This window comes from Apium graveolens, chromosome 10 (assembly GCF_009905375.1).
Source record: "Apium graveolens cultivar Ventura chromosome 10, ASM990537v1, whole genome shotgun sequence".
Classification (NCBI taxonomy): Eukaryota; Viridiplantae; Streptophyta; class Magnoliopsida; order Apiales; family Apiaceae; genus Apium; species Apium graveolens.
In genome coordinates, this window is record NC_133656.1 from 205,484,796 (window position 1) to 205,545,743 (window position 60,948).

General features: G+C 35.2%; 4 protein-coding genes across 4 annotated transcripts; 2 read left to right on the forward strand and 2 right to left on the reverse strand.

Moving 5' to 3' along the window:
• Positions 1 to 40,971: 40,971 nt before the first annotated feature.
• On the reverse strand, positions 40,972 to 44,451 carry LOC141693184 (glutamate receptor 2.7-like). The gene is made up of 4 exons (XM_074498203.1): positions 44,179 to 44,451; positions 42,475 to 43,763; positions 42,031 to 42,349; positions 40,972 to 41,951 (listed from the first exon to the last, which is right to left on the reverse strand). Exons 1-4 carry the CDS (start codon positions 44,429 to 44,431, stop codon positions 41,083 to 41,085), a joined length of 2,730 nt encoding a protein of 909 aa, XP_074354304.1. The 5' UTR covers positions 44,432 to 44,451; the 3' UTR covers positions 40,972 to 41,082.
• A 765-nt stretch (positions 44,452 to 45,216) lies between these two features.
• LOC141688901 (protein DCL homolog, chloroplastic-like) lies at positions 45,217 to 50,407 on the forward strand. Its single transcript, XM_074493046.1, has 3 exons — positions 45,217 to 45,703; positions 47,541 to 47,655; positions 49,954 to 50,407. Exons 1-3 carry the CDS (start codon positions 45,378 to 45,380, stop codon positions 50,128 to 50,130), a joined length of 618 nt encoding a protein of 205 aa, XP_074349147.1. The 5' UTR covers positions 45,217 to 45,377; the 3' UTR covers positions 50,131 to 50,407.
• A 3,521-nt stretch (positions 50,408 to 53,928) lies between these two features.
• LOC141689371 (transcription factor bHLH87-like) lies at positions 53,929 to 55,671 on the reverse strand. Its single transcript, XM_074493646.1, has 2 exons — positions 55,127 to 55,671; positions 53,929 to 55,033 (listed from the first exon to the last, which is right to left on the reverse strand). The coding sequence occupies exons 1-2, from the start codon at positions 55,330 to 55,332 to the stop codon at positions 54,577 to 54,579; spliced, it is 663 nt and encodes a 220-aa protein (XP_074349747.1). The 5' UTR covers positions 55,333 to 55,671; the 3' UTR covers positions 53,929 to 54,576.
• A 4,051-nt stretch (positions 55,672 to 59,722) lies between these two features.
• On the forward strand, positions 59,723 to 60,328 carry LOC141691703 (protein FAR1-RELATED SEQUENCE 5-like). The gene has a single exon (XM_074496463.1). The coding sequence runs from the start codon at positions 59,723 to 59,725 to the stop codon at positions 60,326 to 60,328; it is 606 nt and encodes a 201-aa protein (XP_074352564.1).
• The last annotated feature ends 620 nt before the right edge of the window (positions 60,329 to 60,948 follow it).

Sequence of the window (60,948 nt, forward strand, 5' to 3'; positions counted from 1 at the left end):
TTGTTCAGCTGTGCGAGTCATGTTCAGTGAACTTATTCCATAATAAACACCTACATACTAGCTATAGTGTCACCACACAAATGTCTATGAGAACAGACATCCTTCATAATGAAGTAAGCATAGTATGTACCGATCTTTGCGGATTATTAATTACCAGTTAGTAATCCTATGACCAGGAACTATTTAAGTTTAGAGTTATCATCTTTTTAGGTCTCACTATTATGATCTCATCATAATCCATAAAAAGCTTTACTCTAAACTATGGTATATCTTATTTAAATACTTAAATAGATAAAGCCCGTAATAAAAACAAAACAAGTCTTTATTAATATCAATGAAATCAAAACAGATTACATAAAAGTTATTCCTAAATCTTAATACATGATTGGACTTAGGACATATTCCTTTCAATCTCCCACTTGTACTAAAGCCAATCACTCTGGTATCTAATACCCATCTTGTCTTTATGACGATCAAAGTGACTTTCATAAAGTAGCTTTGTGAGTGGGTCTGCTATGTTGTTATGTGTGTCAACTCTATTTCAATACAATACAAGAAATGTTACCGCGCTCCCACTATCCCTTTTGTAGACACATGGTTCATCTACGTTTTTGATAAAATCAAACTCTTTGATTGTCTCATCAAAACGAATGTTCCATCTTTCGAGAAGCTTGCTTTAAATCACATATGGTTCGCAGTAGCTTACACACTAGGCTTTCATTTCCCTTGAAAAGAAAACCATCTGGCTATATGTCAGATCTCATAGTCGTAGTAAGCAGCAATCGCAAGTAAAATCCGAACTGATTTTAACAGGGCTATAGGTAAAAAGTTTCATCAAAGTCAATCCATTGCCTTTGTTTGAATCCTTTTGACAAAAGCCTGGCCTTATAGGTCTCCACCTGGCCATCTGCTATAATCTATCTTTTGTATACCGTATACATAGATTCCATTCTGGATTTCATGGCACTATGCCATTTCTCTGAGTCAACACTACTCATAGCCTCATTATAGGTCACAGGGTCGTCATCATCAATGATCGACAACTCATTGTCATTCTCAATGACAAGGCCATAATACCTCTCAGGTTGGTGAGACACTCTCCCTGATCTATGAATGGGCTGTTCCACAAAAGGTTGTTCAGTCAGAACAGGTGTTTCCACTTGATCCGTAGTAGTTTGTGCTTCTTGAACTTCATCAAGTTCAATTTTGCTCCCACTGTTTCCTTCAAGGATAAACTCCTTTTCCAAGAAGGTAGCATGTCTGGAGACAAACACCCGATGATCGGTGTAAAAGTAATACCCTAAAGTCTCTTTAGGATATCCCACAAAACTACATTTTACGGATCGATATTCCAGCTTATCTGGGTCAACTTTCTTGACATAAGCTGGACATCCCCAAATCTTAACGTGTTTAAGACTCAGTTTCCTTTCTTTCCATATCTCATGCGGATTTTGAGGAACAGATTTGGAAGGCACCTTATTCAGTAAATATGCTGAGGTTTCCAATACATAACCCCATAGGAATACTGAAAGATTTGCATAGCTCATCATGGACCGAACTATGTCTAACAAAGTTCGATTTCTCCTTTCAGATACCAATCTGGAGGAGTCCACTGGGAGACTATACCATTTACTTTGAGATAATCTAGAAACTCTCCGTTCAAGTATTCACCACCTCGATCTAATCGAAGAGTTATAATACTATGTTTGGTTGTTTCTCCACTTCATACTTATATTCTTTGAACTTTTCAAAGGCCTCAGACTTGTGTTTCATCAAACACATATCCGAATCCAGATCTATCATCTATGAAAGTAATGAAGTATGAAAATCCACCCATGGCTTGCTTAGACATTGGTCCACATACATCTGTGTGTACCATTCCTAGCAAATTTGCAGCCCTCTCTCCATGTCTACTAAATGGAGACTGCAGTGCCACTATGAAGTGAGATTTTCATCATCCCTTTTCTTTTATTAGTTTGTTCAATCTGAAGTAAATTATGTCACATTTATACAGACCATTATTTAAAGTACCACGTCCATAAAGAATATTATCTCTAAGAATAGAACATTCATTATTCTCAATAATAAATGAAAATCCAGCCAAGTCTAACATGGGAATAATATTCCTCACAATCGAGGGAACAAAATAACAATTATTTCAAACAATAGTCTTGCCCGTAGGCATATGTAAATGAAATGATTCTACATCTTCAGCAGCAACTCTTGCTCCATTTCCATCAGTAGAATCACCTCCTCTTCCTCAAGAGTCCTACTTCTCCTTGGTCCCTGCAACAATTGCAGATATGAGAACCACAGGCGGTATCTAATACCCAAGTAGAAATTTGATGTAATGACATATTCACTTCTATCATGAACATACCTGAATCAGAAGCGGTAGTCTCACTACCCTTCTTCTTCTTCAATTCTGCAAGGTAAACCTTGCAGTTCCTCTTCCAGTGCCCCACCTTGTTACAGTGAAAGCAAACAACTTTGCTCTCGGGGTCTTCAGCTTTTGGTGGAACCGGCGTTTTCTCACCTACTTTCTTCTTCTTGGAAGGGTTCCTCTTCCTTTTCTTAGGATTGGAACCTTCACCAATTAGAAGAACAGAACTCTTCTTAGGGGGAAAATTCGATTCCGCAGTCTTCAACATGTTGTGGAGTTCAGGCAGGCTGACATCCAACTTATTCATGTGAAAGTTCACAACAAACTGCGAGAACGAACTCGGAAGCGATTGCAAGACCAGGTCTTGGCTCAGCTCCCCATCCATGGCAAAACCAGGTTGTCCAAGACGTTCAATCAAATTGATCATCTTAAGTACATGGTCATTCACAGATGATCCCTCAGACATCCTACAACCGAACAACTCCTTCGATATCTCATATCGAGCTGTCCTCCCTGCCACATCATACAACTCTTGTAGATGCATGAGGATAGTGTGAGCATCCATATGCTCATGTTGCTTCTGTAGCTCAATGTTCATGGAAGCTAGCATGATGCATTGAGCAACATTTGCATCATCTATCCACCTACGATACACAACATGTTCATCATTATGTTCATCACTAGCAGGTTCAGTAGGCTTAGGTGAGTCAATCATGTATTCCAGCTTCTCAATCCTGAGAACAATTCTCAAGTTTCGAAGCCAGTCAGCATAATTAGGACCAGTCAATTTGTGAGCATCTAGTATGCTCCTGAGTGATAGTGCAGAAGACATAACGTACAAAGTAAATCTGTAAATGATAAACACATAACAACACTTAGCAAATATTCGATTTCATTTCAAAACACTATATGAATCGGGTCTTTATTCATAAGTGGCTCCCACTAGTTTTCCTAATTTATTCAACCCCCTACATGAAAAATTAAGCATTCATAATGCTAGTGGGAATAGGGATCCTACATTCCATTACACAACCCCGGCTGTGGCACGAAACGCCATGTAATGTTCAATAGGCAGACAACTCTTGTCAATTACATCTAATGTTATTCCCTAATCAAACTTTAGCCTCTTGAATAATTGAGTCACGGCTGTGGCACGACAAACTCAATATTCTAAGTCAAGTCTAACCCAACATTCCGTACAATTGAATCAGTCCCCAAAAGCCCACGGCTGTGGCACGTAACGACCTTTAGATTCTTATTCAATGTACACATCTCTATGTAATAGACAAGTATTTCTTATTTCGAAATCAAAGCCCTCGGTTGTGGCACGAAACGACAATGATTCAAAAATAAGAACTACTTTCTACCATATTGGAAGGCTATGACCGACACAAGCCCGTTGTGTCATTGGCCAATTACTACTTGATATTATTTAATTTTAGAGGTATTATATTACGTTACAATCATAATCATATTATAAAGAGATTCTTCCTTTTAAATTAAATATTTCAAATCAATAATCAATAATCAGATGATTCCCAGATCGGGTGGAGCATTGTCAAGAGGCGTCACTTAATAACTCTTTCTTACAGATAGAAATCTGTTGTTGACAGAATCATCCTTTCTCTCATATCAAAAATTCATATTCAATTACGTGTTTCATAAACACAAGAATCTCATGATTGTATTCATAATATTATTATTAAGGTTATGAAACAATTTCACTATACTAGGTTGTCTAACAAACGCCTTATGTTTATTTAAGTTCACCTAAATCTATCATCGCATGATAAACTAAGCATATATCACATATATCAACAAGAATAAACATCAAGGTAGACATGTTATATCATCTAGCACATTATTCTAAGCATTATACATCTCTATGTATCACATGAAGCATTTAAAAGCAACTTAAACAATTAAAAATAGCTTTAAAACACTTCATGGAAATATAAAAGTTCAAAAATTTTATATAAACTAAAATTGATCACTCCATTAGATCCGTCTCGAAAAAAACGAATCCAACGGTATATTGCACGCCCAAAACGGAGTTACGAAACTCCCAGAAAATCAATTTTAATATCAACAGACGGGCTGTAACGCATTCCGGTGATGCGTTACACCCCTTTTAAGCCATTAAAGGGTGTAACGCATTTCGTGAATGCGCCAGAGGTGTGTCCGGAATGCGTTACACCCATTTTATTTTTTTTATTTTTCTGCAGCAGCCGTCACTTTCTCCTCGAAAAACGTGCATGTCAGACCTGACCTCCTTGCAGATAGCAGCCACACAACAGAGTTACAGTAGCAGAGCAGATAACTTACAGATGTACATATATATATACTTACAAATAATATATATATATGATTTATTTAATTACGAATTTAATTACAATAACTTCAAAAATTTATAATAAAAAATCTATACATCATAAAATTATGAAAAAAATACCCAAACGATCTACAATACTTGTTGAACCCAGATCAACATTCAAAATTATTATGAGAAACGATTTCTCATCAGACAAAATTAATCAATGATATAACTTGTAAAAATCATAATTAATTCATACAAGCACATAAAATTCTGAAATTTTTATCACAGATCTATATGCATACAACCTATGCTCTGATACCATTGTTGGATTTTTAATGTAGCGGGGTCATGGTAAAACACTTTTACACATACAAAATCCAAATAAAAGCATATAAATCATGAATAAAAATTCGAGGGATCGAATCTAACCTTTTAAAATAATTCAGAGACAACGATCAGAGATCCTTAGCAGTTGCTCCTCAAGTGTGAAGCACTCCACCGGTATCCACCAAGAAAACGATGTTAAGGAGGAGGAAGGAGGTGGAGAGAATTGGGTTTTCCAAACTTTTTGGGTTTTCGGGTTCGATGTGGGTCAGAATAAAATTAGGGTCTATAATAGTGTATTTATAGGCAAAATTTTCAGCTGAAATTTTCCCATAAATATTATTATTATTATCCTATTTATTATTCTCATTAATAATTAAAACACCTTTTAATTATTAATCCTTTTTCTAAATACTTTAGAAATAATTCTCTCTCTTGATTTAATTTCCAAAAATTAAATCCTTTAATTAATAATATTAAGAACTTTTCTTAATTAATTTATAATCAATTAAATCTCATTTAATCAATTATTAAATTTGCCAATTAATTATTTATTTCATAAATAAATAATTATTAGCCATTATTAATTAATTCCTCCACCATTAAATCATTCTCTTTTTATGGTGTGACCCTGTAGGTTCAATATTAAGCCGGTAGTAGAAATAAATAATAATAAAACTATTTTATCATTATTTATATAAATTCTCTAATTTATTAAATATGATTAATTAATTAATCACATTTATTCTACATCGTGAGGGATACTTCTCAGCATATCGCGACTATCCGGATAATATGAATTCACTGCTTAGAATACCAAGAACCTGTCAGTGAATAGTTACCGTACAATAAACTCCTTCTACCCTACAATGTCCCGATTAAATATAAGGCATGGATCTCGTGTCAAGCCTATCTAATTCAATCACTTTGCTTACCATTTACTATGCGTAGTTCTATGCAAATTAGAAACTCCTTTCTAATTTCATTTACTCTGGCCAGAGATTCCTGAACTAGCATAAGTGGATCAGCCTTGAACATTCGCTTCCTTCACTGGAAGGGGTAGATCCTTTATTGATCATACACTATCTTCGTGTACAAATTCATATACCCAGAAGAGCCCTAATAATTGTTCCTGGAGACTAAGAACTAAACCAAAGCATAGTTCAGTGTACACAAGATGACTATGATGACCTCAAGTCTAAGGATACTTGTACAACTATCACTATGTGAACAACTGCTGACACGTGAGTGAACTCCATCAGTTGTTCAGCTGTGCGAGTCATGTTCAGTGAACTTATTCCATAATAAGCACCTACATACTAGCTATAGTGTCACCACACAAATGTCTATGAGAACAGACATCCTTCATAATGAAGCAAGCATAGTATGTACCGATCTTTGCGGATTATTAATTACCAGTTAGTAATCCTCTGACCAGGAACTATTTAAGTTTAGAGTTATCATCTTTTTAGGTCTCACTATTATGATCTCATCATAATCCATAAAATGCTTTACTCTAAACTATGGTATATCTTATTTAAACACTTAAATAGATAAAGCCCGTAATAAAAATAAAACAAGTCTTTATTAATATCAATGAAATCAAAACAGATTACATAAAAGTTATTCCTAAATCCTAATACATGATTGGACTTAGGACATATTCCTTTCAGTAATAACTGTGTCATTAGCAGTGTCTTTGGCTTGAGCTGGAAGGGTTTCAATGATAATTGGTTCTTGTGAGATCAGAGATTCCTGATCCCCTTCCTCAGCTTCTTCAGTATCTTCTGATATAGCCTTATCCAAATTTCTCCTAGCCTTTATTTTCTTCAATCTCCTTGCCAATGAAGGAGTTGCTTCAGCAGCATCAGAATTTACAGATTTCCTTTTCAAAGTATCAGAACTTTGAGCTGCTTTATGTTTCTAAGAAGTAACATTCTCATCTTCAACTATTACAGGTTCAGATGCATGAACTCGTGCTTTAATTGTTTCCTCTTCACTCTCAGACTCATCCCTGAGAATCATCTTCCTTCTCTTTTATGAAGGTTGAGGAACAGACTTTGTCCTCTTAGAAGTTTTGGAAGATGAAGGTCTGGTTGGTTGTGCTGATGGTTGAGAAGTCTGAGGTATTTGTGTAGAGGTGGTAGGTGGTGATGGTTGAGGTTCTGATGGTTGGACATCAGGATATAGTGTAGTGTATTTAATTGGATCATAGATTATTAAGGCTTGTTTGATAGATAAAGGAACTCGGAGGGGTCTTAACACAGCCTTCTTATTATCAGTAGATAATAAGTCATTAAAAGCTCTTTTAGCTGGTCTGAATGATGGAATTAATTCACTAGCTGATTGGGGCTTATCATCACAACAAAAACTATAAATAAGCTGACAGAATCTAGCAAAATAAACAGTATTTCTGTCTTTTGTCATCTTATCCCCAATGAAATCTATGACAACACTTGCATAATCAAAATTAGTTTGATTAATGAGAGCATACCCGATTTGTTGACTGAATATTGGGATTGCATCGAAGTTAGAACATTTGTTTGCAAAAGTCTTGGTAATGCAGTCAAAGAAGAAACTACATTCCCTCCTTATGTAAGGTCTTTTCAATTGACCCAGCTTTGCCAATGTCTTTTCATACCCCATACTGGCCATTATATTTTGAAGAACTGGCTACTCAACAGTAGAGTAAACGCAGTTCTCAGGCAGCTGCAGTGCTTGTCGAACCGTGGCCAATGTCACGACATGCTCATCTTCCCCTGATGAAAAGATAATACTTGGGGACCCTTGAGCACCACCATCATCATATACTCCACTTCTCCATAACTCCAACACTTGAGTTCCAGAGACTGCATCAGGTTGGGTCAAAGCGTACCCAATATCAGAATTAGGGAGAAAATCCTGAATGAAGTGAAGTTCCGATGGAGCTTCAGCCTTACTAAGAATGGCGGAGTAGTTGTTAGGAATAAACTTAGCTCCATTGAAAATTACGTCTTTTGGTGCCATCTCTGCAAGAAATTAAGTGAGAAAGAGAGTGTTTGCAAAGTGTTTGTTAAAAGTCCTGAAAGAAAACGCTTCAGAGAATATTAGAGCGAGAGAGAAAGTAAAAGAGATTAAGAATAGAAAAGTAAGTAAAAGGTTAAAAAATCTTTTTAACTCCCATATATATACTTTCTCCACTCAACAGTTATATTTTTGAAACATGGGATACACTTTACACCTGGCACCGTGTGAACGGCCAATAAACGGTTAGAGCAGGAGTTAATGGGCACGTAAAATAAACAATAGTTACCGTGCACATGCAGTTTTTCAGGATATACACGTTAACCACTAACCCATAATGATTATGACTATTTTTATCTCACCCAAATTTATTCTGATTTAAATATGACTGTTTCAGATTTTACCACAAATAAGTCAAGTAAAGAAAAATGCCACGTAAGCATCAAGGACTCCATCAGGATTTAATATCAGAACTTAACTTATATCAGATTTTAACAGTCATCAGAACATGGCTTCTATACTCAAAAAGTGAATATCTTTTTCTGTGATTCTTCATGCAAATACTGACTTGGTTTCTTCAGAGTTTAATCATCAAAATTTCCATCAAAACTTGTCCTCAGAATTTATGCAAATGACACTTAACTGTTTGTCAAAAACAACGTAATCACCACAGTAATTTTCATCATTCATATGGAGTGAAAGTGTGTGCATTCAGCAAAATATCATATAAGATTAAAGTTTGATCAACTTCAGTACATCTTAGAAATAAGGCATAACTAAGAAAAATGCTTAAAATCTGTCATCAGTCATGATGTCTACTATAGAACAAATTTATGCATGAGTCCACCTCAACTGTTTGTGCTCATTTTATGCATCTTTTGAAATTCCTTTTTACAGTGGCTTCTCAGTGTAAGTGAGTCACGACTGCTTATCAGAATTTATGTTGTTATCAGAGTATTTCTCCAGTAATCATAGAGTGTGAAAAGTCACCAAGAATTTTTTTTTTTGCTTTTCTAATGCATATTACTTAATACCAGCAATGCACTTGGGTCTTCCCTACCACATTTTTACTCTAGATCTCAAAGGAGTACCTGACTTTTATTCTTTTCTTTTCTTTTCTTTTCTTTTGATAAGTGAGGCTTATCAACACTTAGTTCATTCTTAAGATTTACTGATATCAGAATTTGACAGATAAGAAACAAGAATCTAGTTTGTGACTTAGTAATAAGATATACAAAGTAAACTTGACTAAGCTCAATATCAGAATCTGCTTGTGTTAATGAGTTTCCACATAAACAACTAATTCAAACATTGGATTTCTAGTATGTTAAAGACTACTAGGTCAACATCTAGCACATTTATCCTCATTGGATTGAATAGCCACAGAACATTCAAAACACTTATCAGAGTATATAAATCCACATCAGATAACAATCAGCATTTAATGAATTTTCAAATTAAGCACATATTACATATAGATAATACAATCTGTAAACACTGATCATAAAGTCCGATGCATGAGAACAAAAACTAAGCAGATTTAGAGAAAGAACCTGAAACCATTCCAAGTTCATTTACCAATCTTATAAAAGTAGCTTCACATAGTGGTTTTGTAAAGATATCTGCTAGCTGTTGATCTGTTGGAACAAAATGCAATTCTACTGTACCTTTATCCACATGTTCCCTTATGAAATGGTACCTAATGCTGATGTACTTTGTCATTGAGTGTTGAACTGGATTACCTGTCATAGCAATTACACTTTGATTATCACAGTAAATAGGGATTTCAGAAAATTCTAACCCATAATCCAGTAACTGATTCTTCATCCAAAGAATCTGTGCACAACAGCTTCCTGCAGTAATATATTCTGCTTCTGCAGTTGATGTGGAAATTGACTTTTGTTTCTTGCTAAACCAAGAAACCAATCGGCCTCCAATAAATTGGCAGCTTCCACTAGTGCTTTTCCTGTCTATTTGCATTCTGTAAAATCTGCATCTGAGTAACCAATTAGCTTAAAATCTGATTCCCTAGGATACCACAATCCTAGATCAGCTGTACCCTTAAGGTACTTGAAAATTCTTTTCACAGCTAATAAGTGAGGTTCTCTTGGATTACCCTGAAATCTTGCACAAAGACAGGTAGTATACATGATATCAGGTCTACTTGCAGTTAGATAGAGTAAGGAGCCAATCATACCTTTGTAGTTAGTAATATCTAGTGATTTACCAGTATTCTTATCTAACTTGGTTGCAGTGGCCATGGGAGTGGATACAGTTGAACAATCTTGCATTTCAAATTTCTTCAGTAAATTTCTGGTATACTTGGATTGACAGATAAAAGTGCCTTCTTCAGTTTGCTTGACTTGAAGGCCCAGAAAATAGCTGAGTTCTCCCATCATACTCATTTGATATCTTGACTGTATTAGCTTTGCAAACTTCTCACACAGTTTGGAATTAGTAGAACCAAATATGATATCATTAACATATATCTGTACCAAAAGTAAGTCATTTCCATGGTTGAGGTAGAATAAAGTATTGTCAGTTGTGCCTCTGTGAAATCCACTTTCCAGAAGGAATTGAGCTAAAGTCTCATACCATGCTCTTGGAGCTTGCTGAAGGCCATAAAGTGCTTTGTCAAGCCTGTAGACATGATTGGGAAATTTAGGATCTACAAAGCCTGGAGGTTGTTCAACATATACCTCTTCTTCCAATTCTCCATTGAGAAAAGCACTTTTCACATCCATTTGAAAGACTTTAAACTTCTTGTGAGCAACATAAGCCAAAAAGATCCTTATGGCTTCTAATCTAGCAACTGGTGCAAATGTTTCATCATAATCAATACCCTCCTGTTGAGAGTAGCCTTTAGCAACCAGTCTTGCTTTATTCCTTGTAATTATTCCATCACTGTCAGTTTTGTTTCTGAACACCCATTTTGTACCAACAACTGATCTGTTCTTTGGTCTTGGCACTAGGGTCCAGACTTTATTTCTTTCAAATTTATTTAACTCTTCCTGCATTGCTTGCACCCAATCAGCATCTTAAAGAGCTTTTTCACTTTCTTTGGTTCAGTCTGAGATAGAAAGGAATGATAGAGACATTCATTTGAAGTTGTAGTTCTAGTTCTGACACCTGCTTCAGGATCTCCAATGATTAAATCAGGTGTATGTGCTTTAGTCCACTTCCTTGCAGATGGAAGTTGATCTCTAGAATTGGATCCTCCCACATGATCCATATTATCTCCATCATCATTTTCTGATGCTCCCCCTATAGTTATGCTCTCTGAGACTTTATAATTTGAATTTGATTTTTCAGGAGTTGAAGAACCAGAGCTTCCAAAATTATCAGAATTTGGCTCATCAGAACTAGATGAATCAGAACTTGAAGAGCCAGTGACAGGTTCTGATGCTTCTCGAGAGTCTTGAGATGTGCTAGGTTCTTCAGCTTGCTCCCCCTGGACAGGTGCATTTTCCTTTGGAGTTGTTACCACAGTTTCAACGATATCAGAACTTAATCCATCAGAACTTACATGATCAGGATTTAAGTCATCAGAATTTTCAGAATCAAAATTTAAATCTTCATTCTCAAATCTCAGCTGATCATGATCATCGAAATCTTCAAGTCCTGTAATCTTCTTATCATCAAAAGAGACATTGATACATTCCATGACAACTCTTGTTCTTAAATTGTAGACTCTGAAGGCTTTTGTGGAAAGTGAATATCCAACAAAAATTCCTTCATCAACTTTTAGATCAAATTTTGACAGCTGTTCAGGATGAGTCTTATGAACAAAACACTTGCAACCAAATACATGAAATTATTTCAGATTTGGCTTCTTTTTCTTCACCATCTCATATGGTTTTTTCCATACTTGTTTATAAGTGTAGCATTTTGTGTAAAATAAGCAGTCTGCACAGCTTCAGCCCAAAATAGGTTGGTAGCTTTGCTTCATCAAGCATTGTTCGTGCAACTTCAATGAGAGTCCTGTTCTTTCTTTCTACAACTCCATTTTGCTCTGGAGTTCCAGGTGCAGAAAATTCCTGTTTGATTCCATGATCTTTACAGAACTCTTCAATGATTGAATTCTTGAACTCAGTGCCATTATCACTCCTTATTATTTTAACAGAATCTTTGATCAATTTATCCAGCTGTTTGACATGATCAGTTAGAGTAGATGTTGTTTCAGTCTTCTTGTGCAAGAAATACACCCAAGTGTATCTTGTGAACTCATCCACTATAACCATAACATATTTCTTCTTTGCAATAGACATGATATTGACTGGACCAAATAGATCAACATGCAGTAGGTGATAAGGCTCAAGAATTGATAACTCAGTTTTGCTCTTGAAAGAAGATTTTCTTTGTTTTACCTTCTGACATGAATCACAAAGGCCATCAGGAGCAAATACTATTTTTGGCAGTCCTCTCACAAGATCTTTCTTTACAAGCTCATTTATATTGTTGAAATTTAAATGAGAGAGTTTCTTGTGCCAATTCCAGCTTTCTTCAATTGATGCTTTACTCAACAGATAGATTGCAGAACCATCAGTACTTGTTGAAAGTCTGGCTTCATAAATATTACCATGCCTGTATCCTTTCAGAACCACTTTGCCTGTAGAATTACTTATAACTTTACAGCGTTCTTCAAAGAAATCCACATGATAACCTCTGTCACAGATTTGACTTATACTCAACAGATTGTGTTTAAGTCCTGAGACAAGAGCTACTGTTTTAATGATGACATTCCTAAGATTGATTTTGCCATATCCCAGAGTTCTTCCAATGTTGCCATCTCCATAAAAAACTTCTGGACCAGCTTTCTCCACAGAATCTGATAGCAGGGCTTTATTTCCAGTCATATATCCTGAACATCCACTGTCCATAACTAGGATGTTCTTCCTGTTATCCTGCAATCACAAAGACCACTAATGGTTAGTTTTAAGGACCCATACTTGCTTGGATCCTTAGGCCTTTTTAAGTTTGTTAACATTTACAGCGGATTTAACATCAGAGTTTATGCTAATATTTTTCTTATTAGTATTAACAGTATCAGACTTTGCATCATACTTTACACTAGAAGGAATTAAAGCAACTTTCTTCAAAGAAGATTTTATCTGATAATAATCATAGTTAAAACTATGATATTCCTTACAAGTATAAATGGAATGCCATAAACTACCACAATGAAAATAAGGATTTTGTGGCTTAAACCTAACAGACTGACTCTTAACTACTGACTTAGAAGGTAAGGAGTTTATATTCTTATTCTTCCTGCAAAAAGAAGCTAGATGGTTAGAGTTTCCATAATTATAGCATTTGTTTCTAGGATCATTAGGAACAGGCATATAATTGTTGCTTTTATTTACACCTTCCTTTCCATTCCTATTTTTTCTAGCCACCTTTACCTTGTTTACACTGGTAATCTCTTTCAGCTTATGTTTAAGCTGCTTCTTTGTCATTAAGCCTATGTTAACTTCAGTTGGTTTATCCTGTTCTAATTTGTCAGAAGTTGACTCTGCTATCACTTCTGTCTCAATGTCTTTCATATTTTCAGAATCAGACTTTACAGTTTTAGCTACAAATTTAACAGGATTTACCTTTGGCTAAGTAGTCTGTTTAACAATAATTGGCTTAACTTGTCCAGTTCTTTTTTCACTTTTCTCATCTACATAACCTAAGCCCTCTTTCCAGTTCCCACTACTTAGTATTTCCTGAGTTGTTCTGCCAGAGTTAGTCCAAGTCCTGATAATCTCTCTCTCCTTTTCTAACTCAGTTTTTAGAGATTTATTCATTTTTAGCACTTCATCTCTAACATAAAAAGCATCATCTCTATTCTTCTGAGTTTGATGGAACATAACTAACTCTTTTTTTAAATAATCATTCCTCTTTTTAAAAGCAAGATTTTCAGAAGTTAATCTTTCACATGTTAAAGTTTGATCTCTATAGCTAATAAACATGGTTTTAAGATATAATCTCAACTCAGTAATATCATCAGTATGAAATGCATAAGTTGTTTGAGGTACCTTTAACTCAGCAGCATCAGAACTGCTATCGGCATTTGCCATCGAGGCATAGTTCTCCTCATCTTCAGAATCTGAAGTGTCTGTCCAGCTTTTCTTCTTTGTGACAAGAGCCTTGCCTTTGTCACTCTTTCCTTTCTTGCAGTCACGATATATGTGGCCTTTCTCACCACAATTGTAGCATTTGACATTCGAGTAATCTCCTCTGCCAGACTTTCCTCCTTTGCCTTCAGATTTTCTGAAGCCCTTCTTATCAGAACTTCTACCTTTCCTGGAAAACTTCTTTCCCCTTCTGAATTTCATGTAGGCTATCTTTGTGATACCCTTCACCATAAGAGCACACAACTTCATCATCTCTTTATCAGCATCTACTTCAGGTAGACTTTCAGTTTCTGATTTATCATCATCAGAACTTGATGATTCTGAATCAGACTTTATGATGAGAGCCTTGCCTTTTCCTTTCTTTAAGACAACCACTTTGGGGGATTCCTCCTCAGCATTAAGAGCAACTGTCCTTGACTTTCTTCCATGTCTCTTGCTTCTTTAATCCATCTCAAGTTCATAAGTCTTGAGCATTCCATAAATTTTATCAAGAGTAGTTTCATCAAGAGCATAGTTGTCTCTTATAATAGTAGCTTTCAAATCCCAACTTTCAGGAAGAGCTAAAAGGAATTTTAGATTTGAATCTTCAATGTCATATTCCTTGTCCACCAGTGACAGATCATTCAAGAGTTTAACAAACATGTCATATAAGTCAGTTAATGACTCATCACTTTTTGAGTCAAAGTGCTCATACTCTTGAGTGAGTATAATACTCCTATTCTTTTTGATTGCATTAGTTCCTTGACACCTTATCTCCAAAGCATCCCATATCTCCTTTGTAGTCTTGCATTGAATTACCCTATTTGACATGACATTATCAATGGCACTATGCAGCAAATGCCTTACCTTTGCATCATTGGCAATAGATGAGATATCTTGAGCTGTGTATTCACTTTTCTCCTTTGGTATGGTCTTTGCTGGATGATCTGTAACTACAACAGAGAGCTTGGTTGGCTTATGTGGTCCTTCATAAATTTTGTCTAGGTATTCTGGATCTGTAGCTTCCAGAAATATAGCCATCTTCACTTTCCATATGGGATACTCAGAAGGTCTCAGCATGGGAACCCTGATAGTCTCATATCAACTATGGGTTTGAGTCTTTGGAGTTTCTTCAGTTTTGGCGGGCTTGAATGGATTTTCTGCTTCTTCAGACATGATTGTTTTGGATCTTTACTGTATGTGTCTTAAAAGATGGGCTCTGATACCACTTGTTAGGTCACACAATACTGTAGAATGAGGTTGAATATATTGTAAAATACAATCAAATCGATTTAAAGCACAAGTAACAGAAAACATATATATTCGATATAATAAACTCTGTTACAATGGAACTGTTCTCTCTCAGTGATGAACAAATATCACGAGAGCTGCTAGGTTACAATTGTATGATCTTCTCAATGATCGTAACTCTTTTAGAGTAAACCTATATTTGTGTTTATATAGACACACAGTTACAAGATAACTTCTAATTGATATTGAATATAATTCTGTCTCCTAAAATATATTAATCAGATATCTTATATAATTCTTCTAGTCCTCTAACTCTTTTGTTAGGAATATGTGTATTAGTTTGATGATAAGTTAAGTAAAACACTTAAGTAGAAATCTAGTGTTTGTAGCCTCAACGGATAAGACCATCTTGGCTATCCGTTGAAGGAGTAGCCTTACTTAGCAATAAGTTTGGTATTGTAGCACATTTCACTCTCTGGTTTCAAGCTGTAATTCTTAGATGTTGTTAGGAAATGATCAGTCATGTTGACTACTAATGGATGTACAAATAGGAGGGCTAATTGTAAATATTTCATGCCTTGTAATTTTGTATAAGTGAAGAAGTGTCAACGGATATTGAAGACCTTCAACGGATAAGAAACAAAGCTTCAACGGATGTCTCTAATGCTTCAACGGATAATATCCATCAACGGATAAGTGCTTCAACGGATAAAGCTTCAACTGCTAGAGCATCAACGGATAAAACCATCAACGGATGAAAGCTTCAACGGATGCTCAGTCTCATAGCAGTTGATAGTGACAGTTAACAAAGCTGACAGAGGCACATGGATTGACAGAGATAACTGGAATGTGGTAGCCTATTTCAGGAACAGCAGAAAAAGCAGCCATTTTTAGTCTGGTTCAAAATGGAAAGTCAACAGATAATTCCATATTACACTGGATAAAAATGGAATAGAAACAAGTGGAGAACTATTTTCTTATTGTACTTTATCTTTGTCTTCACTTATAAACTTGGTGATATATAAACCAAGTAGTATCTAGTAATTAGATGTGAATTTTCCCTGAGCTGTTTAGAAATATCAAGAGAGAAAATCATCTAGTCTGTACTAGGAAGCAGCTGTGATTTAATTTTGAATCACAGATTTTCTGAAATAACACATCTCTGGTGGAACAACAAATCCACCAGAAAAGTTTTTAAGTTCTTTGTGTTCATTACATTTGTGTTTGAATATATATCTGTCTGCATCAGCTCCAAGTAATTCACACACATTTGATCACTCAAACACTTAGCCTTACAAACTGCTCAAAACTTGAAAAAGTTTTGAGATTTACATTCAACCCCCCTTCTGTAAATCTCATTGTTAGTCCACTGGGAATAACATCTTTACATGCATATCTTCTTCTTGTATTAGTCTCGATCTTCTTTCCTGTAAATCAGCTTCCTTCCTTAACTGTTAGTCCTCCAGTACTTATGTTCTGATATCCATCTTCTGATATTATCTTCTGGTAATCTAAGTCATGATATCCTTAAGTCCTGACTTCCAGTAAGTCCTGATTTCAGTAAGAACTGATATTTCCTGTTAGTTAAGATCTGAAAACTAAGCATGAAACACATTAGACATGACATCCTAAATATATCCAACAAACTCAATAGACCATCTTTGGTCCAACACAACTACCTCAGAGGAGCCTGACATGGAAGGAACTGGAACTCTGCCCTGACTATCACGAAAAAATATCTTAGGCATCTGTAATACAAAGATAAAACAGTCTGCAAGGGTGAACAATAAATTGCTCAGCAATACCTCTATGTGAATAACAAGTAAAATAATTTATGATAAAACAGTGATAGGAACGCAAAATATAGCTCGTGTACAAAAGCAGAGTAAACATTCATAAACTGGATATTCAAAACTAGCATGCTCCGAAAAATAATAATATCAGTTGTGTGCTGTGTATAATTATCAGAATCAAAGCTTAGCATGCTATTTCATTTTCAATTCATCTGTCTCAACAAGTTGATTTGTTAATCAATTTCAAAACGGAATCAATCAAATCTATTGGACGTTCAATGGGTGAAAATAGCTGATCAGTCTATCCTCACCGGACAGCGACTAACGACCATCCAGAATAAAGAATGTGTTCCGGAACTTGGGAAAAGACTAGCTAGGTCTTTCCCCCAACGCTGGACTAATTGGTTAAACAGAGCGTCCAACCGAATTTGCCTCTTACGTCACCACCTGCTGGGCCGTTACCGAATAACGGGCCTCTTACGCAACTCCAATAGATTAACTGAATTCCCTTTTTGCCTCTTTCCAAAATTCCACGACATAGGTGGATCAAAATATTCCACGACATAGGTGGATCAAAACCTTCCACGACATAGGTGGATCAAAACTTTCTATGACATAGGTGGATCAAAACACCTTTCTTTATCCAGTTTCCAAAATCACTATCACCTATCTCTTTTTAAAATCATTCTATCACAGCACACTATTTAAAACTTCTTTTAATTTAAATCATGTTGAGAGATATGTGCTTTCAGAAGTTACTTTTCCCCAAAAAATTTTTAAACAACATTTTCAAATACAGGTGATACGTAACTTAAAATGTTTATGTTCCATTACGAGATTAAAATATCAGTTATTCACATATACTGAACCATAAAAGAATGGTCAGGAGTACTTGCCTTGCAGAGAGCTACAACTATCTCTGATTGACCTTGAACCGATTTAGGACACTCGGCTTTATCGTTTTACTATTTGACTATCCTGGATCCGACTTCAACGCTCAGGTCATTCGCTTGGAACCTCGCTACGCTTGTCGACTGATCACTAGGTTATTTTAGTTCGATATCAATTCTTGAGTCCTTCGACTAGAACCTACAGAGCTGAAATACCCTATGTTAGACGTCTAGGTATGCTTGATATATCCTTGATATCAATCTTACCCAAACGATAATAGTCCCGACTCGTACTTATACACATTACCATAAAACAAGTAACATACAAGTTATCAGTTATATTTTACAAAATATTTATTTATAATTATATAAATATTTACATTCAACTGGTGGTTCCGATATTTTACCGGATACGTCCACGGAAATCGGGCAGCGTCTCCTTTGTTTATCGGACTACCCGTCGAAACAATCGTCGTCACAATCCATAGACAACCCAACAATCACAAATTCCCAATCACCGGTATTATTAAATTATTACTATTATTCGCATTTTATATTTTTATTCGTATTAGGACTCAGAATTATATTTTTATATGGCCCGAAGGAAAGTTAAAATTACAAAAGCCCGAAGGCGAGTATCAGAATGTTACAGAATGAAAAGTTATTACAAAAGACATCTAGTCCTGGAGGTCTTCGTCTGAATGTTCTTCATCCTCGCCCGAGGACACGACTGGAGCTTCCACGGCCGCCCGACCTATGGGGTCTTCCAAGCTGTTATCCAGCAGCTGCTTATGATCCCATCCAAGGTTATGGGCCTTTTTAAGGACATAATCAGCCCCAAACTGGAAGCACCGCTCCTCGTTCTGATCTAGCTGCTTATTGGTTTTCCGAAGCTCCTTTCGGGACTTCTTCAGCTGATCATTCCTGTGAACGATCCTCCGGTTCTCCGGGCGAGATCTCCCTCCACCCGCTACCTATCCTCCTGCAGCACCGTGGCCTGACCAACCAATATCTCATTCTGGGCTTGAACCATTTTTAGCTCCTCCTCCGCAGCTGTGGCCCTCCTCTCCAGCTCCTTGACCTCGGCCATCATGGCCTCCATGTCTCGGACCTTCTCCTCCACAGCAGCAGCCCAAGGAGCAGCCTGTAAAAAATACAAGGCAAAAATATGTCAAATGAATGAAGAATAAAAATATATAGAAGGACTAAGACAAATAGATGTAAATTCAACTAGTTACCAAAGACAGGAAGGACATCAGCTCGGTACAAGCTTCCGTTGGAGAGGCCGCCGTGAAGGCAGGCAGATCGTCAGGGAGTTGAAGGTCGTGGCACAGGTCAAAGGCCACATCCTTCCTAGACTTCCTAGCCGGGTAGACAGCGTGGTCGGACGTCAGAACGCCCCACTCATGGAGGTACATCTGAATGACCCCGTCTCGGCTTCGGGTATGCTTGGATGGATCCCCCTCCCCCATGAACTCTGGCCCATCCCTTTCGCCGTCTTCCGAAGCCAGAGGAACTTGTAGGAGTGGGGTCGCCCTCTCCGCTTCGGGCCTCTCCCCCGTCTCCTCGGAAGGATTGGGAACCACCTTCTTTCCGGCAGCCTTGGCCCTAGCAGCCTCCTCCGCCGCCCTCTTCTCGGTCGTCTTGGCCTTCTTCCTCTCAATAAGGGCTTCCCTGGAAGACACTGGAAAGCAAAAAAAAGGTCAGTCTAAGCAAGTACAACAGAATGCTATATAATGAAAGAAGAAGGAAGAAAACAACGAACGAACAAATGGGAAAATAGTTATACAATGATAAAACTATAATAAAGCTATAGTACAAAAAAATAGATGAAGGAAGAGTTTGTTACCCCCACCCCACAAGCTCAGAAGCCAGTCCTTGTCCCGACACTCCTCAGGGCCGATCTTGCTCACCTTCACATCCACTAGGGCCGCATAGCTGTCCTTCTCTTCATCTGTCAAGTTCGACATATTAAGCACTAAAGCATTGACATCACGCCACACCAACATCTCGTCCAGCTTAGGCCCACTGATGAAGCACCAGTGAGTGTGGGTGATTTTGTTGCTGGAATTGGTGGTCGTCCAGTCCGCTCGGCCCGCCCGACGAACAATGTTGTAGAATCCCGGGCTCTTCGAATTCTTCCGAAAATCTAAGTGATATCAGAAGAGTCGAGTACAGGGGCGAATACCGGCCTGGAGACACCTGTTGTGGAAGTGGTTGATATGGATGAATCCATTAAGATCCATATGTCCCAACGCGATTCCCATATGACTAAAGAGATGCCTCAGAATCTTCAGCAGCGGCACTCGAAAGCCGCACTTAAATGCAGCCTTGGAAATCCTGACCACACAATCTCCATACCCCTTCGGCACGCCAGGGGTGTCGTAGATTCTCTCGTCCTCCTTGGCCGCATACAGCCAGAATAATCCCCGAGGAATGGAGTAGTCAGAATATATCTGATCCACTCGCTCCTTCGACAGTTCCGATCGATTGTTCACCGCCGGATACGATACCACAAAATCATAGAGAGCTTGGCCCGTCCTCTCGGGACGAATAGACGACGTCCCAGCCAAAGTGTTCACCCTCGGAACGGAGGTCTCGGCAGGAGGATTCGCTCGGTCCATGTCCCTTTATTCGGAAACAGAGAGACGATTAGTCCACGTGCTCGTATTAAACCAAAAAAGAAATAATAAAAGGGCAAGGGACCGAGTACATGTCCTAGAACCGAGCGAATAATAAAAAGCCTGGAGTCGGCTCCCAAAGGATGTTCTAACAGTCAAGTTTTCCCGAAGGAAGTTCTTTCCCCCATAAATCCTTCGCCTGCCATCTTTAAACTCCAGACAAAAAAGACTACACCCTGGGTCGGCTCCCGAAGGTTGTTCTACGATAAAAAATCCCGAAGAGAGTTATTGACCAAGAACAACTCACATGCCCTCTTTAAACCCGTTGAGTGCCCCTAATAAAGCAAAAACCCAAAAAATTTCTACCAACTACCCAGAAAGTACATCCCACACCATAAATCAACACATAAACATAAAAACAGAGCCCAGAAAATTACCTATGGACTCGCATGCAAAAAACATAAAGTGCGCAAAGAGGAAAATGGGAACTTACTGGATTTGAAGGTGTTGTTTGACTGAAATGGGATGATTAAGAAATGTGGAGTTATTGCTGTTGGATTTTTAACACAGCGGGGGCATGACAAAACACTTTTACACATACAAAATCCAAATAAAAGCATATAAATCGTGAATAAAAATTCGAGAGATCGAAATCAACCTTTTAAAATAATTCGGAGACAACGATCAGAGATCCTTAGCAGTTGCTCCTCAAGTGTGAAGCACTCCACCGGTATCTACCAAGAAAACGATGTTTAGGAGGAGGAAGAAGGTGGAGAGAATTGGGTTTTCCAAACTTTTTGGGTTTTCGGGTTCGATGTGGGTTTAGCATAAAATAGGGTCTATAATAGTGTATTTATAGGCAAAATTTTCAGCTGAAATTTTCTCATAAATAATATTATTATTATCCCATTTATTATTCTAATTAATAATTAAAACACCTTTTAATTATTAATCCTTTTTCTAAATACTTTAGAAATAATTCTCTCTCTTGATTTAATTTCCAAAAATTAAATCCTTAATTAATAATATTAAGAACTTTTCTTAATTAATTTATAATCAATTAAATCTCATTTAATCAATTATTAAATTTTCCAATTAATTATTTATTTCATAAATAAATAATTATTAGCCATTATTAATTAATTCCTCCACCATTAAATCATTCTCTTTTTATGGTGTGACCCTGTAGGTTCAATATTAAGCCGGTAGTAGAAATAAATAATAATAAAACTATTTTATCATTATTTATATAAATTCTCTAATTTATTAAATATGATTAATTAATTAATCACATTTATTCTACATCGTGAGGGATACTTCTCAGCATATCGCGACTATCCGGATAATATGAATTCACTGCTTAGAATACCCAGAAGAGCCCTAATAATTGTCCCTGGAGACTAAGAACTAAACCAAAGCATAATTCAGTGTACACAAGATGACTATAATGACCTCAAGTCTAAGGATACTTGTACAACTATCACTATGTGAACAACTGCTGACACGTGTGTGAACTCCATCAGTTGTTCAGCTGTGCGAGTCATGTTCAGTGAACTTATTCTATAATAAGCACCTACATACTAGCTATAGTGTCACCACACAAATGTCTATAAGAACAGACATCCTTCATTATGAAGCAAACATAGTATATACCGATCTTTGCGGATTATTAATTACCAGTTAGTAATCCTATGACCATGAACTATTTAAGTTTAGAGTTATCATCTTTTTAGGTCTTACTATTATGATCTCATCATAATCCATAAAAAGATTTACTATAAACTATGGTATATCTTATTTAAACACTTAAATAGATAGAGCCTGTAATAAAAATAAAACAAGTCTTTTATTAATATCAATGAAATCAAAACAGATTACATAAAAGTTATTTCTAAATCCTAATACATGATTGGACTTAGGACATATTCCTTTCAATCTCCCACTTGTACTAAAGCCAATCACTCTGGTATCTAATACCCATCTTGTCTTCATGACGATCAAAGTGACTTTCATAAAGTAGCTTTGTGAGTGGGTCTGCTATGTTGTTATGTGTGTCAATTCTAATTCAATACAATATAAGAAATGTTACCGCGCTCCCACTAACCCTTTTATAGACGCATGGTTCATCTGCGTTTTTGATAAAATCAAACTCTTTGATTGTCTCATCAAAACGAATGTTCCATCTTTCGAGAAGCCTGCTTTAAACCACATATGGTTCGCAGTAGCTTACACACTAGGTTTTCATTTTTCTTGGAAAGAAAACCATCTGGCTAATTGCCAGATCTCATAGTCGTAGTAAGCAGCAATCGCAAGCAAAATCCGAACTGATTTTAACAGGGCTACAGGCAAAAGGTTTCATCAAAGTCAATCCATTGCCTTTGTTTGAATCCTTTTGCCAAAAGCCTGGCCTTAAAGGTCTCCACCTGGCCATCTGCTCTAATCATTCTTTTGTATCCCGTATACATAGATTTATTTCCGGATTTCATGGCACTATGCCATTTCTCTGAGTCAACACTACTCATAGCCTCATTATAGGTCACAGGGTCATCATCATCAATGATCAACAACTCATTGTCATTCTCAATGACAAGGCCATAATACCTCTCAGGTTGGCGAGACACTCTCCCTGATCTATGAATGGGCTGTTCCACAAAAGGTTGTTCATTCAGAACAGGTGTTTTCACTCGATCTGTAGTAGTTTGTGCTTCTTGAACTTCATCAAGTTCAATTTTGCTCCCACTGTTTCCTTCAAGGATAAACTCCTTTTCCAAGAAGGTAGCATGTCTGGATACAAACACCCGATGATCGGTGTAAAAGTAATACCCTAAAGTCTCTTTAGGATATCCCACAAAACTACATTTTACGGATCGATATTCCAGCCTATTTGGGTCAACTTTCTTGACATAAGTTGGACATCCCCAAATCTTAACGTGTTTAAGTCTCGGTTTCCTTTCTTTCCATATCTCATACGAAGTTTGAGGAACAGATTTTGGAAGGCACCATATTCAGTAAATATGCTGAGGTTTCCAATGCATAACCCCATAGGAATACTGGAAGATTTGCATAGCTCATCATGGACCGAACTATCTCTAACAAAGTTCGATTTCTCCTTTCAGATACCAATCTGGAGGAGTCCACTGGGAGACTATACCATTTACTTTGAGATAATCTAGAAACACTCCATTAAAGTATTCACCACCTCGATCTGATCGAAGAGTTATAATACTATGTTTGGTTGTTTCTCCACTTCATACTTATATTCTTTGAACTTTTCAAAGGCCTCATACTTGTGTTTCATCAAACACATATCTGAATCCAGATCTATCATCTATGAAAGTAATGAAGTATGAAAATCCACCCATGGCTTGTGTAGACATTGGTCCACATATATCTGTGTGTACCATTCCTAGCAAATTTGCAGCCCTCTCTCCATGTCTACTAAATGGAGACCGCAGTGCCACTATAAAGTGAGATTTTTATCATCCCTTTTCTTTTATTAGTTTGTTCAATCTGAAGTAAATTATGTCACATATAAACAGACCATTATTTAAAGTACCAAGTCCATAAAGAATATTATCTCTAAGAATAGAACATTCATTATTCTCAATAATAAATGAAAATCCAGCCAAGTCTAACATGGGAATAATATTCCTCACAATCGAGGGAACAAAATAACAATTATTTCAAACAATAGTCTTGCCCGTAGGCCTATGTAAATGAAATGATTCTACATCTTCAGCAGCAACTCTTGCTCCATTTCCATCAGTAGAATCACCTCCTCTTCCTCAAGAGTCCTACTTCTCCTTGGTCCCTGCAACAAATTGCAGATATGAGAACCACAGGCGGTATCTAATACCCAAGTAGAAATTTGATATAATGACATATTCACTTCTATCATAAACATACCTGAATCAGAAGCGGTAGTCTCACTACCCTTCTTCTTCTTCAATTCTACAAGGTAAACCTTGCAGTTCTTCTTCTAGTGCCCCACCTTGTTACAGTGAAAGCAAACAACTTTGCTCTTGGGGTCTTCAGCTTTTGGTGGAACCGGCTTTTCTTCACCTACTTTCTTCTTCTTGGAAGAGTTCCTCTTCCTTTTCTTAGGATTGGAACCTTCACCAATTAGAAGAACAGAACTCTTCTTAGAGGGAAAATTCGATTCCGCAGTCTTCAACATGTTGTGGAGTTCAGGCAGGCTGACATCCAACTTATTCATGTGAAAGTTCACAACAAACTGCGAGAACGAACTCGGAAGCGATTGCAAGACCAAGTCTTGGCTCAGCTCCCCATCCATGGCAAAACCAAGTTGTCCAAGACGTTCAATCAAATTGATCATCTTAAGTACATGGTCATTCACAGATGATCCCTCAGACATCCTACAACCGAACAGCTCCTTCGATATCTCATATCGAGCTGTCCTCCCTGCCACATCATACAACTCTTGTAGATGCACGAGGATAGTGTGAGCATCCATATGCTCATGTTGCTTCTGTAGCTCAATGTTCATGGAAGCTAGCATAATGCATTGAGCAACATTTGCATCATCTATCCACCTACGATACACAACATGTTCATCATTATGTGCAGCACTAGCAGGTTCAGTAGGCTTAGGTGAGTCAATCACGTATTCCAGCTTCTCAATCCTGAGAACAATTCTCAAGTTTCGAAGCCAGTCAGCATAATTAGGACCAGTCAATTTATGAGCATCTAGCATGCTCCTTAGTGATAGTGCAGAAGACATAACGTACAAAGTAAATCTGTAAATGATAAACACATAACAACACTTAGAAAATATTCGATTTCATTTCAAAATACTATATGAATCGGGTCTTTATTCATAAGTGGCTCCCACTAGTTTTCCTAATTTATTCAACCCCCTACATGAAAAATTAAGCATTCATAATGCTAGTGGGAATAGGGATCCTACATTCCATTACACAACCCCGGCTGTGGCACGAAACGCCATGTAATGTTCAATAGGCAGACAACTCTTGTTAATTACATCTAATGTTATTCCCTAATCAAACTTTAGCCTCTTGAATAATTGAGTCACGGCTGTGGCACGACAAACTCAATATTCTAAGTCAAGTCTAACCCAACATTCCGTACAATTGAATCAGTCCACAAAGGCCCACGGTTGTAGCACGTACCGACCTTTAGATTCTTATTCAATGTACACATCTCTATGTAATAGACAAGTATTTCTTATTTCGAAATCAAAGCCCTCGGCTGTAGCACGAACCGACAATGATTCAAAAATAAGAACTACTTTTCTATCATGTTGGAAGGCTATGACCGACACAAGCCCGTTGTGTCATTGGCCAATTACTACTTGATATTATTTAATTTTAGAGGGATTATATTACGTTACAATCATAATCACATTATAAAGAGATTCTTCCTTTTAAATTAAATATTTCAAATCAATAATCAATAATCATATGATTCCCAGATCGGGTGGAGCATTGTCAAGAGGCGTCACTTAATAACCCTTTCTTACAGATAGAAATCTGTTGTTGATAGAATCATCCTTTCTCTCATATCGAAAATTCATATTCAATTACGTGTTTCATAAACACAAGAATCTCATGATTGTATTCATAATATTATTATTAAGGTTATGAAACAATTTCACTATACTAGGTTGTCTAACAAACGCCTTATGTTTATTTAAGTTCACCTAAATCTATCATCGCATGATAAACTAAGCATATATCACATATATCAACATGAATAAACATCAAGGTAGGCATGTTACATCATCTAGCATATTAGAACAAGCAATATACATCTCTATATATCACAAGAAGCATTTAAAATCAATTCAAACGATCAAAAACAGCTTTAAAACACTTCATGGAATATAAACAGTTCAAAACTTTTATATAAACTAAAATTGATCACTCCATTAGATCCGTCTCGGAAAAACGAATCCAACGGTATATTGCACGCCTAAAACGGAGTTACGAAACTCCGAGAAAATCAATTTTAAAATCAACAGACGGGCTGTAACGCATTACAGGAACGCGTTACAAGCCCTGTAACGCATTCCGGTGATGCGTTACACCCCTTTTAAGCCATTAAAGGGTGTAACGCATTCCGTGAATGCGCCACAGGTGTGTAACGCATTCCCGGAATGCGTGACACCCCTATTTTTTTTTATTCTCTGCAGCAGCCGACAGCTTTCTCGAGCAGCGTGCCTGTCCTTTACTGTCTTCTTCCGTGCCACAGCAGACCACAACCTCAGACAAGCAACAGCAGCAATATACAACAAATGTACATATACTTACAATTCATATAAATTTATATATTTGATATGACTTTATTTAATTACGAATTTAATTGCAACAACTTCAAAAATTCATAATAAAAAATCTATACATCATAAAATTATGAAAAAAAATACCCAGACGATCTACAACACTTGTAGAACCCAGATCAACACTCAAAATTATTCTGAGAAACGATTTCTTATCAGACAAAATTAATCCATGATATAACTTGTAAAAATCATAATTAATTCATACAAGCACATAAAATTCTGAAATTTTTACCACAGATCTATATGCATACAACCTATGCTCTGATACCATGGTTGGATTTTTAATGCAGCGGGGGCATGGAAAAACACTTTTACACATACAAAATCCAAATAAAAGCATATAAATCGTGAATAAAAATTCGAGGGATCGAATCTAACCTTTTAAAATAATTCGGAGACAACGATCAGAGATCCTTAGCAGTTGCTCCTCAAGTGTGAAGCACTCCACCGGTATCCACCAAGAAAACGATGTTAAGGAGGAGGAAGAAGGTGGAGAGAATTGGGTTTTCAAAACTTTTTGGGTTTTCGGGTTCGATGTGGGTTTAGCATAAAATAGGGTCTATAATAGTGTATTTATAGGCAAAATTTTCAGCTGAAATTTTCCAATAAATAATAATATTATTATCCCATTTATTATTCTCATTAATAATTAAAACACCTTTTAATTATTAATCCTTTTTTCTAAACACTTTAGAAATAATTCTCTCTCTTGATTTAATTTCCAAAAATTAAATCCTTAATTAATAATATTAAGAACTTTTCTTAATTAATTTATAATCAATTAAATCTCATTTAATCAATTATTAAATTTGCCAATTAATTATTTATTTCATAAATAAATAATTATTAGCCATTATTAATTAATTCCTCCACCATTAAATCATTCTCTTTTAATGGTGTGACCCTGTAGGTTCAATATTAAGCCGGTAGTAGAAATAAATAATAATAAAACTATTTTATCATTATTTATATAAATTCTCTAATTTATTAAATATGATTAATTAATTAATCACATTTATTCTACATCGTGAGGGATACTTCTCAGCATATCGCGACTATCCGGATAATATGAATTCACTGCTTAGAATACCAAGAACCTATTCAGTGAATAGTTACCGTACAATAAACTCCTTCAACCCTACAATGTCCCGATTAAATACAAGGCATGGATCTCGTGTCAAGCCTATCTAATTCAATCACTTTGCTTACCATTTACTATGCGTAGTTCTATGCAAATTAGAAACTCCTTTCTAATTTCATTTACTCTGGCCAGAGATTCCTGAACTAGCATAAGTGGATCAGTCTTGAACATTCGCTTCCTTCACTAGAAGGGGTAGATCCTTTATTGATCATACACTATCTTCGTGTACAAATTCCTATACCCAGAAGAGCCCTAATAATTGTCCCTGGAGACTAAGAACTAAACCAAAGCATAGTTCAGTGTACACAAGATGACTATGATGACCTCAAGTCTAAGGATACTTGTACAACTATCACTATGTGAACAACTGCTGACACGTGAGTGAACTCCATCAGTTGTTCAGCTGTGCGAGTCATGTTCAGTGAACTTATTCTATAATAAGCACCTACATACTAGCTATAGTGTCACCACACAAATGTCTATGAGAACAGACATCCTTCATTATGAAGCAAGCATAGTATGTACCGATCTTTGCGGATTATTAATTACCAGTTAGTAATCCTATGACCAGGAATTATTTAAGTTTAGAGTTATCATCTTTTTAGGTCTCACTATTATGATCTCATCATAATCCATAAAAATCTTTACTCTAAACTATGGTATATCTTATTTAAACACTTAAATAGATAGAGCCCGTAATAAAAACAAAACAAGTCTTTTATTAATATCAATGAAATCAAAACAGATTACATAAAAGTTATTCCTAAATCCTAATACATGATTGGACTTAGGACATATTCCTTTCAATTGCTGCCCGTGATTGAAAAGCTTGAAAGAAAATGTGGATTTTTTATTGTTGTTTGTATTTGGCTTCCAGAAAATGATAAAAAGAAAATGAAGCATACTGTGACTCTTTATATAGGCGCCTAAAATGGGTTTGGGTGCCAAAAGGGGCGATGTTTGGGCGCTTTTGAAATGAATGCTCCAGATTGAAACGGTTGAGATTGAGCCATAAAACGACGTGACAAACAGCTGTCACATTAATGCACCCAGGAACTAGCCACGTGTACGAACGAAAATCGAGGTAACACCGAAGCAGTCGTCCTGGGATTTCTTCACCCCAAGATGGGCCTAGACTAATGTCCATCGGCCCGCCCGAAGGCCCAGCCGAAGGACAGGGACATGTTGGCTATGGGCCCAATACGGTCCACCAACCGAAGGCCCATTAAACATTGGGCTGAAGGCCCAACAGGATCATAAATCAAAGGCCCATTCAGCCAAACAGACTGAGGCCCACTTCCGTCCCAACCATTGGGATCACTTAATCAAAACACCCCCCTTTTTTTCTCCTTTGGATGATAAAGGTGTAACGGACGAAGACATTAATGGAGATATCAGGTGTAAAACACCTTGAAAAGTAAGAAATACCTAAATTACACACTCATTCTCTCAAACATTCTCTATTTTTCTTGTATTCCTTTAACCCATTTTACATCCAGATTCTCATTCTGACACCGGAGGTGAATCGAGGGACAATCCCTCGCATTCTCTTCCCTTTCAGGTGGCAGCCGAAGGTAGTTCCTGAGTGGCCGAAGCTTGTTCATTCATTCCGAAGAAGATCTGGGCATACCAATATTAAATCAACATTTTCTCATCAAAATTACATTTGTTGAGTAAATATATTGTTGAGGAAGCATCTCTACTTGACTACTTTTATCGTTGAAATACACAGCTTATTTGAAGGACATTGCAGGAATACAATTTATTATAGTTACAAAAAATGCGAAAATATGATATATCAAAATGTATCAGCAGATTCAATTATTACTGATCGAACGCCTAGTTAACTTATCAATAAGTAAGAATATGAAATTTCACATATCAAAAGTCCCGAACATAAACCCAGAATAGACTCTCACGAGAAGAGAGAACAGTCTCATATAAAATACAATCATCGGGCATGCCTCATTAAAGAAATATGTCACTTTTTGATTGATTGACATTGATACATCCTAATGCGACTAGCTAATTTATGATGATTTAGGATAGATTGTTGGTTGAAAATATATCTATCAGTTACGATCACATATTTGAGACCAAATATCGGTTAAAAATTAGTACACATTTTCGATTAATAATTAATTTACGACCAAATTATCTTTTTAGTTGGTTAAAAATAGGTATAACATGACTTTTCATTATGAGATGATGGGTCACATATGAAGAAACTCAAAATTTATAAATAATAAAAAATGTGGATCGTTCGAGATAGTGTTGCTTTTGTTTTCAATCAATGGGTCAAAAGCACAGTTTTAAATGACTAACAGACGGTGTCTGTCATTCCATAATTGAGATTATTTTGTAGTGGAATAAAATTAAGAAACATAATTATTGGAGGCTCATCGTGATGAGCTCGTCTGATATATTTAGGGCCGAATACACAAAAGCCAATAGATGTTAGCCCGAAGTAGGCTGAATCGGGAACACTATCTGAATGAAGTCCAAGCGGGGGAATCGGTCAAAAGCACGTCCGAAAAGAATGCCACGTTCTCCCTCAACAGGTACTCCCTGATTTCTCAAACAATCTCCAAGAGTGTAAGGACCGGATATAAACAGATTAATATACACAATCTCATACAAACAATTACATCTTCTATAAGCACATGAATGTTCATATCTTACCTACAAAAGACCAATTACTGATTCTCTCACCGGAGGTGAATCGGGGGACAAACACTCACATTATTATACTTGCAGGTCCGACCGAAGACCGTTAGTGCAGAATATTGATTCCAACATTTAACGCCGTCTGTGGGAACGTACAAGCAAGCTTAAGTCAACAATCAACATCTCCGGTGAAGAATGATATGATGTTGGATGATGCATTTTGTGGGCCTAAATCTTGGGAGAAGATAAGAGCTTCATTCCCTAATACTATGCATCTGCAACTTTGCCATGAATCTGAAGAAAGAAATCTCTTATGGAATTAAAAAAGTGCTTGCTTTCCAAAACTCCAGGGAAGTAATAGCATTATTGATTAGTGTATATGAATATTATCAAATTCGTGAATAGAGTTATGCATAATTTTATGTTATTACCTTACATATTCTGGAAACTAAGCACATTATAGTACGTTGCTTTATTGTTTCTGGAATGATTTTCCATGACCAAATAATATGCACACTATCGTGTTTTTGTCGTCGCCCATATTACTGAGTGGATATTAATTAGGATTAAATGTACAATACATGGCACATTATGTATTAATTCGTTATTAGATTCGTGACATTGTTATTAATATTCTTATTCTTTTAATTTGATACGAGGGAGATGCACGTGGTTTGTCCAATCGTCAATAAGCTCTTAAGAACCTAAGTCAATTTTAAGGTTGATGCTTGAAGCCCTATCCAAGATCAACTCAGCCTAAACAAAGTAATTTATCCAAATCGACCAACAAAGACAAAATCCTAGAGGAGGTGGAATCACGATCCATAATTACATGGAAGTACTCTGATGATTTTTGGGAGCCATCCACTTCAGTCATTACTTTTTTGTTAATCAGGAACCACGTCTTCTTAGTCACGGGCGAACTCTGTTCTACAATAATTCGATGGAAGCAATCAATCGTCTAACCATAATCATGTAGAATTATCAAAGAATCTGGATGAGAACAAACCAGTAGCTTAGATAAGTTCTCCGGAAAGCAAAGACAACGACATGAAATTCACAAGAAATAGAGAAACTTGCATCAAAGAAAAAAATCAGCAGAGATGAGACTCGACAAGAAAGAAAACAGGGACAAAAAAAATGGAGTCCAGAAAAAATACCAAGTATATAATCAGAAAAATGATGCTTAAAATTATCAATAGCAAGCATGCCATTGAAATTAAACAGGAATCCCAAGCTCTCTATGAAAATAGCTCTATATGTCTTACCAGAAACAACATACGAGTGTGCAATTGAAGCAAAAAAGGAGGATGCCAAAACCCCATAGCAGAGTCGACACAAAATCAAGATAGGTATTTTTGTTCGGTATTGGAAATTACATGTCATGCATTAAAATATCTAATAATCTCATGCAAACATTTATGCTAACCGACTCTTGAAAAGATATTTGTTGTCTTTCATAAATTTGCATATTATTAACGTGCATATTTAATACCATGAATATTTTATACCTTGCAAGAATATATGACATAATTACTTAAGATTTGTGTGCTAAAATTGTCAAAAATAGTAGATGAAGTTCTGCAATTCGGAAGGCATGATTCGCAGAAATAAAGTCCAATTTTTTGCTTCAATTTATGCTCTAACACTCTAAAATGGTGTTGAACTCAAGTATGATTACACAAGAGCATAAATAATCAGTGTTGAATTAAACGAATCAACAATACAATGAAACTACAATTTTTTTACACTAACTGAGAGGGAGACTACAAAGTATATAGCATCTAAATCAGCAAGATTAATTGTTACAACTCCAACAAAAAAAGCGAAAGTGACACATAACTAAAAATCTGAAAACTGCACAAGGTATGACTTTAGGTAATAAACTGCTTCTATAGGGAATATTATGGGAAACAAGCTATATACCTTTAGAAAGATCATGGAGTCTAGTGTTTTATGCACAAAACGGTTTATCGAAAGAAATTTTCTATAAACTGCTTTCATCCGGAAATCTTTGCAGAAGCTGCAGAATGTCAAACTTTGTAGAATAAACTGCTTTCATCCGGAAATCTCTGGACAATGAATTATATTCCATTAGAAAGATCTTGGAGTCTTCTTTTTTATGCAAAAAATAATTCATTAAAAGAATTTCCTACATCAAGTAATGGCTATTTTGGTGAAGATATGTCAACCTGTCCGATTTGCAACAATCCGCTAAACCTACAATTTTTCTACCTTAAGGGCCTCCTATTACGATTACTACGAAAATTGCCATGTAATGAACAAACCATTTGTGATGTTGCTGCACTTTCCAATGCAGGGGATAAGAAGTGCATCCAAATCAGAGATTGCAAAACAGGCCACTTGCTCCCCGTACTTCGCCCTTGAAGCTAGATTCTGCTGGTGCTACTGATGTTGATGTCAAAGTTCTTCCTCATGTTGATGGTAGTAGCTAATCTAAGTATTAACAAACAAAATACAAAAAAATGTGAAATCTCCAAATGAATAAACAATATTCAGAGAGTTTGATTTCGTTTGGTACAATCAGAATAGAAAATATAATTGAAAGGCATGCAATTAAAGGTTTCAGCATTGCAGAGAAAGAGAGGTGTGAAGTCTACTTTCTTTGAAAGAGGAAAAGGAAAAGCTCCCCAAAGCAAGGTGGATGTTGGTTCTATTCAGGTGTGAAGAATGATGTAAAAAACAAAAAGGCTGAAATGTAGAAATATGTTCCAAAGCAAGTGGCGAAAGAGCTAGCCCAACAGGGAACCATCTTGTATATAGTATCATCTTCTACTAGCCAGACTACACCAAACGAGATTACTAAAAGAAAATAATCTAGTCTCCATGAGAGTTCTCATTTATAACGGTACTTGTAAATGTGGTGAGTGTAGTAGATACCTGTTAGGAATATGTTTTGTACTTAATGATAACTTGAACAAAATACTTGGTAGAATTTAGTTAAGTAATTTTGTACTTTTCAACGGATGATCATTTTCAACATCCATTGAAAGAGTAACTTGTGTAACAATAAGATTAGTAGCACATTTCTGCATACTTGAATGACTTAGTGATCTAGATACTGTAGATTGTTCAAGTCATGTTAAGTACTAGATTGATATGCAAGATGGGATGGTGAATTGTAAATATTAGATACCTTGTAATCTTGTGTAAATGAAATAGAGTTAACTGCCAAAAAGGCAGTCTCAACGGATGATTCACAAAGCTCCAACGGATGATCCACATAAGTCTCGACGGATGATCAAACAGATTTTCAACGGATGATCAATTTAAGTTCCAAAGGATGTTTAAATTGAAAAGAGCAGTTGATAGTGACTTGAAAGTCACATGCATTGGATAGATGCAAATGAAATGTGGCAGCCTGTTTGAAGGTTTTAGAGAACAAAAAAACATTTCCATTTACATGCTAAATAAATAATATTCAAAGATGCTGGAAAGAGAAGTGTAGCAGCATGAAGTTAGACTAGATATAGTTTATCTTATTATCTTGTCTTTTTATCATGTAACTTGGTAATATATAAACCAAGAGTAGCAAGTTGAAAAATATCCAAAAATTAGTAAGCATTTTACCATAGATATGGATAAGGCAAAATCTGTTAAGAATTTCTTCTATTCTTGTTTTTCAACTTGTAAGCAGCTGTGAACAATTTTGTTACATAGAGTTCTCAACTTAATATATATATCTCTGGTAGAAAAGTTCAATCCACCAGAAAGTTTTTAAATACTTGTATTTATTTACTTTGTGCTTTGATTTCAATATTACTTTCATTCCGCACCTAACTAAATCAAACACAGATATATATATATATATATTTATAGAAGAACGGTTCTTGAAATTGAAAAAGAAGTCAGAATTACATTCAACTCCCCTTCTGTAATTCTTGTTTAGATTGTTTGGGAATAACAATACCAACATCGGAAACAGTAGGTATACTAAGCAGGCAAGAGCGCGTGGAGGTTTGAAGCATCGGCATCGTGGTTCAACGGAATCATTACCAAATTTTTAAATGTGCACATCTTCAAAGTCAAGCAAGAATATTAAAAAATGTATGGACAAATAGGAGTCTCTGATGCCGAACCTATTGTTTATGATGCTTGGGACCCTTCTGAATGTTGGAACATGCCCGAGGAACCTACTGCAGCTGTCAATGCTAGTTTTGAGATGAAAGATCAAGGTGTAATGAAGGGCAACCAGGTTCCCACAGCTAGTCTTGATCTGACCAAAAGTACACTCTTTCGGATTTAGTACATTATATATTTCAAATACACTTCTTCGGATTTAGTACATTATATTTTTAAGTCCATTTCTTTGGATTAAGTACATTATTGGGTTTAAGTACATTCATTCGGATTTAACATATTAATAAAATAAATAAAAAAGCAAAGTACCTGCTTAGGAAGTATCCCGGAGAAGATAGGAACTTGCTTAAACATTAAAGGGGAATAATTATCCCGAAGTGGAACAAGTCTTTAAGACACTGAACAATCACATTCGTGACTCGGGGCAAAATCGACCCTTTTAAGCCCAGAATCTGAATTGCTCGGTCACTTAAATACTTGGAGGGTAAAGAAGGCAAATTCAAAAAATTATATCAAATTGTTCTAAGGTTGAATACCAAATATGCATAATTAAGAAAATTAGGCATATATGATTTAATTGTTCAAAAGTCTTTAAGACACTGATTATCTTTTTTTTTGGGATTCAGGAGAACAAATAGATCTAATTACTTCAAATCCCGAAGCAAAAATGCTCAGTCCCTTAAATATTTGGGGGTGGTAGAAGGTAGTTACCAATTCTTACTATGCTGAGGTAAAATACCGAACATGCATAAATTAAAAATTATATTAGGTTAAATACCGAAGATGCATAAATTAAAAAAAATTGTTAGGTTAAATACCAGATATGCGTAAATTAAAAATTACGTTAGGTTAAATACCGAAAATGCGTAAATTAAAAATTTCGCTACATAAAATACCGAAAAATACGTAAAATTAAAAATTACTCTAGATTAATTATTGAAAATGGGTAAAATAAAAAAAATTATGCCCATATTAATACACATACAGAAAATGCGTCAATTCAGTAAATTACGTTAAGGAAAATGTTAAAATTGAAGAGTCATAAAATAATTGAAATATGGAATGGAAATCGAAGAAGCATAAAAAAGAAATATGCGAGGTTAAAAATTAAAATTCCGAATTTGAACTATTCAGTCCCTTAAAACTCGGGGACAAAAATGATAATTTTGAAGGCAAAAACCGAAAACGCGATTGCTTAAAATTGCTATGACGAAAGACGAAGATGCAATTGTTACGAATATGCAATTGCTACGAAGATGCAATTGAGACAAAAGCCGAAGATGCAATTGCTAAAAATTGCTAAAGCAGAAGTCGAAGACACCGTTGCTGAGACGAAATGAAAGCCGAAGATGAGATACTAAAATTTTGCAGAATTACTAAGGTTATAGTCAAAGACGCAACTACTTAAAATTGCTATGGCAAAAACTGAAAATATAAATGCTAAAAATTGCTAAGGTAGAAGCCAAAGATAAGCCAATTATAAAATCAAAGAGACGTAAAATTACGCTAGGATGAAATAAAGACAAAATAGAAAGAAGTAAAACGCTTATAAAAGCATGAAAGTAAACCAAGTTATGTCGAAGGGGGACAAATATTAGCCTGAAGGCATATTATAAGTCACGCCCGTAAATAGACAAGAGTTAATGCCCGTTAGCATATTTTAAATTACAAATTGATCATATCAATTTGTAGTGTGAATCCGAAGTAGAAATTAAATTTTCAATAATTACAACATACAAGCAATAATCCGTATATAAATATTTATCAAAAATAAAATATTTTTTCCAAAAAAAATATAAAAGATATTAGAATTAACTTAGCCCAATGTCTCCCGGCAGGGAGGAATCAAGCTAGTGAAATTCATTTTAAAGAAATATATTAATTAATTAAGGAATAGGAGAACCAAAATAAATTGTTGCTAAAATATATCGGTTAAACATAATTATATCATATTTAACTAATATAATAAAGTAAAGAAAACATATTAGTGAGAGATAAATCTAGATTAATTGTCGTTACATTATATTCAATCAAAATTGGGGGAATGATAAATTTAGCTCATTCCAAGACTAAGTTGTTTTTGTCTTCATTTTACTACTATTAATTTCAGGTGAAAACCCAAAATACCCACAATTTGGGGATATTTGCCCAAAATACCCACCGACGGGAAAACCGCCCAAAATATCCATTGAATACGCATTACCATCATGCGTATTCTATTTTTTTAAAAAAGTAAAAGAATACGCATGTGAGACATGCATATTCACTCATAGAATACGCATATCTCACATGCGTATTCTTTGTATTTTTTTAAAAAATAGAATATGCATTTGTAACATGTGTATTCAGTGGGTATTTTGTGCAGTTTTCCCGCCGGTGGGTATTTTGGGCACTTGAAGCTGGAAAGTGGTGTATTTTGGGCATTCTTTCGTTAATTTTTTATTTCACATGAATAGGATACAAATTATACTTGTTCTAATATTAATTTAATTTATCTCGGATCAGTGATTTACATTATTTTATTTTAGCCCGATGCCCAATACACTGACCAAATTAAATTAATTATTTTTAGTTTAATTTTATTTTTTAAATTCCGGATCAATAAGATAATTTTATTTTAGATTGAATAATTAATATACATATATGTTTTTTTGTTGATCAGAAGTTTTGTGTTAGTCTGAATCAATTGTATAATGTATTTTTTTTATCCTGGATAAATAAAATATATTATTTTGTTTATCCAACTTCATTAATATAATTTTTTTATGAGGATTGATAGTATTATTATTTTATCTTAATCCGAGCCACATTATATATCAACCAAATATTTAGAATTATATTTAGTTTTTATAAATTTAATTAAGTCCGAAGTAACAAATTAGAATGATATAGAACTCAATATGAATTAAAATTTATATTGGTAGAAGAAGTTGAATTTAATATAAATTATAGTGAAATAGAGTTCGATATAAAATAAATTTGAAATTGGTAAAATAATAGAGAAAATTAATTTCAATATCAATTAGAATTAGAATTGATCGACCCAATAATTAGAATTAGAACAATTAAGTAAGGGTAATTAAATAATTTCAACAAGTATCGACCAATCAACTACCTATTAAGTGTCATAATATAAGTGTCCTATTTTAAATATAATAAAATTGATAGTTGAGTAATCTTAGGTGTCTTATTTTAAATATAATATTAAGTGTCATATTTTAAATATAATAGAACTACGAACAAATAACAGCCAAATTTTTAATGTTTAGTTTTTAATATAATAGTATAGATATATAATGTCATGAACTGTTTTTACAGTAAGGTTTGATTAGTAATTTTTTTGAACATCTTAACTTTTTCTAAAAAATTGATCTTATGCGAGACTGCGACAATTGAGTAATAAGGTAACAATGGAGCCCGCAAGGGTTGACTCAGTTGGTTAAAGAGAGGAAAACTATCATCTTGGTCACAGGTTCAAATCCCACGGGAGAAAAATTTATGATTATGCCTCCTATCGCTTAAATGCGGTAGCGGATGCGGGTTATTTAGGGAAAAAAAAGAAGAAGGTAACAATGATGTTTCATGCTTGGAATCATAGTAAAAGAATAGTAACTTTAAAAATATCTAGCTACTATGTTCATTTTTATATTATTGAAGTATAAAGGAAAAGAATATGTTCGTTCGCGGTTCAAGATCATTCAATCAGTCATTTTCCGTCGATATCACCCGATCAACATAACGTGAGAATATTATTATATATAAAAAAGATTTTGAGTAGTCTTATCTGGGCATGCGTGCAGATAAATTAACATAAATTAATATGCATACAATCAGAAGAAATGAAGTTGATGAGAGATAAAAGATATAAGCAGCAGCAGGGATTTAACTTTAAAAAGATCTCCAGGGACCATATGTGTGTTCATGTACATATACACACGATACTTTCTCAATAATACTTTGTGCAACATTTTTCTCAACTCCCACAGAGTCTCAAGGCCTTAATCTGTGGCTGCCATTCACACTGTAAATTACAGCTGGAGGGGGGGGGGGGGATCTTTAAAAGGTGATACTGAATATGAATTATTAAAGGGATGGAAAGATATTTGGATGGGAAAGTGATGATGATATGGTGAAATTGTAGACTACGTATACATATATAATTAGGAGGAATCTGATAAATTGAGATTCAATTTACAGCTCATGTAAAGAAGTGCATGGGCGGTTGGCTTTGAAATAGTTAAACATAGCAGTCGATCAAGTCTTGTTCCCAGCTATTTTATTCGTTAGTTGAGGCTAACCTTGACTGATCAATTTATGCTCTATATATAGCTGCTTTTAGAGAGGTCGATTTCAGGACGATTTATATGTTTGCATGCATGCAAACCACTATTAATCAAAAGGGAATTGAATAGAGAGTACTGTATGATTTATGAAAACTAACACACACTCCCTAATGATGGGTCATAGAATCAGAGCAAGTTGGAGGGAGATGATATAGATGGTTTTTTTATCTTACTCTCTATGTTATTATCTCCTCTTCAACGATACACAACTCCCAAAAATTTTGCTCACTTTGTGAATAATTATGACCCTTATTCTCGAGAATGCCTAAAATATAAAATGCTATTATGTGACTTTTTTGTCCCTCAAAAACATCTAATGAAAATTGTGTATACAGGTTATAGCTCAATGGCGGGGCGATGCATTTTAGAGCTCTGCCTGCTGGGTGACCGAGTGACCTGGCCACCGGGGGTTGAGTCACATGGACACAATATTGTTTTTTTGAATAATACAATAAGTCATATTATAATTTATAGGACTTGTGAGATTTTGGATATTGTACGGGAGAATGTAATAAGATTTAAATCATGAAATAGTTTTTTTTTGAAAAATTAAATTATGTAGTAGTTAAAATATTTAAAATTTTAATTCTTGAACTTTCTTCACAATTTTTCTGGCATAACAACTTTACAACATTTTTTTATAAATTTTCCCTCTAATCCTCATTATTTCTCTTTAATTTCATGAGTTACATTTCATTCACCCAACCAAAACCAAAGACAAGACATTGTTTTGGCACATTTACTGATTTACATTACCTGTTTATTAAGAAACAATCCGACACCCTTACATATGAGACACATAAATATTTGCCTACATTTTTCCTTTGTTTAGTTTGAATAAAATAAAATTTTAAATATTTTGATTTTTGAACAACATTTTCCTAGATTTACTTGATTTCAGAGAAAATTAATATTTTTCTAGTTTGAATAATTTTTTTTCTTTAAGAATTGTCATAAGTTTCCTGAAGATAACCTACACTTTTCATAATATAAAACATTTTTCAAACTGGATATTGAATCACCAAATTTATTTTCCAAAATTGCATTTTTATCAGAATTTAAGTTATTTAAAAAAAAACAAATGGATGAATAAAAATATTTACATTTCTAATAAAAGTCTCAAAAAAATGTGTAGCAATCCTGTGTGACTTTAAGTGATATTTGGGCTGGAGCTCAAACAGAGAACTTGAGATTTTGAAGCTAATTTACTGGCTCAACAGAAAGGAGACCGCCTTGATGTAAAGCTCAACTCAGACTCAACCCAAAAACGAACTCTGACTCGAACCAAAATAAGGCCCAATTAGTCACATTTCCAGCACTGCTAACTGTGTAACTTGTAACCTTTCAAGATATTATTCTGTCTTCTCAAGTTCTAAAATTCCTATTTGTTTTGAATTTTGATATAAACCATATATGTAATTCATTATAATATTTTTTGAATATGAATTACTATTCTAATAGGTTTAATAAAATAAAAAATTGAACAAAATAACTTCAAAAAATTGGGGTTTTAAAAGAAACTGAGTTTTTGGCTGTGCCTGGTTGTGAAGTTGTAGATAGATAATAGTCATCAGCATCTTGTTCCAAGGTTGGCTGGGTTGTTAGTTTAGTGACCTGACAAATACTCTAAAATGAGCTAAACATGTGCATGCACATAATTATTATGTACGCATAAACCGTTGAACAAAGTGGTACTCTATTTACATCAAGCGCTCCAACAAAACTTACCCAACCCTTTAAGAACAACTAGTACTAGTTACTCTAAATACATCTAGTCTAGTTATACAACTTGTATTGTGATAACATCAAGTGCACAACTTGAACACATTCAAACACTCTGCTGCTGAACGTTATTAATATCTAATGTTTGGTTCGAGGCTGCTAATTCTATGGCTATTGAGTTTTGTTGCATTTCAGGGGTTGTGTTATCTGCTCTTTCAGAGGATTGAGATGTAAATGTTGTGTCGCTTCGACGACTGAGAATTGATGAGGTCCATCTACCAACTCTTCTCCTTAATAGTGTTCCTAGCGCAAACCTCAAGATTAGAGGACGCATGGTAAGAAGACGAGCAATTGAGATCAGAAATGCCGCAGCAGATATGCAACCTGATATTATTAATAGGCCAGAGAAAGGCTCCGGGCCTAAACTTGTATCACCCGAGGATATACCAATTGATGATGAGTTGCAATTTGAAAAAGAAAGCATATGTTTCTCCAATTCAAGTATCTTTCCACTTTCCGACACTTTGAGAATTGCCTCTGAAATGTCATTAACTAAAGGTGAACCCTTGCGAAAAACAAATCCAAAGCCGCCAAGTTTGTAGCTAGGCCCAGCTGTGGTATAGCCTTGGCAATATTTTGCAAGGAAGACTTTTGCGTGAGGAGCGACAAAGTAAGCTGCTTGAATTTCTCCCTTTTCAAAGGCTTCTGGGTAGTCCTTGATCGAATTGATCTTTTTAATATTCTCTGCCTTGAAATCTAGAACGTTGATTAAGTATTGAACGATGAAAGAGTTTCCATTACATCCCACAGCTGCATTAGTCCTCTGGAGGTATTCAATACTAACAGGAGATGCTTGGATTCTCTGGACAGTGATAATGGAAGTAAGACTTGCAGTGAAACATACTGTCACCACGACAACTACAAATAACCATGTCGCCAACACAAATCGAGACAAATTGCTTTTAATTGATTCTCCTGCAACGTTTTTTTAATGAATTAGAAACTAAGTATTTGAATTGAATGAAGAGTTGTTATTCACAATGCAAATACCAACTTTGTGCAAAGGATAGAACTGTGACAGAGAACCAAAGCATTTTTCCCACATGGTGATATACTGACGAGCTTTCAAAATCTGGATTGCTTTCAACATTTTCAGTCAACCAGACAACAAATCCTGTATATAAGCTCATTACCGCCATCAGAAGCCACATTTTCATAGTAAAGGCCCTCAAGAACATGAAACTTTCATTTGTGGAATCTGGTCTGACAGTCACTACCATGACGAGTCCAGATTCCATATATGGTTGTGAAAATTCTGCAATTTTGTATCGATCTGCCATTATTTCTGTATCACCAACAGCTGCATCCAAGCTCTTGATCACAAAACAAGTTCATCAGACATGACTAAATTGCAAAAAACAGCATTTGACATACATGTTATTTGATGGAATGCTAATTTAACTAGCTACATAAAAAAAAAAACCTTCTTAAAAATTACCTGGTTATAAACATCAGCCACCATTTCATCATATGAGCCATAGTAGGGAACAAATACATATGAGAAGTTGTAGGCAAGTTGTCTAACTGCAGCTTCAAATACTTCAATTGAAAATCCAGCCACGTTCATCTCATTGTGATTCTGATCATACCTCACATTTACAAACTGATTAAAAGCACCCCTAGCAGGAACTCCTATCTTCATTGGTTTCTCTTTGTTACCTAAACGCCATCCTCGTGGAACTGACTGTGCCCCACCAGGCCAATAAACTGAACCTAATTCTCCCGCTAATTCATTTCCAATTCTCATCTTCCTTCCTTCCCCCTCTTTAGAATTAACTGAGAAACCAAACTCGGGTGACCAGATTGCTATCTCTCTATAGCTTTTACCGATCACATTCATAACTTGGAATGTTGGTGATTCTTTTAGATTCCCGTTGTTGAAGCTTATTTTTCCACTAAGGCCTATAAAATTGCTAGATAAGATGTTCTCAAACAAGATTTTTGACTTGTTCCTTCCTTCTGAAGTTGACATGGCCTTGGCAATCATCCAAGTTGCGTCATATGCACGTAATGCATTGATGCTAGGATTTAGATGCTCTTCTTCAGGGTACTCTGATATGTACTTCACTCGGAACCTAAGCTTAAAAGCCTCAAAAGAATCACCAGTGTCCACAAAGTTTGATTTGAAACCAATCACACCTTGCATGTTAGATATCACTGGCTGTCCTATTGAATCGAGTAGACTGGAAATATCATCTGAAATAATCCAAACATAGCCATTTCCCATCATTCCCATTTGGTTTGCTCTCTCAAAAAGCAGGGTAGCAAACTGTAATGAAGACTTAAGTATGACAAAGACCCTATTGTTAAGGCTTTTCAGCTTCACTAGCTCATTGCTAATAAAGGTGGTCGGATTATCAAGAGAAGATATAGGAGGAAAAGTATAGTGATGTTCGATGGTTGAATCAACATACTGAAGAGACTCGGAGAGTTCTGTGATCATAAAATCAGTTTCAGTGGAGAAAGTATTCCTCTGCTCATAAATAGTTGTCAACTTTCTCCACCGAAAGTGTCCTACTAATGCTGCAATGCATTTCACATGGATTCGAATATCATGGCTCATATGTATGAAAAGCGGAGGCACTGCTGACTGAAGTGGGGAAATGGCAGTTGGAGCCAGAGAAATAACAGTGGTGCCATTGTTGAATCCTGAGACTAGGGAAGCTTCTTCCAACGTCAATATTCCCATTATCGCCTGAACTTGTTTTTCTTCAACAAGTTTCATCACTGCAAAAATATAAATAATAAATCATATTTAAGCTATAGCACTTCTCTAATATTGCATGAAGTCAATTGATCCCAATTTAAGCCTCAAATTAATTGAAAATTTTATCCAGCAAAAGAGAACTTTGAATATTCCCTCAGGTCTTAATCATAAAGTCAACAATACTTGTTTTGAATTTTTAAACCGTGTGTGTTAGTCGAATAACATAATTTAGTTACTAAGAAACTCAAACATTGGGAAAAATCATCACATTCTAGATTATGATGCTGAATTAAGGATGAACCCATGTTACGCGAAAGAATTGATGCACATGAAGGTCTAGACTACATGATATCATGTGTTACAGCATATTCATATGAACTAATCTAGAACAACTGAAGTTCAGGTATGCATGTATAAGCCAGCCAGTTACATTACCTTGAGAGGCAGTGTGGCCAGAGTTTCCGCGCAAATCACTAAGATAGATAGGCAGGTTATAGCAAGTTGAGATATAAAAATCTTGGACAGCCAGCTCCATAGCTATTTTTTGGTCTTTACCTACCCGAGAGCTCAGATCAAGCACACCACCTATGCCTCCAAGGATCAAATGGTTGTTCATTGAGCAATTATGATCCACTTTCATGTTACTTGTTACTCCGGTGGTTGATTTTGTCAACAAGAGAAAGCACATGAAGCATGAAAAATATAAGAAAGACATCTTGGATGAAAATGAAAAGGGTGACTTTAATATATGAACTAGTACATAATGTAGGTAGTGATGTTCCATTCTGGAATTGACTTTAGATTTTGTGATCTATTGTTTTATAATCTCTTACTTTCTTCTTCTTCTTCTTCGCTACTTGACCGAGTAATCCCTCCTATCAACTTTTGTTAGTATATATTTTAATATCTTCAGCTTTTTGGAATCAAAAGCTCATCAACTCACCTCAATATTTCTTATAATTTATTATGGACAGATCCTCTCATCAACTCATTCTCTAATACTTTGTAATTTCATAAAAATATGCATTTTGAAGTGAGAAATGAATTAGCCAAAAACACATTTTAACATAAAAACATAAAAATAAGTTTACAAGGTTTTTAAAAAAGATGTTTCTTTATTAAAAAATATGTTTTATATATTTAATTTTACAAAAATATAATGTTTTTAACTAATTTTACAAAAAAACGAGTTTACAATCAAATGTAATTCTACTAGAAAAGCAAATATAATTATTTTTTCAAAAATAAATACAAAAATTTTCGAGGGCTTGGCTTACAAGTTACAATCTTAATTTTACAAATATTTTCAGAAGATATTAAATTTTAAAAAAATATATATATTAATATTTTCGGTCATTTATATATATATATATATTTATCTTTTTATATGTTTTTACATTATTTTGACCCTAACAAACTTTTTAAAAATAATTAAAACAATTATTTGGAAAAATTAGTTCCAAATTCCAATTCTATCTATCATCTGAGTGTGAGTGTGAGCTTTTGAAAGGCATGATTAGCAGCAGGAAAATGGTGAGAAATTGAGAAAAGATAGATTAGAAATGATACACACAGTACATATATAAGCACCACCAAAATCTCATAAATTGTACTTGTTGTTGTAGTTGAACATAATGGCTTATTGTTGTGTGTCACTCCAAAGACTTCATCTTGATAAAAAACCCATCTTTACAAACTTATCCTCTTATTCTTCTGCTTCTATAACCCTTTCTTTACCTTGTAATTCACCCCGTTTTAATGCCCTCAAAGCTACAACTAGTAATGAAGATTCTTATGGTTCCGATTTGTTGCGAAAGCCAGCTGGTAGAGATTTTGATGATGATGATGAGGAGGAGGAGGAGAGTAAACAAGAAGAGGAAATTGTTGATTGGGAAGACAAGATTTTGGAAGATACTGTTCCTCTTGTTGGGTTTGTTAGGATGGTTCTACACTCTGGCAAGTAAGTTTTTATCCTTGTTTTCGAGGTTTAGTTCAGCGGATGAGAGCCTCAATGTGGCATTTTTTGTGTTGGTATTTGAATTTTACTAAATTGTGTTTGTTTAAGTTCAGTTTTAGTTTTGTTTAGCAGAATGATGTAATGCTATTAGCTATTTGGGAACTCAAATTTAATGCTTTGCTCTTTAAAAGCCGGGGTCTTTACGAAACAGTCTACTTAAAGCACTAATGTTAAGTGTTATGTGATTCAAGTTGATTCTGGTTAACTGCAAGTCTGCAACACTTAAAACATAAGTTTGGTCTGAGGGGGATAGTAAAAGTGGCATGGTCATGAGAGTTGTGTGGTAGTGAATTCTTGTGTAACTTGGGCAAGTTGAGAGAAACTTTGCATAGGGTGATATGGTACTGCTATATGGAGTTAAAATTAAGAACTTAACGAATGATACAATGAAAATGTTAAAGTAATTGTAGGACACTTGGTACAAGGAAAATAAAAATACAAAATATTGAGAATCAAGGGAAACCCCTTCCCATGACTAGGTCATGGTTCTACAATTGTTTATCCCATAGGATCAAGGTGGAGGATTTGCAATCTGTTTATGTCACCCGTCTAGTATGTTCTTTTTGTTCCACTTTTTCTCTTCTTTAAATTGGTCTTTTAGACTTATATTAGTTTGTGATGAGTATGCTTTTCTTTATCCACTAATCTCAATTTGATATCATAGTTTTCTAATTAAAGCTAATTTGGTGATATGGAGAAATGAGTTTTAATTTAAAACTGAAGTGAGATATTATATATAAAATGTGAATGGTAAAGTTGATTGTGTGACAAGAAGAGATGTAGGCACTATGTATTTATTGAAATGACTGGGGTTTAGAAAGAATACCTATGATGCTTGTTATCGTTAATGCTAATTAGGAAAAAAAATGTTAGATGAGCATGTAAGTCAGAGAAATAGAGATGAAAGGAAGAAGTAATATTGTTTGTTAAGGTATTATGCAAATGTAAATTCGGCATGAGACTGAAGAGTGAGCGATCAGACATCAGTACTATGAATAATCGGTGAACAAAATGAGCCTGATATGGGAGTCACATTAAAGAATGATAACAAGGTTGTTTGATGTTAAATATGTGGGTACTGTATAAATGATCAGACCAACAATTGATTAAGTAGATGAAGAGTAGATACTGATCAACTACATATGTTCACCGCGGAGAGAAGGATTTTCATGTGAATGAAATGATATTGGGGAAGAGGACAATATGCTTGTGGCAAAGGCTTCACTAATGTATACGGTTTTCACGAATGTAATGAAAGTAACAATATGGTGTGTCATTGGTGGAAGTAGGGATTTCTAATGTGATATTGGAGACTGTGTTTGGTTTCTTTATTAGTGTGTGTATGCATCAAGAGTGTATTCTGACTTTCCCGGTGTTTCTGTTTTAGCTACTTATGTAGATTTATTTATGTTTCACTATCTTTAGGTTACTTGTAAGTTAACACTACTTTATATTATATTTTACCCTGATCAAACTAGCTAGGAAATTAAAAATCCATCGACTCGGTGGATATATTTGTTGTCTTTAATCATTCTCCTTTTCTTCTTGTCTTGCTCTTACCCTTTGGATTTCAATTAGCACACCACACATAAAGTTGTTTACTAACAAAGATGGTATAATATGTAATGTGATTGTCAAGCATGATAGTCATAAAGATGCTGGAATCACTGCTCAGATAGCTCCTAATTACTGAAGACAAACATTTTTATGCTTAGGGCTATACATAGTTGTGGTGTGGTCTTAACTTTCAATGTTTGCACACGGGTTTTTGTTGTGGCAGATATGAAAGTGGTGATCAGTTAAGCCCAGAGCATGAGAAAACTATCCTAGAGAGGCTGCTTGCGTACCATCCAGAGTGTGAGAAGAAGATTGGAAGTGGTGTTGATTACATTACGGTCTCTCTCTCTCTCTCTCTCTCTCTCTCTCTCTCTCCCTCCCTCCCTCCCTCTCTCTCTCTCTCTTTCTCTCTCTCTCTCTCTCTATATATATATATCTAGCTCACTTACACATGCACACACAGTTTCATTTGTTGAAATCAAAACTTAAAGATTCGATTAGATTTAATATTTGAACTGGCCAAGATGTAGCTACTTGGTGAGTGTATTTGATCAATCCAAGTTATAGTATTCAGCTTAATTTCGGCTAAGCCGTCACATGCAAGACAATTTTGTTTTTTACTCCCTCCGATTTTTTTTTTGTCTTGTTTGAGTTTTTGTGGTCCAACTGATAAAACTTTGATCATATATTACACATCATATATAGTAAACAGAATCATTATATTGTTTGAAAGTACCCCTTCCAACCTACTTTAATTTATATATTTTCGGATTTTAAAAATTATAAAAGGATAATATGTATGTTTTAGTCAAAGTTTGGTGAATTTGACCACAAAAAATCAGACAAGACAAGAAATATGGGACGGAGGGAGAACACTTTGTAGAGCTTCATAATCGACTTAAACCTTGTAGAATTAGATGAAAATCAGTTTTCTACTACTATACAGATATGGTAAATACTCTAGGTATTTGAATGGAAGAACCGATATTGATCATATCAGATTTTACTTAGAGCAACTCTAATGGTTGGCACTCTTCAAGGGCTGCCAATTTTCCAACATCATAAAAAAATTATTTTATTTTTCTCTCTCATACACATCATTTTGGCACCCTTCTTTAAAAAAATGCTTGAATGGTTAGGACCCCTACAAAAGATGCCAACTTAATATTTTACTTGGGATTGGACCCACAGATTTAGGTCGGTCCACTACTTTATGGGATGCCAACTTTTGGCATCCCAAGTTAGCATATTAGCCACCTTGGCATCCCAAGTTAGCATATTAGCCACCTCACCTAGCACCCCCATTGACATCCCAACAACTCAAATAGAGTGCTAACAAGGGTGCCATGCCATGTCATGCCACCTGGCGTTGGCACCTCTTGACTCTTGTTGGAGTTGCTCTTTTTCTGATTTATTAAGTTTATCACCATAGATTGACAGAAGGTGGTAAAGTCTCTGCGTAATATTACCTATGTTGCAGTGGAACCTATTGTGGCGCTGTGTGGCTTGACACTTTATACTTAAAAAATCATTCTCATAAGGCTTCCCTGTGGAAATTATATAAAGCATTAGATGTCATACTTCAAATACTGAAATACATTACGGAAGAAGTTCCTCTTAAGATACAACAAAGCCTAATCCATGGCGATTTCCACGCCTCATATATGTACACAGCTGATCTAATCCAAGAACAATTGTTATATGACTGCAAATTGCAATTGCCAATATGTCATCTGAAGTTGTCTTAATAAAACTTTGGCAAAAGAACTTGTACGCAGCGTAGCAGAGATGTGGAAAAAAATGATTGAGATAAGATTGAAGGTGATTCAGATCTCACAGAGAGTTCATCTATTGTTTAAAAAGCAACTCTCCAAGTAGTTTAAAAGCGCTAGTTGATTTGGTCGCGATCACCATAATAAAAAATAGTAGCATTAATAAAATAAATTTTAGAAGTATTTAACTGAACAAGCAGTTCCATTGAAATGCATACTGTTGCCTCCCTTCTTCCCTTACCTCCTGAACCCCCTTCTATTTTTTTTTATTTTTTTCCTGCATGTCTAAGTGTAGTCTCTTTCTCATTTCAATGGCATATTAGTTGAGGAAATATTTGTCATGTCTGGTCTGTGAGTTTCTCATCTGGTCATTTTAATCTATTAAATTATATGGTACAATAGGAGTAAATTACTTGCAGATAATAATATGGAAAGTGGATAGAAATTATCCATTGGAATTTGTCTTCCACAAACCTTAAAACACGCAAATGAACAGCACATTAATAGAGGTAAGATCAATGTCAAAAATGACCCATCAGTGAAAGGCTATCAGTAATGGATTTTAGGTCATGATTCGAGTGTAGTTGGCACATTCTTACTGTCAAAAATTAAATAGGGTTCCATATATGAATTTGAATATAATTGCAGGTGATCATTTGTTGTCTTGTAATAAGATATTGCAGATACTGGTTTTTAGCTTTCTGCGAACAACCTAAGCAATCTTCCTATGTAATATCTAAAAATAATACTAATCTACAATCATCACCGAAATTCAGCGACAAATAATTAATCTTGATAATTATTCAACTTATTTGTATGATTAATGCTGAGTGTTTGTGGTGTTGATCTTCTTTTGGTTGACAGATTGGCTATCATCCTGATTTTGAAAGATCACGTTGTTTGTTCATAGTCCGGAAGGATGGTGAACTGGTAGACTTTTCTTACTGGAAATGCTTAGAAGGGTTGATCAGGAAAAAATATCCACTGTATGCTGACAGCTTTATTCCTAGGCATTTTCGGCGGGGTAGACGTATTGATTGAACAGGTTTACATTTTTAAGTTTGCTAATTTATTCCTGTGTTTCCTTGCACATATTTATATGTGTACCATTATATTTTCTTTTGTGCAAGCATCTCAATTAGAAGATGAAATTTGGGAATTCTATACATAGGATATCGGAATGAAGATAACTAAATCTGTCATTTACATGAATTGCTAGCTTATCAGCTCCTGATGTATTTCTCAGGTTTAGCTTTATAAGGAGTGTTACAAGGATTCGATTAGAATCTCTACTTGAGTTGAATTTATTATTTTTTGAGTCTGATTCTTATGGAAGATTACTGAGGTGTGTTTTCTATTAATATCCCCTGTAAATTTTTAAATGAAGTTGAGAAGCTAGTATTCCCCTGTGCAAGAGTCCAAGGTTAATTGGTTTAAAATAAGTGTAGGGTAGAAAAGATTCTATTTTTTTTTTTTTTGCTAAATGAAAAGATTCTATTTTACTACTTAGGGAAGAAGATTTTTGAGCAAAAATAATGTAGTTGTCCGACGAGAGTTTTGCGTCAAGCGTGGTAACTTTATTGTAGATGGACGGATGAGGAATGACTCTGTTCTTGCATCTAATTTAAATATGTTCCGAAATTTGCATCTACCAGAAAACAACGGATTACTCCACATTATATATTGAATAAATATTGATATTCCATTTTTGTAATTTTTCTCTTCATTAAAACTTTGAGGAAGGCAGGAAGTTACAGCATTTTCTGTTTGGTCGAAAGGAATGAATTTATGAGAATTGAATGTATTTTTACTATTCTGTAGGGTGTATATTTATGATTTTGGTTCCTTACTCTGTATCATTTATACACATTTTATACGAGAGACCAATCCCGCAAATTTGGGGATAGCTAATTTCTACTTCTCGTCCATTGCTACAAAAACCTCATCATAAAATACCCATACTCCTTTTCTCCACCAGTCTCTCACACATCATTTCTTTCACTCTTTTAATTTTGCTCTCAGTTTCATTAGATTCTTCCTAACCGAACAGAGCTTTGGTTTGTATCTCATCAATTATGACTTATGAGAAACAAACATTGGCAAGATTTCCACTATAGTTTTATTTAAGTGATCATTCTCTTGTTCATGTAAGAGATAAATGAACATTATAAAAGCCATAGGTTTATTTTGCGTGGTTCGGGAATTCCTCTTCTTTATAGGAAGCTAGCTTAGGTTTTACTAGTTCATTAGAATACTGCAGGGTACTATGTTACCAATCGTTTTATTGATTTAGCATGTAAGAGATAAATGAACATGGTAAAAGCCATAATTTAGTTTGTATGATACGGGAATTCCTCTTTTTAATAGGAAGCTGGCATAGGTTATAATACTAGTTCATGATAACAGTGCAGGGTACTATGTTATTGTATATTGTACAAGTGCTTCATGCATCTGCTAGAAATATTAATTCAGTGACTTTCTTTGTTAATTGTGTGAAGTAGTTTATATACTAAAGACTGTGCTTATTTTTCTATTCTAAAACCCAAAGATTAAAAAGAGGAGTACAAGGATTAATATAAGGAAAATTAGTCCAATGATTTGCACCTAAATGCAGATCATGGATGTAGTAGAACTGTAGAAGTATATCATAAACAAAAAAAGAATGCAGTGTACTTGGAGGATTAAAGTAATTCAGGGTATATTTCCTGTATTTCTCCTTATATGAGTGGTTTAAAGTTTATGTAAAGAAAAACCTATACTTCCATTTATGTATAATTATTACTATATCATATTGTTTCTATATATGTTCTTTTGGCAAGTAATAAGTGATATTAAAAATAATTGCAAATCTGTTCTTTAAATTAAAAAATTAGAAAACTAGAAAATATAAGATATAATCGACAGTTTTCAAAGAAGTCATATAGAGGTTATATATGTATAGATGGTCTTATATGTACACGACAGGCTGTTGACACCTTACAGCAAGTCTCACATGGGAATTTTTATGAAAGGTTTGACCTCTATTATCTCATACATGCATAGAGAGTAGCTACATATTCATGTATATACACATGTCGATGAGATAGCAGCATAGATTTTGAATATTTTTGTTTGTGTGTCTCCATCCTCTCATAGATTACATTTGAGTTGGTTAGAGATTGAGATGGGGATGGGGGAGGTATCATTCATGGCTTTTAGTGAAGCATGATCCTAGATACACAAGCACTACACTCTTAGGAACCGTCCTAAGGATGCAACCTACCCTTAATGTTGTCTATCTCTTTCTCTCCTTTACCCTACATGAAACATGGGTTGTTTAATTTAATCAAGCAACTATCGTCCTCATATATTTTGTATATGTATACATGGACGGTGTTTTATTTAGCAGACGAGTCCATAGCAGCAATTGTAGTTTAGTAGGCTGTGTCATTTTTCTACCAAATAATAAGAAATGATGTTGCCTATATAGGGGATTTTGATTTTAATATAAGTTAATCCAGATCAGAATGCCTTTCTCGTGTATAGGTGTCTGGGGTTTCAATGATTGGAATGAGTAATGCATTTTGATTGAGAGATTGACTCATTTCTTATATGATTGATTACTCATGACATTCTGTATGATTCCTATCCACATCTTCTCTGATTTTCATTAGCTTCATTCTCATTGCTCATTGTCATTTTTATCAGCAATCCAACAGCTCACTTTCTGTGTATATTTGTTGTGTTTAGTTTAAATAAGTATGTAACGTACTAACGCAAACAAATTAAACTAAAGCTGTAGATCAGGATACACGATGGCTAAGAGAGAATAAGTAGCATCTACCTATCATTTGCACACATGCATTGTCTGTTAATCATTGCAATTTGTCTGTTTACTGTTTTCTGCTAATTATCTCCGTTTGGCATAGATTATTGAAGATTACTGTGAGATTTCCTTGTATAATCCAAATATTCAAGGCTAACAAATACATACCGCAGAATGTACAACTATGTATTATAAGTAGGGATGATCCTGAAATTTCTTAGGTAGCCAACATTTCTCAATTCTCAAGTTTACAGATAATGCCTGACATTGAAATACACTATTTATGTGCAAAAGATTAGTTATATGAAGATATAAATACTTATGCACGCATTAATTTTCACTGATACTTAAACTTTCGACGGGTATCATAGTTAAGGATTTAGCATTTTACGGATTAAATTAGTATGAGTAGTAGAAAGCTTGACTGTGGGGGTGTGAATCTTGAACACTAATTAAGTGACTAGAAAAATTAAGAGAAATGGCTTAAGAAAGTAAGTGACTAGATGAGATAATGTGACGTGTAATGCCACGTAGGAAGAAAAAATGAGCAGGTAAAATAGTTTGACGTGGCGAGCAATGGCGGGTGACAGCGTCGATAGTTTAGTGGAATTATGAACAAGCATCGTCAGTCATTCACGTGGACTTGTCATGCAATGCATCAATTATTCTATTCTGCCTTGGCAATTGTAATGTGTGAATTGTGATGGGGATTTCTATCTAGTTGGAACATATTTGTAACTTAAACTTGTGTTCCGTTGCAAATGGAATATAAATGAAATGAAGTTGCAGAACATTAAAGAAAATGAGAGTAAATATTTTGTATAACATAACTAGGGGACCAGAGTGAGCTCCGGTCCTTCCTATATGTCCAGTTTTTGGAGATTTTAATTTAATACCAAGTAACTTGAATCTGACCCTAAATATTATCATGTCACTCCTATATTAAAATCTTGGTTAACTAGTGTTATGGTGAGAAGCTTGCATGAATAAGGTTAATAATGTGTTCTGATATCACAATATTTGTGAATTGTGAATGATGAAGACTGAGCTGACATTGAAATTGGCTGTAAATGCATTTCTAGTTACACAGAAAGACAAGATTGGAGTTTGACCACCACCTTGGGAGGAGATCTAGGATGATGCCTATGGCCCCAAGGCACAATACATAATGGCCTGGCCCCAAGCTGATCCTTTAATCCCTCAAAGGGTCAACCCCATTGTTGCCATGATACTGTTGTTCATACTCCTACCAACCCCAACTATTCCGGCAGATCTATTCCCTCTTCATGTCACTAGATTCCCCTGACCGTTGCCAGGTTCGTGATTTTACAAAATTCCTATCTATGAGTCTCTGTTAAACCCAGCAACGACAGACTCTACCAATACAAGCATATACTACAAAACAACGATTACAGCCCTTCAATTTAGCAGCTACCTAATTAGCATCTGAATTTTTAACAAAAGGAATACGCACACTATATTGCTTCACAGCAACACCATGTCAACTGCGAACTAACAACTCAAAACTTGCCAAACTTAAAAACTACTGTATTTAACAAGTTGATAGAGGCTCTCTAGCTTTCTACCTCTCTATATAATTCTTAGAGACCCCGCAAGCAGGCTCAGTAAGAGCATGCATTTACACTAAGAACTACCACGTCTTTCAGTTATTTGTGTTGCAACTAAGCATCTGAAAAGTGCTCAACATTCTCTACTCCTGATGATTGGTAGCCTTTTGTTGCCTGCTGCATAGAAATGAAACTCCCACTGGACATTGGCACTGGAAACCCTATTTCCGGAGCTGGCCTATTGACGGCCGCCCTTTCCAGCATTTGCACCTGATTCTTCAAGAACTTAACATAGTGAATTGCTTCATCTAACATTGAGGCTGTGTCCATCTTTGTCCCTCCCGGAACAAGTCTCTGCAGTATTCTAATTTTCTCGCTAATCCTTTCTCTGCGCTGTCTTGCAGCTATACTCTGAGGGTCTTTTGATATCTTCACGTTCCTCCTCTTCGGTGGCTTCACTGATTCAGGGTCAATATGAATCGGCTGCATAGAAGCTATCCTGAATATCATCTCCCTCATTGCAACCATCGAGTTCTGCTTCTGCCCCTGACTATGAAACTCCTCTCCATTTCTGCAGGAACCCATGTTTGAGTTTGTTAGGAAATGATGCTCCACAGGTTGTTTGTCAGATGGAGAGGCTGTGAAAGAAATATTGTCCGCTGACCTGTTCATTGAAGGGGGTGAATTTTCAAAATATTGTTGCAGGGCACTTATTCTGTTGGGTCTAATTATATCAGTATTTCCTTGAGAAATTTCGGGGACAATATCGCTATAGGATCCGGCAGGGAAGTCGGAAAGTTTGTCCATCTGCATCATCATAAGCATATCTATTTCATCTTCAGGAGCAGACTTCAACAAATCAAAATCCATAGCCCAATAAACCACACCTTTATATATGTAGTGGTACTGGGAAAAGGGTGAAGGGTGTGCAGAGTATCTATAAGCTTAAAAAACTGGTACTGCAAGAGATATGGGTAAAGGGTAAAGATAGAGAGAAGACTAGGGAGTTGTATCAGAAGGGTGCAGTGAATAAAAGAAGAAAACATTAGGGTTAAACCAGAGGAAAAATGAATAGGAGATATATATAACAGTGACGTGAACAGTCTATCAATTGCAGAGAGAGATAGACTTTATATAGCAAGTGGATGAATAATATCAAGTATACATACATAAAAATGATATGATTAAGAAATTTGCTATTCCATTGGTTATTATCCTCTTGGATTTACATTTACATAGTCAATTTTACAAGTATTGATATATTAGTTGAATTTTGGATGTTAGCTACCCAGGCTAAAAACCCCTCATGGGGGCATGCTCACCCAGGCTGTTGTTGATCAGAGTTATCTTGATTTGGGCTTTCCCTCAACACGATCGAGGCCTCATTAGTTATTAGGTTATCATGTACGACAAAATGCAACATTGTTTGATAAGGTTGCATTTGTTGAATGTCTCTTTCTGCTTCATCTTAATCAAACAACGAGAAAGCAATCAGTTACTATATTAATAGGTTGCAGTAGATTCTAGCTACCAGTAACTGTTCAGGTTAATCGGTCAACCCATGAGCGCAATGTTTTACTTAATCTTTCAGCTTGACTTAATTTTGTACATCTGTATAATGTTTAACTGAAGCAAAACCATCATGAACTCAACTCAAGTGTCACTTTTTGGAGCATTATTCAGGTTCAGAAAATAAATATCTTTGACTTGTGCCGTCAGGCGTCAGGGCAAGAGGGTAACTAACTATTCTTTTCCTCCTCTTTTTTTTTTTGTGTAAATTAGCTGCATCAGTCAAAAGTCTGGGGGTAAATTCCCTAAAAACCACACAAAGGTAAAATATCTCCAGTAAAGACTAGATCCTTTCTTCCACAATAAAAATGAGCAGTTTGTTCTTCGCAAATTGGATCTTTAGCACCTTAATACCTATACATATGGCTTGCCTGGGTATTACAGTACTCCTTGGTCCTTGCAATGAGTTATTTTTCATTTAAACATCTACCGTAAAAATGTAAAAGAATAAAATTAAAAATGATGAACAGGTGAATCAATAGGAAAGTGATGTTATCTGTAGGGAAGGGAAGCTGATTACTGCTCCACAAGATTACCAACAAATTACATAGTTTCTTTCAACTACCGAATGGAACTTCATTTGTTTAAGTTTGTTTACCTAATAATTTACAATGTCAAGCCAAGAACCTTAAGGCCCACTTCACATGACTAGTCAGAAATTTCACAAGAATCCTTGTCAATACAGAAATTCTGTTTAGTATGCATCTCATGGGGCATTAAATGACTAGGGCTGCTCATGGCTTATTAAACCCGTTATAACCGATCCAATTCAACCCTAAATTCGGTCGACCAAACCGAACCATCCAAAATCATGGGTTAATTGGGTTGATTTTTGATTGGGTTGTTTATAATGGGTTGGGTCAACAACCCCGGGTGGTTATGGTAACCACCTTCCGCATTGAGGCATTGCGGCAGTACCTACCACATTGTTTCATCGCACCACATTCCGTAACGAAGCAATACTCTAGGTACCGGCGCATTGTTTCATTGCGACCCCGCACTGAAACAATGAAGCAGTGATTTAATTTTTTAAATAACAAAAAATCATATTTTAATAAATTAATTTATTTCAGATAATAACGGATTTAAAAAATTATATAATTAATTTTAACAACCACTTGTTCTATATTTTCTAATTTTATTACTACTTCCCATTTATATTATCAATTGTATAATGAGTTAAGAATTTAAAATTAAATTAGATATATAATCGGAAAAATAATTAAAATATTAGTTTTAATGAAAAACATAAAAAATCGCAGATGATAACTGAAATGTATGAATGGAGTATTGCTATGATCGGAAGACGACACCTTTCGATCAATAAACAATCAAACTTGTTTGTCTAAAACTTTTTTGAGTGAATTCTAATCAAACTATTTTAATTTAAATTTTAAATATTTCAAAATTATGTATAATAACACATTTGTACTGTATAATGAAGTTATACTGAATTAAATATTTTTTCTATACAATTTTTCCATTTAAAAAAAAATACGAATAAAATGGTATAAAAAGTCCCTCCTGCAATGTGTCAATGCGGGAGGTGTTAACCACAACCACAAAATATGTAAAATACGGCGGCGGGTGGTTGAAGAGCCACATGCCGTATTGTTTCATTGCGACTGCCTCAATGAAACAATGAGGCAGGTGGCCGAGTTATTTTTATATAGTTCGTTACCAAGAAATGTTTAACATTTTGGCGGCTAAGTTGTTTTATATTTTTTTGTAGGAAACGAAAATTTGATAAAATTTCATTTTTTTAGTTTTTCACATTTTCAATTTTTAGCATTATATTTGTTTACTGTAAATTAAAAATTGATAAATTAAATTGGACAAGAACAAGAAAAATAAAATATTAAATAATTTATTTCATTCAAATATAAATTGAGTACATTCAAATATTTTTTTATACAAAATACATAAAAAATTAAATATTTTATTCCGACGAGAATGATCAAGCTTTAACGGTGTTGGAAGAACCGCCTTTATCACCCTTATCGTCGTCCTTCTTTTTCTTCAACTTTTCCGCCTTCGCCTCATTTTCCTTTTTTTTCTTGCGCTCAAGCGCCATTTGAATACGGGGGAGAGCTATTTCCATGTCTTCTTCTCTTTCGGGCCCGTCGTAAACAACATCATCGATAATTACCTTGTTATTGTCAAAATCATAGTAGAAAACCATTTTTAGGAAAATCGAGAAAAGAATGTCGAAGAGAGAAATGTAGAATGAAAAGAAATGAGATTACAAGAGCCCTATTTATAGGCTGAAAATCGGAATTTTAAAAACCAAAAATTAAATTTAGGCACAAAAAAAAATGTTGCAGAAGTTGAGGGGTAGGACTGTTGACTAGTCTGTCGCAATGACAGAATGCAGTAGGATCAACTGCAACATTGCTTCAAAGCGGCAAGCCATTCTTCAGCAATGAGCCAATGCGGTGGGTCGGTCAAACCCTCCAACGTTTGACCATTCAATTTTACACAAAAATTGATATTGATTTAATATTTGCACAAAAATTAAGTTTGAATTCACCAAAAAGTATAAAATTAATAATATAAATTTTATTATTAAAATTGATAATATGATTTTTTTGACTAAAATAACTCATATGATAATTTTTAAAAACATAAAACTCACAAAATTTCGTAATAATAAAAATTCAAAAATACTATTCGAAAAAATAATTAAAAATAACTTTTTCACTCAAAAAATTTAAATTTAATATTTAATTTAAATATTTTAGTTTAAAAAATTAAATAAAATATAATAAAATATAATTTCGAAAAAATATTTACAAATTCATTTTTAATCAGGGTCCTCCCGCATTGACTCATTGCTGCAGTGTTATTCCGCAATGCATGATTGCGGGAGGAACTCTGCCTTAATGGCTCCAAAAGCTGGTTGGTGTTTATATTTAATGGGTCACTCCAGCAAAGACAGTTTGTTTGATTCAATATTTACTTTCTTCTTCCTCATTTTACAATTTACAATTTACTTTCAACAATTTCAAATTTTTTGGTTATTGATTCATCAAAAGTGATCTCAAAAGGTTAGTTTTCGATTGTTGATGGCTTCTTTTTTATTTAAAGCTTGTAGTTCTTCTAGTGAAAATGATAATTACGATTATTATACCCCCGTTAGATGAAACCCCGTAGCTCGTCGTAAGTTCTTTGTTGATGAAGATATTGTAAATCTTGATAGTGTGATAATATGAATAATGTTGGTGGTGATAATATTGGTGTTGATAATGTTAGTGGTCATAATGTTGATAATGTTGGTGGTGATAATGTTGATTTTGATAATGTTGGTGGTGATAATGTTGGCGGTAATAATGTTGATGATAACGTTGGTGGTGATAATTTTGACGGTGAAAATGTTGATGACGTAAAAGATGAGAAAAATGTTGAGAAAAAGAATCATGGATTTAAGAATAGTAACGATGTTGTGCCTTATGTCGGCAAGATTTTCGATACATTGGATGATGCATAAGCGTTTTATAGGAATTATGGTTGAAAAGAGGGATTCGAGATAATAATTAGGAATACTCATAAGCGAACAAACACAAATGAACCATCATACCGTTTGTTTATTTGTCGAAAGGTGGAAGGGTAGGAGCGACGCCGTTAGATTTAACGTTGGTGGCGATCATTGATTGAGTTGTTTAACAAATCAGGAATTGAGACGAGCAAAGTAATGAAGTTTCTTAGCGAGACAAAGGGGGGTGTTGAAAATCTTGGTTTTTCTAATCAAGACGTACGTAATGTCATACGTGATATTCGGCGCCGAGTATTTGATTCAGGTGATGCGGAGTGCGAATTACTTTTGCTACGAGAACTACAAGAAAATAGTTTTGGTAATTTCTTTTATCGGGTGGATGTAGATGATGAGAATCGTGTACGGGGTTTGGTGTGGGTTGATCCTCGGTCCATGAACGCGTACAAGAATTTTGATGATGTGATTACGTTCGATTCAACTTATCGGACAAATAGGTATTGTATGCCTTTCATACCTATTACGGGCGTAAACCACCATTATCAAAATATACTATTTGGATTTGCACTTGTAAGGGATGAGACTGAGGCATCATATAAGTGGGTTTTGAGGACATGGTTGGAAGCCGTCGACAATAAACCGCCTCGAACAATTATTACTGATCAAGACATTGCATTGAGAAATGCCATTGCCGAGGTCATGCCTATGCCACAAACAAAGCATACATATTGTACATGGCATATAAGTAGTAAGTTTCCCGAGAAGTTGTCTTATTTGTACACAAATTATCCGGAGTTCAAGACATAGTTTAATGCATGTGTGTACAAGTCGTTGACACCTACAGAATTTGAAGGTAGATGAGAGCAATTAGTCGAGAAGTACGATCTTGAGGATCATACTTGGTTAAATGACATGTATGCTATTAGAACTCAATGGATTGGTGCTTACACGAAGCAACATTTTTTCGCCGGCATGACTACAACTTCAAAAAGCGAGTCTACAAATTCCTTTTTTGATGAATATGTGTAATCATCTACCGGTTTGAAGGAATTCATTGAGAACTCCCAAAAGGCTTTGGAGACACAATATCTGAAGGAGGTTAAAGCCGATTATGACACCGAACAATTGGAAATGAGATTAGTTTTGCACTCGTCCTTGGAAATGCATGCATCCAAAATCTACACGAAAGAAATGTTCAAACGTTTTCAAAAGGAGCTTATGAAAAGTACATGTTAAATCGTGAACAGTGTCAAAAACAATGAAACTTATATGTCGAAACTGTATTTGGTTGAGAAGGCTACCCTGCCGGCGAATTGCAGAAGAAAATATCGAGTGACGGTTTTCATGTACGAAAAAATTGAATGCTCGTGTAAGAAGTTTGAACATTCCGGGATGATTTGCAAACACATAATCCGTTATCTTGACAA

What these genes read in the sequence shown, in the direction of transcription:
- LOC141691703 (XM_074496463.1), top strand. Translation starts at nt 59,723, where the DNA reads ATGAAGTTTCTTAGCGAGACAAAGGGGGGTGTTGAAAATCTTGGTTTT.
- LOC141688901 (XM_074493046.1), top strand. Translation starts at nt 45,378, where the DNA reads ATGGCTTATTGTTGTGTGTCACTCCAAAGACTTCATCTTGATAAAAAA. An exon ending in ATGGTTCTACACTCTGGCAA is followed by an intron (nt 45,704 to 47,540) that starts GTAAGTTTTTAT and finishes TTGTTGTGGCAG; the next exon opens with ATATGAAAGTGGTGATCAGT. An exon ending in GTGGTGTTGATTACATTACG is followed by an intron (nt 47,656 to 49,953) that starts GTCTCTCTCTCT and finishes TTTGGTTGACAG; the next exon opens with ATTGGCTATCATCCTGATTT.
- LOC141689371 (XM_074493646.1), bottom strand. Translation starts at nt 55,332, where the DNA reads ATGGATTTTGATTTGTTGAAGTCTGCTCCTGAAGATGAAATAGATATG. An exon ending in TCACCCCCTTCAATGAACAG is followed by an intron (nt 55,034 to 55,126) that starts GTCAGCGGACAA and finishes GGGTTCCTGCAG; the next exon opens with AAATGGAGAGGAGTTTCATA.
- LOC141693184 (XM_074498203.1), bottom strand. Translation starts at nt 44,431, where the DNA reads ATGTGCTTTCTCTTGTTGACAAAATCAACCACCGGAGTAACAAGTAAC. An exon ending in TGGCTGATGTTTATAACCAG is followed by an intron (nt 42,350 to 42,474) that starts GTAATTTTTAAG and finishes TTTGTGATCAAG; the next exon opens with AGCTTGGATGCAGCTGTTGG. An exon ending in AGTTCTATCCTTTGCACAAA is followed by an intron (nt 41,952 to 42,030) that starts GTTGGTATTTGC and finishes AAAACGTTGCAG; the next exon opens with GAGAATCAATTAAAAGCAAT.